Here is a 70,270-nt window from a genome sequence, read left to right on the forward strand (position 1 = left end):
AAACTTCCCTTTGAGTTGCGAGCGAAAGCTGGGGGTTGAGCTCGAGTCACTGCAGGGCCAAAGAGACCTCATCTAGGCGTGTGTCCAGGACCTAATAGTCCTCTCATGGGAAGACAAGGATCTCGGGGTCGCACTCCAGACTCCACCAGGGAGTCAGGCTTCGCCTCGAGGGGAAGCAAAGGACTGCGCTCTCCTCTCGAGCCACGACGCGGATCTCTTGGAGCCCACTGAGGGGCCTCAAGGGAGTCAAGCCTCCTCTTCAGTTTGGAGAGAGGACTCGGGATTGCTCTCCAGGCCATGCAGGAAAAGAAGGCCCTCAGCTCGCGATGACAGGGGCGTATGGTGAGTTTTCTCAAGCTGTGGCGTCAGTGTGGGGTTTCTCACGAGGTACGACAGGGAGCTCAGGGAGCCTCTCTTATGGCGCCAGGGAAGTCAGGTCTCCATGTGCATGGCGAGGGGGTGCGTGTCATTTCTATAGAGCCATGGAAGCAGATTCGGGCTTCAAGACACGTTGAAGTAGGACTCTCGAGGTCTTTTTCCCATTGTGGCAGGAAACCCTGGGTTCCCTCGACATGTGCCAGTGACCTCATGGAGCTTCTCCGGGTGCCTCTGAGAAGTCAGGGGTACTGTGGAGTTGGGAGGGGCCTCTCTGGACTCCACTGGGTTTGGTGCAATGGATGAGAGCCTCATCTCGAGTGGAGGCAGGAACCTCATGTTTCCTCTCCTGGGTTTCCTGTCGCTGGTACTGACTCGGATCGCAGTTTCCCTGCAGAGTTGGTACAGAAAATCAGGTCTCGTCTTGTGTGGAGGAATGGAACTCCACTTGCCTGCCGAGTTGTTCACGGGGTGACAGACCACTTGTTGAACTGTGTTTGTAACCTGCGGGTTTATCTGGACGATGCACGGGGGTGTCAGTGCCCCTTCGTGTTGTGCTTTCATCCACAGGTTTTCCTTTGTAAAGGTGTCAGGGCATCACGTTCTTATCAAGAGCAGACCGGGAAATCGGGGTCTTTCGGCTTGTGGCACCACCCACGAGGCTATGTCTCGAATTTCCTCGTGAGACCTGCCTCATCCTTAGGCGCACTGGAAAGGTCGGGAACCCCTTCCAGACATAGCAGGGGAATCGACACTCCTGTCGCGATCACGAGGGGAGAAGGAGCTCAAATGAAGTGGTTCCGGGAACCTCGGTGTTCCTTTCGAGTGAGACCGGTATGTCGGGGAATTTTGAGATTGCATCAAGGGTGCCAAGTACCGTTTCACACTTCAAGACAGAAAGTGGGACTTCTCTTGAGTCGCTGTAGCAGGCAAGGGCCTCATCTAGCGCTGATGGGTGAACCACGTAGATTTTCTCGAGTTTCGGCGGGATTCTCGAGTTACAATGTCGAATTCAGGCTTCCAATTGTATTGGCCCAGGGAAGTCCAATCTTCAATTCGATTTGCGAGGGAGAGCTGGCGATTGCTTTCTAGTAACTGCAGTGCAAAATAGACCTCATCTAGGCTTGTGTCCAGGACCGAGTTTTCCTCTCCAGGTGTGACAGGAACTCGGGGTTGCATTCCAGACTCACATGGGGAGTAAGGCCTCGTCTCGAGGGGAAGCAAAGGACTCTGCTCTCCCTTCAGGTCCTGACAGGTATCTCTTGGAGCCAAGTGAGAGGCCTAAAGAGAGTCAAGCCTCCTGTGGAGTCTGGAGAGAGGACTCGGTTTTGCTCTCCATGCCAGGCAGGAAACAAGTCACTCATCTTGTGATGACGGGGGCATATCGTGGCTTTTCTCGAGCTGCGGTGCCTGAATGGGGTTTCCGAAGAGGTACGATGGGGAGCTCAGGGAGACTCTCTTCAGGAGTCAGGGAAGTCAGGTCTCCATGCGCATGCCGATGGGGAGCGGGTTTTGCTCTCGAGTCATGGTAGGGGAATCGGGCCTTAAGACGGGCCGAAGGACTCTCAAGGTCTTTCTCGGGGCGCAGCAGGAAACCCTGGGTTCCCTGGACTTGAGCCGGTGACATCAGGTAGATTCTCAGGGTGCCTCTGAGAATTCAGGGATACTGTGGAGTTCTGAGGGGCCTCTCACGACTCATCTGGGTTTGGTGCAATGGAAGAGGGCCTCACCTCGAGGGGAGACAGGAACCTCAGGCTTCCTCTCCGTTTCGGACTCCGACCGCAGGGTCCCTGCAGAGTTGGGACAGGAGAGTCAGGCCTCGTCTTGTCTGAGGAAGGGAACCCCGCTGGCCTCTCGAGTTGCTCAGGGGGTCTCAGGCCCCTCGTCGAGCTGTGTGTGGAACCCGCGGGTCTTTGCGGACGATGCACGGGGGTGGCAGTGCCCCTTCGTGTTGTGCCTTCACCCACAGGGTTGTCTTCGAAGAGGGGTCCAGGCCTCGGGTCCTTCTCAAGAGCGGACCGGGGAATCGGGGGCGTTCGGCATGTGGCCCCACCCACGTGGCTCGTCTCGAATTTCCTCGTGAGACCGGCCTCATCCTGAGGTGCGCCGAGAAGGCCGGGAACCCCTTCCAGACCACACCACTCAGGGGAATCGCCTCTCCTGTCGCGATCAGGAGGGAAGAAGGGGCTCAGAGGAAGCTGTGCCGGGACCCTCGGTGTTCCCATCGGGGGAACCCGGCGTGTCGGGGGAATCTTGGGGGTCGCAGGAAGGCTGTCAGGGACCGTTTCGCCCTTCAGGGCGGAACAGGGGACTTCCCTTGAGACGCCGTCGCGGGCAAGGGCCTCATCTTGCCAAGAGGTGGGAACCACGTGGTTTTTCTCGAGTTGCGGCGGGATTCTCGAGTTACGACGGGGATCTCAGCCTTCCCCTTGGGTTGGCCCTGGGAAGCCCAATCTTCCCCTCGGGTTGCGAGGGAAAGCTGGGGGTTGCGCTCGAGTCACTGCAGGGCCGAAGAGACCTCACCTAGGCGTGTGTCCGGGACCTAATATTCCTCTCCAGGGAAGGCAGGGATCTCGGGGTTGCATTCCAGGCTCACCTGAGGAGTCAGGCCTCGTCTCGAGGGGAAGCCAAGGACTCCGCTCTCTTCGCGAGTCGCGACGCGGGTCTCTTGGAGTCCCCTGAGCGGCCTCAAGGGAGTCCAGCCTCCTCTTCCGTTTGGAGAGAGGACCCGGGATTGCTCTCCAGGCCATGCAGGGAAAGAAGGCCCTCAGCTCGCGAGGACGGGGGCGTCTCAGGGGTTTCCTCGAGCTGCGGCGCCCGTGGGGGTTTTCTCCCGAGGCACGACGAGGATCTCAGGGAGCCTCTCGTGCGGCGCCAGGGAAGTCAGGTCTCCATGCGCGTGGCGAGGGGGAGCGCGTCCTGGCTCTCGAGTCACGGGAGGGGACTAGGGCCTCGAGACGCGTTGAAGAAGGACTCTCGAGGTCTTTCTCGGGGGGCGGCGGGAAACCCTCGTTTCCCTCGCCTTCTGCCGGGGACCTTAGGGAACTTGCCAGGGTGCCTCTGAGAGGCGAGGGATCCTGTGGAGGTGGCGGGGCCCCTCGGGACTCCGCTGGGTCTGGCGCAACGGAAGAGGGCCTCACCTCGAGGGGAGGCAGGAACCTCAGGCTTCCTCTCCGTTTCGGACTCCGACCGCAGGGTCCCTGCAGAGTTGGGACAGGAGAGTCAGGCCTCGTCTTGTCTGAGGAAGTGAACCCCGCTGGCCTCTCGAGTTGCTCAGGGGGTCTCAGGACCCTGGTCGAGCTGTGTGTGGAACCCGCGGGTCTTTGCGGACGATGCACGGACGTGGCAGTGCCCCTTCGTGTTGTGCCTTCTCCACAGGGTTGCCTTCGAAGAATGGTCCGGGCCTCGGGTCCTTCTCAAGGGCGGACCGGGGAATCGGGGGCGTTCGGCATGTGGCCCCACCCACGTGGCTCGTCTCGAATTTCCTCGTGAGACCGGCCTCATCCTGAGGGGCGCCGGGAAGCCCGGGAACCCCTTCCAGACCACGCAGGGGAATCGCCTCTCCTGTCGCGATCAGGAGGGGAGAAGGGGCTCAGAGGAAGCGGTGCCGGGACCCTCGGTGTTCCCCTCGGGGGACCCCGGCGTGTCGGGGGACTTTTGGGGGTCGCAGGAAGGCTGTCAGGGACCGTTTCGCCCTTCAGGGCGGAACAGGGGACATCCCTTGAGACGCCGTGGCGGGCAAGGGTCTCATCTTGCCAAGAGGTGGGAACCACGTGGTTTTTCTCGAGTTGCGGCGGCTTTCTCGAGTTACGGCGGGGATCTCAGCCTTCCCCTTGGGTTGGCCCTGGGAAGCCCTATCTTCCCCTCGGGTTGCGAAGGACAGCTGGGGGTTGCGCTCGAGTCACTGCAGGGCCGAAGAGACCTCACCTAGGCGTGTGTTCGGGACCTAATATTCCTCTCCAGGGAAGGCAGGGATCTCGGGGTTGCATTGCAGGCTCCCCCGGGGCGTCAGGCCTCGTCTCGAGGGGAAGCCAAGGACTCCGCTCTCCTCTCGAGTCGCGACGCGGGTCTCTTGGAGCCCCCTGAGCGGCCTCAAGGGAGTCCAGCCTCCTCTTCCGTTTGGAGAGAGGACCCGGGATTGCTCTCCAGGCCATGCAGGAAAAGAAGGCCCTCAGCTCTCGAGGACGGGGGCGTCTCAGGGGTTTCCTTGAGCTGCGGCGCCCGTGGGGGTTTTCTCCCGAGGCACGACGAGGATCTCAGGGAGCCTCTCGTGCGGCGCCAGGGAAGTCAGGTCTCCATGCGCGTGGCGAGGGGGAGCGCGTCGTGGCTCTCGAGACACGGGAGGGGACTAGGGCCTCGAGACGCGTTGAAGAAGGACTCTCGAGGTCTTTGTCGGGGGGCGGCGGGAAACCCTCGTTTCCCTCGCCTTCTGCCGGGGACCTTAGGGAACTTCCCAAGGTGCCTCTGAGAGGCGAGGGATCCTGTGGAGGTGGCGGGGCCCCTCGGGACTCCGCTGGGTCTTGTGCAACGGAAGAGGGCCTCACCTCGAGGGGAGGCAGGAACCTCAGGCTTCCTCTCCGTTTCGGCCTCCGACCGCAGAGTCCCTGCAGAGTTGGGACAGGAGAGTCAGGCCTCGTCTTGTCTGAGGAAGGGAACCCCGCTGGCCTCTCGAGTTGCTCAGGGGGTCTCAGGCCCCTCGTCGAGCTGTGTGTGGAACCCGCGGGTCTTTGAGGACGATGCACAGGGGTGGCAGTGCCCCTTCGTGTTGTGCCTTCAGCCACAGGGTTGCCTTCGAAGAGGGGTCCGGGCCTCGGGTCCTTCTCAAGAGCGGACCGGGGAATCGGGGGCGTTCGGCATGTGGCCCCACCCACGTGGCTCGTCTCGAATTTCCTCGTGAGACCGGCCTCATCCTGAGGTGCGCCGGGAAGGCCGGGAACCCCTTCCAGACCACGCAGGGGAATCGCCTCTCCTGTCGCGATCAGGAGGGGAGAAGGGGCTCAGAGGAAGCGGTGCTAGGACCCTCGGTGTTCCCCTCGGGGGACCCCGACGTGTCGGGGGACTTTTTGGGGTCGCAGGAAGGCTGTCAGGGACCGTTTCGCCCTTCAGGGCGGAACAGGGCACTCCCCTTGAGACGCCGTCGCGGGCAAGGGCCTCATCTTGCCAAGAGGTGGGAACCACGTGGTTTTTCTCGAGTGCGGCGGCATTCTCGAGTTACGACGGGGATCTCAGCCTTCCCCTTGGGTTGGCCCTGGGAAGCCCAATCTTCCCCTCGGGTTGCGAGGGAAAGCTGGGGGTTGCGCTCGAGTCACTGCAGGGCCGAAGAGACCTCACCTAGGCGTGTGTCCGGGACCTAATATTCCTCTCCAGGGAAGGCAGGGATCTCGGGGTTGCATTGCAGGCTCCCCCGGGGAGTCAGGCCTCGTCTCGAGGGGAAGCCAAGGACTCTGCTCTCCTCCCGAGTCGTGACGTGGATATCTTGGTGCCCCCTGAGTGGCCTCAAGGGAGTCCAGCCTCCTCTTCACTTTTGAGAGAGGACTCGTGATTACTCTCCAGGCCAGGCAGGAAAAGAAGGCCCTCACCTCGCGAGGACAGGGGCATCTCAGGGGTTTCCTCGAGCTGCGGCACCCGTGGGGGTTTTCTCCCGAGGCACGACGAGGATCTCAGGGAGCCTCTCGTGCGGTTCCAGGGAAGTCATGTCTCCATGCACGTGGCGAGAAGGAGCGCGTCATTGTTCTCGAGTCATGGGAGGGGACTAGGGCCTCAAGACGCGTTGAAGAAGGACTCTCGATGTCTTTCTCGGTTGCAGCGGGAAACCTTCGTTTCCCCCGACTTCTGCCAGGGACCTGAGGAAACTTCCCAGGGTGCCTCTGAGAGGTGAGGGACGCTGTGGATTTGTCGGGGCCTCTCGGGACTCCACTGGGTTTGTCGCAATGGAAGAGGGCCTCATCTCGAGTGGAGGCAGGAACCTCAGGCTTCCTCTCCAATTCTGACTCTGATCGTAGTGTCCCTGCAGAGTTGGGACAGGAGAGTCAGGCTATGTCTTTTCTGAGGAATGGAACTCCGCTTGCCTCTCGAGTTGTTCATGGGGTTTCAGGCCACTTGTCAAACTGTGTGTGGAATCTGCAGGTTTTTCCAGACGATGCATGGGGGTGTCAGTGACCCTTCGTTTTGTGTCTTCATCCACAGGGTTGCCTTCGAAGAGGTGTCCGGGCATCGTGTTCTTATGAAGAGCGGACTGGGAAATCGGGGTCGTTCAGCATTTGGCACCACCCACGTGGCTAGTCTCGAATTTCCTCATGAAACCGGCCTCATCCTGAGGTGTGCCGCGAAGTTCATGAAACCCTTCCAGACAAAGCAGAGGAATCGACCCTCCTGTGGCGATCAGGAGGGGAGAAGTGGCTCAGATGAAGTGCTGCTGGGAACCTCGGTGTTTCCCTCAAGTGAGACAGGTATGTCGGGTAACTTTTGGGGTCGCATAACGCGTTCCAAGTACCGTTTCGCTCTTCCAATTGGAACGTGGGACTTCTCTTGGGGTGCTCCAGCGGGCAAGGGCCTCATCTTGGAATGACTGGGGAACCACTTGGTTTTTCTCTAGTTGTGGTGGGATATTTGAGTTACCACAGGGAATTCATGCTTCCTCTTGTGTTGGCCCACAAAAGTCTTATCTTCCATTCGAGATTCGAGGAAGAGCTGGAGGTGCGCTCTAGTCACTGAAGGCAAAAGAGACCCCACCAAGGCTTGTGTGCAGGACCTAATGTTCATGTCAAGGGGCGACAGGAATCTCAGGGTTGCATTCCAGACTCACCCTGGAGTCAGGCCTCGTCTCGAGGGGAAGCAAAGGACTCTGCTCTCCTCTCGAGTCGGACGGGTATGTCTTGGAGCCCACTGAGTGGCTTAAAGGGAGTCAAACCTCCTCTGGTGTTTGGAGGGAGGACACGGGATTGCTCTCCAGGCAATGCAGGAAATGAAGGCCCTCATCTCCCGATGACTGGGGCGTCTCGTAGGTTTTCTCGAGCTGTGGCGCTAGTGTGGGGTTTCTCACGAAGTAAGACTGGGAGCTCAGTGAGCCTCTCATGTGGTGCCAGGGCAGTCAGGTCTCTATGCACGTGGTGAGAGGGAGCCCGTCATTGTTCTCGAGTCATGGTAGGGGAATTGGGCCTGAAAACGTGTTAAAGAAGGACTCTCGAGGTCTTTCTTTGGTTGCAGCAGGAAACCCTGGGTTCCATCGACTTGTGCCAGTGACCTCAGGAAGCTTCTCAGCGTGCCTCTGAGAAGTCAGGGTCACTGTGGAGTTGGGAGGGGCCTCTCGGAACTCCACTGGGTTTGGTGCAATGGAAGAGGGCCTCATGACAAGTTGAGGCAGGAACCACAGGGTTCCTCTCCTGGCTTCGAATGCGCCGGATCTGACTCGGATCGCAGAGTCCCTGCAGAGTTGGGACAGGAGAGTCAGGCCTCGTCTTGTGTGGAGGAATGGAACTCCGCTTGACTCTCGCGTTGTTCATGGGGTGACAGGCCACTTGTCGATTTGTATGTGGAACTTGCGGGTTTTTCTGGACGATGCACTGGGGTGTCACTGCCCCTTCGTGTTGTGCCTTGTTCCACAGGATTGCCTTCGAGTTGGGTTCTGCCATCGGGTTCTTATCAAGAGCGGACCAGGGAATCGGGGTCTTTTGGCATGCCGCACCACCCACGAGGCTATGTCTCGAATTTCCTCGTGAGACTGGCCTCATCTTGATGTGCGCCAGGAAGGTCGGGAACGCCTTCCAGACAAAGCAGGGGAATCGAACCTCCTGTCGCGATCAAGAGGGGAGAAGAGTCTCAGATGAAGTGGTGCCGGGAACCTCGGTGTTCTCCTCAAGTGAGACTGGTATGTCGGGGAACTTTTGGGGTCGCATCAAGGGTTCCAAGTAACTTTTCGCTCTTCAATACGGAACGTGGGACTTCTCTTGAGACGCTGTAGCGGGCAAGGGCCTCATCTTTCGATGACGGGGGAACCACGTGGTTTTTCTTGAGTTGTGGCGGGATTCTCGAGTTACGACGGGGAATTCAGGCTTCCTCTTCAACTGGCCCAGGGAAGTCCAGTTTTCATTCGAATTTCGAGTTAGAACTGGGGATTGCTCTCGAGACACTGCAGGGCCAAATAGACCTCATCTAGGCTTGTGTCCAGGACCTAATGTTCCTCTGCTGGGGCGAAAGCGATCTCAGCATTGCATTCTCGACTCACCCGGGGAGTCAGGCCTCGTCTCGAGGGGAAGCCAAGGACACCGCTCTCCTGTCAAGTCGCGACGGGTATATCTTGGAGCTCACTGTGTGGCCTAAAATGAGTCAAGCCTCCTGTGGAGTTTGGAGAGAGGACTCAGGATTGCTCTCCAGGCCATACAGCAAAAGAAGGCCCTCATCTCGTGAGGACTGGGGCGTCTCGTGTGTATTCTCGAGCTGCGGCTCCAGTGTGGTGTTGCTCACGAGGTATAATGGGGAGCTCAGGGAGCCTCTCCTGTGGCGCCAGGGAAGTCAGGTTTCTATGCATGTGGCTAGGGGGAGCGCGTCATTGCTCTCGAGTCATGGTAGGGGAATCGCACCTCAAGACGCGTTGAAGAAGGACTCTCGAGGTCTTTTACGGGTTGGGGCAGGAAACCCTTGGTTCCCTCGACTTGTGCTGGTGATCTCAGGAAGGTCTAAGGGTGCCTCTGAGAAGTCAGGGATACTGTGCAGTTGGGAGGGGTCTCTCGGGACTCCACTGGGTTCGGTGCAATGGAAGAGGGCCTCATCTCGAGTGGAGGCAGGAAACTCATGTTTCCTCTCCTGACTTCCCCTGGGCCAGATCTGACTCGGATCGCAGTTTCGCTGCAGAGTTCGAACAGGAGAGTCAGGCCTCGTCTTGTGTGGAGGAATGGAACTCTGCTTGCCTCTCCAGTTGTTCACGGGGTGACAGGTCACTTCTCGAGCTGTGTGTGGTACCTGCGGGTTTCTCCGGACGATACCCAGGGGTGTCAGTGCCCCTAAGTGTTGTGCCTTCATCAAAAGGGTTATCTTCAAAGAGGTGTCCGGGCATCAGGATCTTATCAAGAGCGGACCGGGAAATCGGGGTCTTTCGGCATGTGTCACCATCCAAGTGGCTATGTCTCGAATATCCTCGTGAGACCGGCCTCATCCTGAGATGCACCGGGAAAGGTGGGAACCCCTTCAAGACAAAACAGGGGAATCGACCCTCCTGTCGCGATCAGGAGGGGAGAAGGGGCCCAGATGTAGTGGTGCCGGGAACCTCGGTGTTCTCCTCGAGTCAGACTGGTGTGTCGAGGAACTTTTGAGGGCGCATCAAGGGTGCCAATACCGTTTCGCACTTCAAGACGGAACGTGGGACTTCTCTTGAGACGCTGTAGGGGGCAAGGGCCACATCTTGGGATGACGGGGGAACCACGTGGCGTTTCTCGAGTTGTGGCGGGATTCTCGAGTTTCGACGGGGAATACAGTCTTCCTCATGTGTTGGGCCAGGGAAGTCCTATCTTCCTTTCGAGTTTAAAGGGAGAGCTGGGGATTGCTCTCGAGTCACTGCAGGGCAAAATAGACCTCATCTAGGCTTGTGTCCAGGACTTAATGCTCGTCCCTTGGGGCGACAGGGATGTTGGGGTTGCATACCAGACTCACCTGGGGAATCAGGCCTCATCTCGAGGGGAAGCAAAGAACTCCGCTGTCCTTTTGAGTCGCGATGGGTATCTCTTGGAGCCCACTGTGTGCCCTAAAGGGAGTCAAGCCTCCTGTGGTGTTTGGATAGAGGACTCGGGATTCCTCTCCAGGCCATGCAGGAAAAGAAGGCCCTCATCTCGCGATGATGGCGGCGTCTCGTGGGTTTTCTAGACTGCTGCGCTAGTGCCGGGTTTCTGACGAGGTACGAGAGGGAGCTCAGGGAGCCTCTCGTGTGGCGCCAGGGAAGTCAGGTCCCCATGAGATGGCTAGGGGGAGCTCGTCATTGCTCTCGAGTCATGGTAGGGTAATCGGGCCTCAAGACGGGTTGAAGAAGGACTCTTGAGGTCTTTCTCGGGTCACTGCATAAAACCCAGGGTTCCCTTGACTTCTGCCTGCGACCTCAGGGAGCTTCTCAGAGTGCCTCTGAGAAGTCAGGGATACTGTGCAGTTTGGAGGGGCCTCTCGAGACTCCTCTGCATTTGGTGGAATGTAAGAGGGACTCATCTCGAGTTGAAGCAGGAACCTCAGTGTTCCTCTCCATTTCTGACTCAGATCGCAAGGTCCCTGCATGTTGGTACAGGAGAGTCAGGCCTCGTCTTTTCTGGAGGATGGGACTCCTCTTGCCTCTCGAGTTGTTCTCGAGGTGACAGGCCACTTGTCGAGCTGTGTGTGTAACCTGCCCGTTTTTCCGGATGATGCACAGGTGTGTTAGTGCCCCTTCGTGTTGTACCTTCATACTCAAGGCTGCCTTCCAAGTGGTGTCCGAGCATCGGATTCTTATCAAGAGCGGACCGGGAAATTGGAGTCTTTCAGCAAGTGGCACCACCCACAAAGCTACGTATCGAATTTCCCCATGAGACCGGCCTCATCCTGAGTTGTGCAGGGAAGGTCGGGCCCCCTTGCAGACAAAGCAGGGGAATCGACCCACCGGTCACGATCAGGAGGGGAGAAGGGGCTTAAATGAAGTGGTGCCGGGAACCTCGGTGTTCCCCTTGAGTGAGACCGGCGTGTTGGGGGACTTTTGGGGTCGCATCAAGGGTGCCAAGTACCGTTTCGCATTTCAAGACGGAACCTGGAACATCTTTTGAAACGCTGTAGCGGGCAAGGGCCTCATCTTGCGATGACGGGAGAACCACGTGGTTTGGCTCGAGTGGCGGCGGGATTCTCGAGTTATGACCGGGAATTTAGGCTTCCTCTTGTTGGCCTTGAAATCCAATCTTCCATTCGGGTTGCGAGGGGGAGCTGGGGATTGCGCTAGAGTCACTGCAGGGCAAAAGAGACCTAATCTAGGCTTGTGTCCAGGATCTAACGTTGCTCTCCAGGGGCGACAGGGATCTTGGGTTTGCATTCCAGACTCATCCGGGGAGTCAGTTCTCACCTCGAGGGTAAGCAAAGAATTCCGCTCTCGTCTCGAGTCGCGATGGGTATCTCTTGGAGCCCACTGTGTGTACTAAAGGGAGTCAAGCCTCCTGTGGAGTTTGGAGAGAGGACTCGGGATTGGACTCCAGGCCATGCAGGAAAAGAAGGCCCTCATCTCGAGATGACGGTGGCGTCTCGTGGGTTTTCTCGAGCTGCGGCGCCAGTGTGGGGTGTCTCATGAAGTACCACGGGGATCTCAGGGAGCCTCTTGTATGGCGCCAGGAAAATCCAGTATTCCATTCGAGTTGCAAGTTAGAACTGGGGATTGCTCTCCAGTCACTGCAGGGCAAAATAGACCTCATCTACGCTTGTGTCCAGGACCTAGTGTTCCACTACTGGGCCAACAGGGATCTCAGGGTTGCATTCTCGACTCACCCGGAGAGTCAGGCCTCGTCTTGAGGGGAAAAAAAGGACTCCGCTCTCCTGTCGAGTCGCGACGGGTATCTCTTGGAGCCCACTGCGTGGCGTAAAGGGAGTGAAGCCTCCTATGGAGTTTGGAGAGATGACTCGGGATTGTTTTCCTGGCCATGCAGGAAAAAAGGCCCTCATCTCGCGATGACGGGGGCATCTCGTGGGTTTTCTCCAGCTGCGGCGCCAGTATCAGATTTCTCACGAGGTACAACGGGGAGCTCAGAGAGCCTCTCGTGTGGTGCTAGGGACGTCAGGTCTCCGTGCGTGTGGTGAAGGGGAGTGCGTGATTGCTCTCGAGTCATAGTAGGCGAATCGGGCCTCATGAGGCATTGAAGAAGGACTCTTGAGGTCTTTCTTGGGTTGCGGCAGGGAACCCTGGGTTCCCTCGACTTCTGCAGGGGACCTTAGGGAACTTCCCACGGTGCCTCTGAGAGGTGAGGGATGCTGTGTAGTTGGCAGGGCCTCTCGGGACTCTGCTGGGTTAGGCGCAATGGAAGAGGGCCTCATCTCGAGGGGAGGCAGGAACGTCAGGCTTCCTCTCGGTTTCGGACTCCGACTGCACGGTCCCTGCAGTGTTGGGACAGGAGAGTCATGCCTCGTCTTGTCTGAGGAATGGAATTCTGGTTGCCTCTCGAGTTGTTCCGGGAGTCTCAGGCCCCTTGTCGAGCTGTGTGTAGACCCTGCGGGTTTTTCCGGATGATGCACGGGGGTGTCAGTGTCCCTTCGTGTTGTGCCTTCACCCACAGGGTTGCCTTCGAAGAGGTGTCCGGGCATCGGGTTCTTATCAAGAGCGGACCGGAAAATCGGAGTCGTTCGGCACGTGGCACCTCACACGTGGCTAGTCTCGAATTTCCTCCTGAGACCGGCCTCATCCTGAGGTGCGCCAGGAAGGCCGGGAACCCCTTCCAGAGAAAGCAGGGGAATCGACTCTCCTGTCGCGATCAGGAGGGGAGAAGGGGCTCAGATGAAGTGGTGCCGGGACCCTCGGTGTTCCCCTCGAGGGAACGCAGCGTGTCGGGGAACTTTTGCGGTCGCATCAAGGGTGTCAAGTACCGTGTCGCCCTTCAGGGCGGAACATGGGACTTCCCTGGAGACACCGGGAACTTCGGTGTTCCCCTGGAGTGAGACCGGTATGTTGGGGAACTTTGGGGTCGCATCAAGGGTGCCAAATAGCATTTCAAACTTGAAGATGGAACGTGGGACTTCTCTTGAGACTCTAGCTGGCAAGGGCCTCATAATGCGATGAAGGGGGAACCACATGGTTTTTAAGACTTGAGGCTGAATTCTCGAATTACGATGGGAAATTCAGACTTCCTCTTGTGTTGACCGTGGGAAGACCAATCTTCCATTCAAATTGTGAGGGAGAGATGGAGGTTGCTCGAGTCACTGTAGGGCAAAATAGACCTCATCTAGGCTTGTGTCTAGGACATAATGTTCCACTCCAGGGGTGACATGGATCTCGGGGTTGCATTCCAAACTCACCCGGGGAGTCAGGCCTCGTCTCCAGGGAAGCAAAGGACTCCGCTCTCCTCTCGAGTCGCACCGGGTATTTCTTGGACCCAACTGAGTGGCCTAAAGGGAGTCAATCCTCCTGTGAAGTTTGGAGAGAGGACCAGGAATTGCTCTCCAGGTCAGGCAGGAAAAGAAGGCCCCCATCTCTCCTTGACGGGGGCATCTTGTGGTTTTTCTCGAACTGCGGCGCCAGTATGGGTTTTCTCACGAGGTACGATGGGGTACTCAGGGAGCCTCTTGTGTGGTACTAGGGAAGTCAGTTTTCCTGCTTGTGGCGAGGGGAGCGCGTCCTTGCTCTGGAGTCATGGTAGGGGAATCGGGCATCAAGAGACGTTGAAAAAGGACTCTCCAAGTCTTTCTCGTGTTACTTCAGGAAACTCTGGGTTCCCTCGACTTGTGCCAGTGACCTCAGGTAGCTTCTCAGGGAGCCTCTGAGAATTCAGGGATACTGTGGTGTTGGGAGGGGCCTCTCGGGACACCACTGAGTTTGGTTCAATGGAAGAGGGCCTCTTCTCTAGTTGAGGCAGGAACCTCAGGGTTCCTCTCCATTTCTGACTCCAATTGCAGGGTCCCTGAAGAGTTGGGACAGGAGAGTAAGGCCTCGTCTTGTGTGAAGGAATGCAACTTCACTTGCCTCTCGAGTTGTTCACGAGGTGACAGTCCACATTTGGAGCTGTGAGTGGAATCTGCGGGTTTTTCCAGACGATGCATGGGGATGTCAGTGTCCCTTCGTGTTGTGCCTACATCCACAGGGTTGCCATCGAAGAGATGTCCGGGCGTCAGGTTCTTATCTAGAGTGGACCGGGAATTCGGGATCTTTCAGCATATGGCACCAACCATGAGGCTACTTTTCGAATTTCCTCATGAGACCGGCCTCATCCGGAGGTTCGCGGGGAACGTCGGGAACCCCTTGCAGACAAAACATGGGAATCGACCCTTCTGTCGCGATCAGGAGGGGTGAAGGGGCTCACAGGAAGTGGTGCCATGAACTTTGGTGTTTCCCTCGAGTGAGACCGTATGTCAGGGAACTTTGGGGGTCGCATCAAGGGTGCCAAGTACCGTTTTGTACTTCAGGATGGAACGTGGGACTTCTCTTGATACGCTGTAGCGGCCAAGGGCCTCATCTTGCGATGACGGGGGAGCCACGTGGTTTTTCTCGAGTTGCGGCGGGATTCTCGAGTTACGACGGGGATTTCAGGCTTCCTCTTGTGTTGGGCCAGGGAAGTCCAATCATCCATTCGAGTTGCGAGGGAGAGCTGGGGGTTGCGCTCGAGTCACTGCAGGGCAAAGGAGACCTCATCTAGGCTTGTGTCCAGGACCTAAGGTTCCTCTCCAAGGGCCACAGGGATCTCAGGTTTGCATTCCAGACTCACCCAGGGAGTCAGGCCTCATGCCGAAGGGAAGCAAAGGACTCCGCTCTCCTTTCGAGTCGCGACGGGCACCTCTTGGAGCCAACTTTGTGGCCTAAAGGGAGTCAAGCCTCCTGTGAAATTTGGAGAAAAGACCAGGGATTGCTCTCCAGGTCAGGCAGGAAAAGAAGTCCCCAATCTCGCGATGACGGTGGGATTTCTCGAGCTGCGGCGCCAGTGTGGGGTTTCTCACGAGGTACGACAGGGAGCTCAGGGAGCCTCTCATGTGGCGCCAGGGAAGTCAGGTGTCCATGCGCATGGCGAGGGGGAGCGTGTCATTGCTCTCGAGTCATGGTAGGGGAATCCGTCCTCAAGACGCGTTGAAGACGGACTCTTGAGGTCTTTCTCGGGTTGCGGCAGGATACCCTGTGTTCCCTCGACTTGTGCCGGTGACCTCAGGGAGTTGCTCAGGGTGCCTCTGAGAATACACTGATACTGTGGAGTTGGGCGGGGCCTCTCGGGACTCCACTGGGTGTGGTATAATACAAGAGGGCCTCATCTCGTGTTGAGGAAGGAACCTCAGGGTTCCTCTCCATTTCAGACTCCGATCTCAGGATTCCTGCAGAGTTGGGACAGGAGAGTCAGGCCTCGTATTCTGTGGAGAAATGAAACTTAGCTTGCCTCTCGAGTTGTTCACGAGGTAACAGGTCACTTGTCGAGCTGTATGTGGAACCTGCAGAATTTTCCAAAAGATGCACGGGTGTTCAGGGTCCCTCCTTGTTGTTCCTTCATCCTACGGGATGCATTCCAAGAAGTGTACGGGCATCGGGTTCTTATTAATAGCTGACCGGGAAATGGGGTCTTTCCGCATGTGGCACCACCCACGAGGCTACATCTCCAATTTCCTCATGAGACCGGCCTCATCCTGATGTGCGCTGGGAAGATCGGTAACCCCTTCCACACAAAGCAGGAGAATCGACACTCCTGTTGCAATCAGGAGGGGAGAAGGGGCTCAAATGATGTGGTGCGGGGAACATGGGTGTTACCCTCGAGTGAGGCCTGTATGTTGGGGAACTTTGGGGGTGCCATCATGGGTGCCAAGTACCGTTTTGCACTTCAGTAGGAACGTGGGACTTCTTTTGAGACGCTGTGGCGGGCAAGGGCCTCATGCTGCGAAGACGATGGAACCACGTGGTTTTTCTCGAGTTGCGGCGGGATTCTCAAGTTACGACGTGGATTTAAGGCTTCCTCTTGTGTTGGCCCTGGGAAGCCCAAACTTCCCTTCGAGTTGCGAGGGAAAGCTGGATGTTGTGCTCGAATCACTGCAAGGCCAAAGAGACCTCATCTAGGCGTGGGTCCAGGACCTAATAGTCCTCTCAAGGGAAGACAAGGATCTCGGGATTGCACTCCAGACTCCCCCGGGGAGTCAGGCCTCGCCTCGAGGGGAAGCAAAGGACTGCGCTCTCCTCTCGAGCCGCGACGCGGATCTCTTGGAGCCCAATGAGTCGCCTCGAGGGAGTCCATCCTACTCTTCAGTTTGGAGAGAGGACTCGGGATTGCTCTCCAGGCCAGGCAGGAAAAGAAGGCCCTCAGCTCGCGAGGACGGGGGCGTCTCAGGGGTTTCCTCGAGCTGCGGCGCCCGTGGGGGTTTTCTCCCGAGGCACGACGAGGATCTCAGGGAGCCTCTCGTGCGGCACCAGGGAAGCCAGGTCTGCATGCGCGAGGCGAGGGGGAGCGCATCATTGCTCTCTAGTCCAGAGAGGGGACAAGGGCCTCAAGACACTTTGAAGAAGGACTATCGAGGTCTTTCTCGAGTGGCGGCGGGAAACCCTCATTTCCCTCGACTTCTGCCGAGGACCTGAGGGAACTTCCCAGGGTGCCTCTGAAAGGTGAGCGATGCTGTAGAGTTAGCGGGGCCTCTCGGGACTCCGTTGGGGTTGGCGCAATGGAAGAGGGCCTCATCTCGAGGGGAGGCAGGAACCTCAGGCTTCCTCTCTGTTTCTGACTCCGACCCTCCGACCTCAGGGTCCCTGCAGAGTTGGGAGCGGAGAGTTAGGCCTCGTCTTGTCTTAGGAAGGGATCTCCGCTTGCCTCTCGAGTTGCTCAGGGGGTCTCAGGCCCCTCTTCGAGCTGTGTGTGGAACCAACGGGTGTTTCTGGACGATGCACGGGAGTGTCCTTGCCCCTTCGTGTTGTGCCTTCACCCACAGGGTTGCCTTCGAAGAGGTGTCCGTGCAACGGGTTCTTCTCAAGAGTGGACCGGGAAATCGAGTTCGATCGGCATGTGGCACCACCCCCGTGGCTCATCTCGAATTTCCTCGTGCGGACGGCCTCATCCTGAGATGCGCCGGGAAGGCCGAGAATCCCTTCCAGACCACGCAGGGGAATCGACACTCCTGTCGCCATCAGGAGGGGAGAAGGGGCTCAGATGAAGTGGTGTCGGGACCCTTGGTGTTTCCCTCGAGGGAACCTGGTGTGTTGGGGAACTTCTGGGAGTCGCATGAACGGTGTCAGGTACTGTTTCGCACTTCAGGACGGAAACTGGGACTTCCCTTGAGACGCCATAGCGGGCAAGAGGCTCATCTTGCAAAGACGTTGGAACCACGTGGTTTTCCTCGAGTTGCGGCGGGATTCTCGAGTTACGACGGGGATCTCAGCCTTCCCCTTGGGTTGGCCCTGGGAAGCCCAATCTTCCCCTCGGGTTGCGAGGGACAGCTGGGGGTTGCACTCGAGTCACTGCAGGGCCGAAGAGACCTCACCTAGGCGTGTGTCCGGGACCTAATATTCCTCTCCAGGGAAGGCAGGGATCTCGGGGTTGCATTGCAGGCTCCCCCGGGGAGTCAGGCCTCGTCTCGAGGGGAAGCCAAGGACTCCGCTCTCCTCTCGAGTCGCGACGCGGGTCTCTTGGAGCCCCCTGAGCGGCCTCAAGGGAGTCCAGCCTCTTCTTCCGTTTGGAGAGAGGACCCGGGATTGCTCTCCAGGCCATGCAGGAAAAGAAGGCCCTCAGCTCTCGAGGACGGGGGCGTCTTAGGGGTTTCCTCGAGCTGCGGCGCCCGTGGGGGTTTTCTCCCAAGGCACGACGAGGATCTCAGGGAGTCTCTCGTGTGGCGCCAGGGAAGTCAGGTCTCCATGCGCGTGGCGAGGGGGAGCGCTTCATTGCTCTCGAGTCACGGGAGGGGACTATGTCCTCGACACGCATTGAAGGACTCTCGAGGTCTTTCTCGGAGGGCGTTGGGAAACCCTCGTTTCCCTCGCCTTCTGCCGGGGACCTTAGGGAACTTCCCAGGGTGCCTCTGAGAGGCGAGGGATCCTGTGGAGGTGGCGCGGCCCCTCGGGACTCCGCTGGGTCTGGCGCAACATAAGAGGGCCTCACCTCGAGGGGAGGCAGGAACCTCAGGCTTCCTCTCCGTTTCGGACTCCGACCGCAGCGTCCCTGCAGAGTTGGGACAGGAGAGTCAGGCCTCGTCTTGTCTGAGGAAGGTAACCCCGCTGGCCTCTCGAGTTGCTCAGGGGGTCTCAGGCCCCTCGTCGAGCTGTGTGTGGAACCCGCGGGTCTTTGAGGACGATGCACGGGGGTGTCTGTGCCCCTTCGTGTTGTGCCTTCAGCCACAGGGTTGCCTTCGAAGAGGGGTCCGGGCCTCGGGTCCTTCTCAAGGGCGGACCGGGGAATCGGGGGCGTTCGGCATGTGTCACCACCCACGTGGCTGGTCTCGAATTTCCTCGTGAGGATGGCCTCATCCTGAGGTGCGCTGGGAAGGCCAGGAACCCCTTCCAGACCACGCAGGGGAATCGACTCTCCTGTCGCGTTCCGGAGGGGAGAAGGGTCTCAGAGGAAGCTGTGCCGGGACACTCGGTGTTCCCCTCGAGGGAACTCGGCGTGTCGGGGAACTTTTTGGGGTCGCAGGTAGGCTGTCAAGGACCATTTCACCCTTCAGGGCGGAACAGGGGACTTCCTTTGAGACGCCGTCCCAGGCAAGGGCCTCATCTTTCCAAGAGGTGGGAACCACGTGGTTTTTCTCGAGTTGCGGCGGGATTCTCGAGTTACGACGGGGATCTCAGACTTCCTCTTGGGTTGGCCCTGGGAAGCCCAATCTTCCCCTCGAGTTGCGAGGGAAAGCTGGGGTTGCGCTCGAGTCACTGCAGGGGCCAAGAGACCTCACCTAGTCGTGTGTCTGGGACCTAATATTCCTCTCCAGGGAAGGCAGGGATCTCGGGGTTCCATTCCAGGCTCCCCCGGGGAGTCAGGCCTCATCTCGAGGGGAAGCCAAGACTCCGCTCTCCTCTCGAGTCGCGACGCGGATCTCTTGAAGCCCCCTGAGCGGCCTCAAGGGAGTCCAGCCTCCTCTTCAGTTTGGAGAGAGGACTCGTGATTGGTCTCCAGGCCATGCAGGAAAATAAGGCCCTCATCTCGCGATGACCGGGGTGTCTCATGTGTTTCCTCGAGCTGCCGCGCCAGTGTGGGTTTCCTCACGAGGTACGATGAGGAACTCATGAAGCCTCTCGTGCAGTGCCAGGTTAGTCAGGTCTCCATGCGTGTGGCGAGGGGGAGCGTGTCATGGCTCTCGTGTCATGGTAGGGGAATCGCGACTCAACTCATTTTGAAGCACTCTCGAGGTCTTTCTCGAGTCACGGCAGAAAACCCAGGGTTCCCTCGACTTGTGCCTGTGACCTCAGGGAGCTGCTCATTGTGCCTCTGAGAACTCAGGGATACTGTGGAGTTGGTAGGGGCCTCTCGGGACTCCACTGGTTGTGGTGCAATGGAAGAGGGCTTCATCTCCAGTGGACGCAGGAACCTCAGGCTTGCTCTCCGTTTCTGACTCGGATCCCATGGTCCCTGCAGAGTAAGGACAAGAGAGTCACACCTAGTCTTCTGTTGAGGAATGGACCTTCGTTTGCCTTTCGAGTTGTTTACAGGGTGACAGGACACTTGTCGAAATGTCTGTGGGACCTGCGGGTTTTTCTGGACGATGCACGCGGGTGTCAGTGCCCCTTCGTGTTGTGCCTTCATCCACAGGTTTTCCTTCAAAGAGGTGTGCTGGCATCGGGTTCTTTTCAAGAGTGGACCGTGAAATTGGGGTCTTTCGACATGTGGCACCACCCATGAGGCTACGTCTCGAACTTCCTAATGACGCCGGCCTCATCCTGAGGTGCGCCCGGAAGGTCGGGAACCCCTTGCAGACAGAGAAGGGGAGTCGACCCTCCTGTCGCAATCAGGAGAGGAGAAGGGGCTCAGATGAAGTGGTGCCGGGAACCTCGGTGTTCCCCTTGAGTGAGTCTGGTATGTCGCGGAACTTTTGGGGTCGCATCAAGGGTGCCAAGTACCGTTTCGCACTTCAGGATGGAACGTGGGACTTCTCTTGAGATGCTGTAGCGGACAAAGGGCCTCATCTTGCGATGACGAGGGAAGCACGTGGTTTTTCTCGAGTTGCGGTGGGATTCTCGAGTTACGACGGGGAATTCAGGCTTCCTCTTGTGTTGGCCCAGGAAGTCTAATCTTCCATTCGAGTTACCAGGGAGAGCTGGGGATTGGGCTCCATTCACTGAAGGGCAAACTAGACCTCATCTAGGCTTGTATCCAGGACTTAATGTTCCTCTCCATAGGCGACAGGGATTTGGGGTTGCATTCCATACTCACCCGGGGAGTCAGGCCTCATCTCGAGGGGAAGCAAAGGACTCCACTCTTTTCTCGAGCCGCGACAGGTATCTCTTGGAGCCCACTGAGTGGTCTTTGCTCTGTAGGAGAGCTCTAGTGTTCATAAGCCTGTACATAAGTGAACACAGACATTCTGTGTGCATGTTGCTGCATACCCAAAATAGGGCCACAAGGAGCCTCATGCTCTCCATGCGGCGCGGAAGCTGTGCAGCCACGCAGCAGCTGAAGAATCCAACCAATTGCTCTTTTCTTACCTCTGACAGAGCTCGCATTGCCGTAGCCCTTGGCAGTTTGAAAACACTGGACCCTAACCCCTCTCAAAGTAGGCCTGGGTTCTAGTTCGAATAGAAAGTCAATAGCGGAGCTGAGGACAGGAACGCGGCAGTCATTTATCACACGCTCCTGCAGCCTGCTACTACAGGGACACTAACGCTAGAAGCTAGGAATGTCTTTGCAAGGTGCGCAAAGGACAAGGGAGAACCTCGACCCTGACTCTAGTATTTCAGTCCCCTGAGCAGATCTGAGGTTCTCCCGCTGTAGAAGCTAACCCATTCCTTTCAAATACAGGCTTCCTAACACAGGGCCAGTTGGCTGCTTGCTCTTCCACGAAGCAGGCTTCCTTAACTTGCAAACTGCGAATTCCGCTTAACAGCCTGGAGGAAAATCGCTTCTTGGAAGATTTTTTTCAGAGGCTGTATCCCCGGAGCTGGGGCCAAGCTAGGGGACCCATACTGACAAGGGAAGGCAAAACCACATCCAATGTCTTTGCTCTGGAGGACAGCTTTGGTGAGCCTAAGTCTTTCAGGAATATTTCTGGCTCCAACAGAGTCAAATTCTGTGTGTGAAGCTGCACAGCCAAAATAGGGGTACAGAGAGCCTGATTCTCTCTGTGTAGCTTTGAAGCTGTCATTCAAACAACAGCTTGCGAATCCATACAATGCTCTCCCTTACTGCTAAGAGAATTCTCATTGCTGTCGTCCTTGACAGTTTGTAGAAATCCGCACACTAACACTTCTCCAAGTAGGCCTGGATCCTAGCTCGGAATAACAGGCAACGGTGGAGCTGAGGCCAGTAAGGCACAAGTGAGGTCTCACACACTCTTGCAGCCTGATCGTCCAGGAGCAGTAGGGCCTCTTTTTCCCTGCAGGAGGCTCGCTTGCCTTGCCTCCTGTGAACTGCATTTCCCAGCCTGGGCGCAAAGCTGTTCCTGGAGATTTTTTCTCAGGGGCTGTTTCCCTGGAGCTGGGTCGGACCTCGGGGGCCCAACTCACAGGGGAAGACAAAACCACATGGACAGGTCTATGCTCTGTAGGAGAGCTCTAGTGAACCTCATCTCTCAGGAACATTCTTGGCTTCTACAGAGACACCTCTGTGCATGAAGCTACACACCCAACATAGTGGCAAAGGGAGTCTGATTCTCTCCGTGGGTGCTGATGCTTTGTGGCAAAGCACCTGCTAAGAATCCATCCGCATAGGCTTCCCTCGCCTTGACAGAGGGCTCATTGCTGTAGCCCTTGGCAGTTTGGAAAGAAGAGGACCCTTACCTTTCATAAAGTGGGCCCTTGTCCTAGTTTGAAAGGAAAGGCAAGAGCTGAGCTGAGGCCAATAAGGCGCCAGTCAAGTCTGACATATTCCCGAAGCCTGCTCCTTCATGGAAAATAACGCTGTAATCTAGGAATGTCTCTGCAAGGCTGGCAAAGGGCAGTCAGGAGCCTGCACACTGCCTCTGGAATTACCGACTTCTGAACAGATCTGGAGGTCTCCCTTTGGGGAAACTAACCCATTCTTCCAAATAGAGGCTTCCAAACGCAGGCCGCTTGGCTGCCTCTTGCTCTCTGAAGGAGGCCTGCTTTTCCCGCCTCCTATGAACCCCACATCCCAGCCTCTGGGAAAAGCGGATCTTGAAGATCTTTTCTCAGGGGTTGTTTCCACGGAGCTGGGGCCGAGCCTGGAGCCCCAAACGCACAGGGGAAGAAAAACCACATGGACAAGTCTTTGCTCTCTAGGAGAGCTCTAGTGAACCTCACTCTGTCAGGAACATTCTTGTTTCCTATGGAGACACCCCTGTCTGTGAAGCTGTGTACCGAACATGGAGACACAGAGTCTGATTCTCTCTGTGCAGCTTTGAAGCTGTCGTTCAAACAACAGCTTGAAAATCCATACAATGCTCTTCCTTACCCGTGACACAGTTCTCATTGCTATACCCCTTGGCAGTATTTAGAAATCCATACCCAAACCCTTCTCCTAGTAGGCCTGGGTGCTAGTTCGGAGAAACACGCAATGGCGGAGCTGAGGCCAGTAAGGCACCAGTCAGGTCCCACACACTCTGGCAGCCTGATCGTCCAGGGAGACTAAGGCCTGTTGTGCCTTGCAGGAGGCTCGCTTGTGTTACCTCCTGTGAACTGCGTTTGCCAGCCTGGGGGAATAGCGGTCCCTGGAGATCTTTTCTCAGGGGCTCCTTCCCCTGAGCTGGGGCGGACTTCAGGGACCCAACTCACAGGGCAAGGCAAAACCATATGGACAGGTCTATGCTCTGTAGCAGACTTCTAGTGAACCTCATCTCTCAGGAACATTCTTGGCTCCTATAGAGACACTTCTGTGTGTGAAGCTGCGTACCTAACATAGGGGCACAGAGAGCCTGATTCTCTCAGTTCATTTTGACCCTGTCGTTCAGAAAACAGCTTGAGAATCCATAAAATGCTCTCCCTGACCGCTGAGAGAATTCTCACTGCTGTAGCCCTTGGCACTTTGTAGAAATCCGCACCCAAACGCTTCTCCAAATAGGCCTGGGTCCTAGTTCGGAGGAACAGGCAATGGTGGAACTGAGGCCAGCAAGGCAACAGTCAGGTTTCACACACTCTGGCAGCCTGCTCCTCCAGGGACAGTAAGGCCTCTTTTTCTCTGCAGGAGATTCGCTTGCCTTACTTCCTGTGAACAGCGTTTCCCAGCCTCAGCGAAGCAGTTCCTGGAGATCTTTTCTCAGGGACAGTTTCCCCGGATGTGTGGCGGACCTCGGGGACCCAACTCACAGGGGAAGGAAAAACCACATGGACAGGTCTATGCTCTGTAGGAGAGGTTTAGTGAACCTAATCTCTCAGGAACATTCTTGGCTCCTATAGAGATAACTCTGTGTGTGAAGCTACACTCCCAACATTGGGGAACAGGGATCTTGGTTCTCTCCGTGGGGTGCTGATGCTTTGTAGTAAAGCACCTGCTTGAGAATCCATCCTCTTAGGCTTCCCTCGCCTTGACAGAGGTCTCATTGCTGTAGCCCTTGGCAGTTTCAAAGAAGAAGACCCTTACCCTTCATAAAGTAGGCCCTTGTCCTAGTTTGAATGGAAAGGCAATAGCTGAGCTGAGGCCAATAAGGAGCCAGTCCCCTCTGACACATTCCCGAAGCCTGCTCCTTCATGGAATATAACTCTAGAATGTTGGAATGTCTTTGCAAGGCTGGCAAAGGGCAGTCAGGAACCAGCACCCTGCCTCTGGAATTACCGACTTCTGAGCAGATCTGGAGGTCTCCTTTAGGAGAAGCTAACCCATTCCTTCCAAATAGATGCTTCAAAACACAGGCAGGTTGGCTGCCTTTCGTGCCCGAAGGAGGCTTGCTTTTCTCTCCTCCTATGAACCCCAGTTCCCAGCCTCTGGGAAAAGCGTATCTTGAAGATATTTTCTCAGGGGTTGTTTCCACGGAGCTGGGGCCGAGCCCGGGGCCCAAAGGCACAGGGGAAGGCAAGACCACATGGACAGGTCTATGCTCTGTAGCAGACCTCTAGTGAACCTCATCTCTCAGGAGCATTCTTGGCTCCTACAGAGACACCTCTGTGTGTGAAGCTGCGTACCTAACATAGGGGCAGAGAGAGCCTGATTCTCTCTGTTCATTTTGACGCTGTCATTCAGAAAACAGCTTGAGAATCCATAAAATGCTCTCCCTTACCACCGAGAGAATTCTCACTGCTGTAGCCCTTGGCACTTTTTAGAAATCTGCACCCAAACGCTTTTCCAAGTAGGCCTGGGTGCTAGCTCGGATGAACAGGCAATGGTGGAGCTGAGGCCAGTAAGGCAACAGTCAGGTTTCACACATTCTGGCAGCCTGCTCCTCCAGGGACTGTAAGGCCTCTTTTACTCTGCAGGAGATTCGCTTGCCTTACTTCATGTGAACAGCATTTCCCAGCCTCGGCGAAGCGGTTCCTGGAGATCTTTTCTCAGGGACAGTTTCCCCGGAGGTGTGGCAGACCTCGAGGACCCAACTCACAGGGGAAGGCAAAACCACATGGACAGGTCTATGCTCTGTAGGAGAGGTTTAGTGAACCTAATCTCTCAGGAACATTCTTGGCTCCTATAGAGACAACTCTGTGTGTGAAGCTGCACTCCCAACATTGGTGCACAGGGAGCTTGATTCTCCCCGTGGGGTGCTGATGCTTTGTGGCAAAGCACCTGCTTGAGAATCCATCCTCTTAGGCTTCCCTCACCTTGACAGAGGGCTCATTGCTGTAGCCCTTGGCAGTTTGCAAAGAAGAAGACCCTTACCCTTCATAAAGTAGGGCCTTGTCCTAGTTTGAATGGAAAGGCAATAGCTGAGCTGAGGTCAATAAGGAGCCAGTCCCATCTGACACATTCCCGAAGCCTGCTCCTTCATGGAAAATAACTCTAGAATCTAGGAATATCTTTGCAAGGCTAGCAAAGGGCAGTCAGGAACCAGTACCCTGCCTCTGGAATTACTGACTTCTGAGCAGATCTGGAGGTCTCCTTTAGGAGAAGCTAACCCATTCCTTCCAAATAGAGGCTTCAAAACACAGGCAGGTGGGCTGCCTTTTCTTTCCCTATGGAGGCGTGCTTTTCTCTCCTCCTACGAACCCCGGTTCCCAGACACTGGGAAAAGTGGATCTTGAAGATATTTTCTCAGGGGTTGTTTCCACGGAGCTGGGGCCGAGCCTGGAGACCCAAAGGCACAGGGGAAGGCAAGACCACATGGACAAGCCTTTGCTCTTTAGTATAGCTCTAATGAACCTCACTCTGTCAGGATCTTTCTTGATTCCTACGGAGACACACCTGTGTGTGAAGCTGCGGGCACAGAGAGCCTGATTACCCCTGTGCAGCGCTGAGTCTGGGCGGCTAAACAACAGCTTGGGAATGCAGCCTGGGGCGCTTTCCTTCCCTCGGACAGAGCTCTCCTTGCGGTAGGCCTTGGTAGTTTGCATACAATGGGGCCCTAAGCCCTCTGCAAGTTGGCCTGGCTCCTAGGTCCAAAGGGCAGGCCAGAGCGGAGCTGAGGCTGTCAGGCTCCAGACACATCTCCCATACTCCTACATCCTGCTCCTACCCGGGCGTGAATGCTAGAAGCTGGGAAGGTACCTGGACCGTGCAGGGGCGGGGAGAACGCGGGCGGCGTGGGGCGGGGGTCGGCTTCTGGCGGGGGTGGGGGCGGGCTTCACAGTTGTGCTCTCGGAGGTGGACACTGAGGCTGAAAACGCGCAGGGAGCGTACCCGGGACTGGGTAAACCCGGGCTGCGCGGGTCGAGATTCCGATGGCTTTGGGTGGGGGTCGGTCCCAGTTGTGCTCCCGGGGGTCACCACTGCAGCTGGGAACGCGCCGGGAGCGCGGCAGGGGCGGGGCTAAACCTGGGGGCGCGGGGCGGGGATCGGCTCATGGGGGGGATGGGGAGGGGTTCCCAGTTGCGCTCTCGGGGGTTGCAACTGCGGCTGGGAACGCCCATTTCGTCCGCTCCTGGGTCCCCAAGGATCGCCATCCCGTGGGTGCAGTGGAGGGCTGCGGACCACAGGTAAGGGAACTGGGACTGCGTGGAGCAGGGAACCAAGTATTCCGCCGTCTGTTGGCACATTCTCGGAGCTCCCCAACCTGGCGGTCGCAGAAAGGCCTTGCCTTTGGGGTCAAGGCCTTTACCGCTCCACCCCTCTGCTGAAAAATCTCAGAGTCTGCGCGGTTCTTCCAAGCAGCCTAGTGTCCGTTGGAAGTCCAAGGGACAGAACACTGAACTCTGGTCGGCTGGCCCAGCCCTGCTTCTGGCACTTTGTAAGCCAGCGGGCCCTTGAGCACCTGCTGGGATGGGAAAGGGAAGGGTCCACGGATTGCACCCTAGAAACTTAGTAGGGTGCATGGATTTCTAACCCTGGTGGCCGCCCAGGCAGCAAAGAAGGGGGGAGGGCACCTTGCTGCCCTTTCATGGCAGAATCTGTGGTTGTCCAGCTGCGTGGGCCTTTTCATGAGGACCCTGTGCAATAAAAGTTTGGTGTTTTGGAACTGAATAATTAGAACGTGTAAAAGCTTTAAATTATGTGGTGGTGTAATTAAAAAACAAAACAAAACAAAACCAAGCTCCAAGTGTTTTGCAAATGGAGGTTTAAATATTGAAGGACTGTATTCCTTGCACTGTGGCATTCTATCAAGAAGTGTGCAGGATTTTTTTTTTTTTTTAAGAAAAGTGTTCGAAGTGAGGGAAACAGGAAACCCAGAGGTGCCCCTGTATTTTGGGGAAGGCCTTGGGAGGTCACTTGGAAATGCTGCTGGCTGTGCGGGAGGGCGGCAGATGGGCTGTGCAGGCTTGTCCTTTGCATGGATGGTCTTGTGTGTGGAAACCCAGCTCGGAGCCATCTCCTGATGTGTAAGAATTTTGCAGACAAACCTTGAGCTAAGCAATGCATTTTTTCCTAAGAAAATGTTTGTCTTAAGCGATGTAAATATCCTATGTATTTCCACTAGACTCTGGCTTCAGGTCGGTTCCCCCAAAAGGCTCAGAAGCGATTTGAACAAAACAGCATATTTTCCTCCTAGCTTGTTCTCCTTATCTATGTTAAGGAAATGATATATTTGCCTGCAATACTGCCTTTCTTCAAGATTCATGTCAATCAAGTTTTGGCCCGGGATGACTCACCTGCTGCCAATATTATCTCAATGCATGTCGTGGGGGAAGGGCCTGGTGCCATTCCCTGAAACAGTTCCTTTCTTTCCTTAGCTGACTGCTAGTGCCTGTAGAATATCTGGCTAAAGACCAGCAGGGGGTACTCTTACTACCCCCCCCACCCCGCCTCAAGTCTAAGTCAGCAGCTTTCTCTATCTCTTTAATACTTTAATAACACTTGATGACACAAAAGCTCTGAGCGATCAAATCATATCAAATCTTCATTTCAGATTGAAGATGCATTCCATGGTATTGCCATCTTAAGTCTTTCCATCGTTATGGAATATCTGTCCATGTATTCAGGATAGTTTTCAGCCAGGGTGTATAATTTCCAGTGTGCCAGTCTTGTCATCCTCGTTACATCCATGGCAAAGTGTTTTATTCATGTTGATATTATTGAAAGGGAATTTTTTAAAATTCCTTTTCAGATTATTATCTGCTAATGTATACAGATAAAACTGTGTAATCATTCATTTTTATCAGTTTGGACAGCTTGATAGTTGTCTTTAATTTCTTTACTTTCTGACACTTTAAGATTATCCTGGGACACATATGTAATGCCTCACCCCTAAATTCAGACATGTGTTCAAAGAACTTCTGTCCTTTTATTTATTTATTTATTTATTTATTCTTTAACATTGAAATCGTTTTGACTATGCTGGGTGTTTGTTGCTAGATGGAAGTAGCTAGGACCTCTGGACTGCAGTCTCTCATCTCTTGCTGACCTCTTGTTGACCTCTGCAGATTCCTGGTAGGTGGGAGCTTGTTAGTTCCTTGTTCCTTATCAGAACCTCCTGTGGTAAGTGTTTTTCTCTTCTCTGTTGCCTGGTAAGGGTGGGTGGTCATGGGCATCCCAAAGTTGGCTAGAAGTCAATTATTTAGGCAGGCTTGTGCATAGATATGGGAGAAGGCAATGGCACCCCACTCCTGGAAAATCCCAAGGACGGAGGAGCCTGGTAGGCTGCAGTCCATGGGGTGGCTAAGAGTCGGACACCACTGAGTGACTTCATTTTCACTTTTCACTTTCATGCATAGGAGGAGGAAATGGCAACCCACTCCAGTGTTCTTGCCTAGAGAACCCCAGGGACTGCGGGGCCTGGTGGGCTGCCATCTATGGCGTGGCACAGGGTCGGCCTCAACTGAACCACTTAGCAGCTGCAGCAGCAGCAGCAGCAGTGCATAGATATCAAAGGGGATGAGAACAGTCAGGTAGGATCACATATGTCACCGTGAAACAATACTTCTCCTCTTAGCCAAAGCTAACAAAAGATTTCTGTTCTATGTCAACCTAGAAGAGATCACTTAAGAGGTAAAGAAACTTAAACTCCATTAGCAAAGGCAGTTCAACATCTCAAGAAAACTTCTGCTAGGCACAAAACTCTTTTCTGGGGGCCTACTTTCCCTACAACCTCCTTATCCCATTCTGTACCCATTCCTTTGCTTCTCCCGTCCTGAAAATGCCACCTCTAAGACAGAACTACTTCGTTTTCCTTCTTAAAGTGTGATTGCATTCCATACATTCTTGTAATAACAAGTCATACATTTCCCTTCAGCAACCAAGAACTGACTCTTATATTGGCATTTGATAGATTGGTGAGCATACCTATCAGTGATAATAGCGCCCACCCCGCTTCCTGCAAGAACAGAACAAAACAAAACAAAACAAAAAAATTGCTTTCTTACATTTAATATGTTCGGATGGTGCCAGTCACTATTCATGCAGAGTCAAAAATCTCTTTTGTTTCTGTGTAAAAGGGAGGTCCTTTCAAGTCGTGAATGTTTAAGAAGTTTCATTTATTTGGAAGTGACCTAGCTATTCAATACACTGTCGTCACTTAGTTTAGCACCAGGATAGAAACTCAGGTAACCAAAACACCTGGAGGAACGATTGTACGTTCAGTTCAGTTCAGTTGCTCAGTCGAGTCTGACTCTTTGTGACCCCGTGGCCTGCAGGACGCCAGGCTTCCGTGTCCATCACCAACTCCAGGGGCTTGCTCAAACTCATGTCCATCGAGTCAGTGATGCCATCCAACCATCTTATCCTCTGTCATCCCCTTCTCCTCTGCCTTCAATCAAGACTATGAGAGGCAGATATTTTAGAGTATAATTATTGTTAAGAGTTTATCTAAAAGCTCATATCACATTTACATTTTTTACATTGGTTGTTGCTGTTTCCAGGTACTTTCTTGCTGACAAGCTTGTGACACATATAACAATAGAGCAATTTTTACCTCAAAAGAAACCTAGGCACTATGAACATGTTGTGCTTAATGTTGTTGACTCTTAGACATGTCTATAGTGGAGGAGCAAAACCAAAAATATTAGATATTTAATATTGACTAGTTCCCAGTTCACGGGACTCTGACATTCATTTAGGAAAATGTTTTCTTGTATTTCCAGCAGTTTGATTTGGAAGGGCTGCCTTGTCTTGAGACCATTGAAATCAGAACTCAGAACTTGAGCAATATTATCAAAAAACACAAGGCTCACACTGACACATACTTTAATCCAGACAGACAGACAAGACATCTTCCAGTTTTCCCCCTGAGATTTAAAATATTTCTTTGAGCCGTTTTCCTGGGGAGTGGGGGAGGGAGTGGGGGTGGCAGCGAGGCAGGCTTGGGTAACAAGCTAATTGTTGGTCATTGCATATGCAAAGAACCAGCTTTCCAGGTTCCAAGGAAAAAAGTTTCCTTGGTACCCAATTTTGTTTGGATCTATAGACTCTCATGGCCCTCCTAGGTCAGGACATCTTTCCTTTCTGTAGTCCTCGTTTTATCCCTAAATCATAGACAGCTTGGATTGTCTCTGTGGGGTGGATGTATTGTCCTCGTGTTTGACCTGGCAGCAGTAGCGAGGTCCGAGAGCCTCTCCTGGAACCGGGCGTGGGGATGGGGCTCACCAGGAGCCCCTGGTGGAAGTGGGCAACGCGCCGGGAGCGCGCCAGGGGCGGGGCGATCCCGGGCGGCGCGGGTCGGGGTTCTGGTCGGGAGGGGGTGGGGGGCGGTAACAGTTGTGCTCTCGGGGGTCCCCACTGCAGCTGGAAACGCGCTGGGAGTGCGGCAGGGGCGGGGTGAACCCGGGTGGTGTGGGGCGGGGTTCGGCTCCTGGCGGGGGTGGGGGAGGGCTTCCCAGTTGTGCTCTCGGTGCTGGCCACTGCGGCTGGAAACCCGCCGGGAGCGCACCCGGGGCGGGGTAAACCTGGGCTGCGCGAGTCGAGATTTAGATGGCTGTGGGTGGGGGTTCGGTCCCAGTTGTGCTCTCGGGGGTCGCCACTGCGGCTAGGAACTCCCATTTCCTACGCTCCTGTGTCCCCAAGGATCCACATCTAGTGGGTGCAGCGGAGGGCTGCGGGCCACAGGTCACGGAACTGGGACTGCTTGGAGCAGGGAACCAAGTATTGCGCCCTCTGCTGACACATTCTCGGAGCTCCCCAACCTGGCGGTGGCAGAAGGCCTGGCCCTTAGTGTCAAGGCCTTTACCGCTCCACCCCTTTGCTGAAAAATCTCAGTCTGCACGGTTTTCCCAAGCAGCCTTGTGTCCCCTGGAAGTCCAAGGGACAGAACACTGAACTCTGGCCGGCTGGCCCAGCCCTGCTTCTGGCACTTTGTAAGCCAGCGGGCCCTTGAGCACCTGCTGGGATGGGAAAGGGAAGGGTCCACGGATTGCACCCTAGAAACTTAGTAGGGTGCATGGATTTCAAACCCTGGTGGCCGCCCAGGCAGCAAAGAAGGGGGGAGGGCACCTTGCTGCCCTTTCATGGCAGAATCTGTGGCTGTCATGATGCGTGGGCCTTTTCATGGGGACCTTGTGCAATAAAAGTTTGGTGTTTTGGTACTGAATAATTAGAAATTGTAAAAAGTTTAAATTATGTGGTGGTGTAATTAAAAAACAAAACAAAACAAAACCAAGCTCCAAGTGTTTGGCACAGTGAGGTTTAAGTATTGAAGGCCTGTTTTCCTTGCACTGTGGCATTCTATCAAGAAGTGTGCAGGATTTTTTTTTTTTTTTAAGAAATGTGTTCGAAGTGAGGGAAACAGGAAACCCAGAGGTGCCCCTGTATTTTGGGGAAGGCCTTAGGAGGTCACTTGGAAATGCTGCTGGCTGTGGGGGAGGGGGGCAGATGGGCTGTGCAGGCTTGTCCTTTACATTCATGTTCTTGTGTGTAGAAACCCAGCTCAGAGCCATCTCCTGATGTGTAAGAATTTCGCAGACAAACCTTGAGCTAAGCAATGCATTTGTTCCTGAGGAAATGTTTGTCTTAAGCGATGTAAATATCCTATGTATATCTGCTGGACTCTGGCTTCAGGTCGGTTCCCCCAATAGGCTCAGAAGCGACTTGAACAAAACAGTATGTTTTCCTCGTACCTTGTTCTCCTAATCTATGTTAAGGAAATGATATATTTGCCTGGAATACTGCCTTTCTTCAAGATTCATGTCAATCAGTTTTTGGCCCAGGATGACTCACCTGCTGCCAATGTGACCTCAAGGCATGTCGTGGGGGAGGGGCCTGGTGCCATTCCCTGAGACAGTGCCTTTCTTTCCTTAGCTGACTGCTAGTGCCTGTAGAATATCTGGCTAGAGACCAGCAGGGCGTACACCCCGCCTCAAGTCTAAATCAGCAGCTTTCTCTATCTCATTTATACTTTAATAACAATTGATGACACAAAAGCTCTGAGCGATCAAATCATATCAAATCTTCATTTCAGATTGAAGATGCATTCCATGGTATTGCCATCTTAAGTCTTTCCATTGTTATGGAATACCTGTCCATGTATTCAGGATAGTTTTCAGCCAGGGTGTATAAGTTCCAGTGTGCCAGTCTTGTCATCCTCGTTACATCCATGGCAAAGTGTTGTATTCATGTTGACATTATTGAAAGGGAATTTTTTTTAATTCCTTTTCAGATTATTATCTGGTAATATATACAGAAAAAACTGTGTAATCTTTTGTTTTTATCAGTTTGGACACCTTGATAGTTGTCTTTAATTTCTTTCCTTTCTCATACTTTAAGATTTTCCGGGCACCGTACATGTACTGCCTCACCCCTAATCTCAGTCATGTGTTCAAAGAACTTCTGTCCTTTATTTGTTTACTTATTTTTTGCAACATTGAATTCGTTTTGACTATGCTGGGTCTCTGCTGCAAGATGGAAGTTGCTAGGACCTCTGGACTACAGTCTTCCATCTCTTACTGACCTCTTGTTGACCTCTGCAGAATCCTGGTTGGCGGGAGCTTGTTAGTTCCTCGTTCCTTACCAGGACCTCCTGTGGTAAGTGTTTTTCTCTTCTCTGTTGCCTTGTAAGGGTGGATGGTCATTGGCATCCCAAAGCTAGCTAGAAGTCAATTATTTAGGCAGGCTTGTGCATAGATATGAGAGAAGGCAATGGCACCCCACTCCAGTACTCTTGCGTGGAAAATCCCATGGATGGAGGAGCCTGGTAGGCTGCAGTCCATGGGGTCGCTAAGAGTCGGACACCACTGAGCGACTTCACGTTCACTTTTCACTTTCATGCATGGGAGGAGGAAATGGCAACCCACTCCAGTGTTCTTGCCTAGAGAACCCCAGGGACTGCGGGGCCTCGTGGGCTGCCGTCTATGGGGTCGCACAGAGTCGGACACGACTGAAACGACTTAGCAGCAGCAGCGGCGGCAGCAGCAGCAGAAGCAGTGCATCGATATCAAAAGGGCTGCAAACAGTCAGGAAGGATCACATATGTCACCGTGAAACACTACTTCTCCACTTAGCCAAAGCTAACAAAAGATTTCTGTTCTAGGTCAACCTAGAAGAGATCACTTAAGAGGTAAAGAAACTTAAACTCCATTAGCAAAGGCAGTTCGACATCTCAAGAAAACTTGTGCTAGGCACAGAACTCTTTTCTGGGGGTCCACTTTCCCTACACCTCCTTATCCCATTCTGTACCCATTCCTTTGCTTCTCCCATCCTGAAACGGCCACCTGTAAGACAGAACTACTTTGTTTTCCTTCCTCAAGTGCCATTGCATTCCACATACTTTCTTGATATAACAAGTCATACATTTCCCTTCAGCAACCAAGAACTGACTTTTATATTGGCATTCGCTATAGCCCGCCCCCCTCCCCCCACCCCCAAGAACAGAACAAAACAAAACAAAACAATTGCTTTCTTACATTTAACATGTCAGGATGGTGCCAGACACTATTCATGGAGAGTCAAAAATCTCTTTTGTTTCTGTGTAAAAGGGAGGTCCTTTCAAGTCGTGAATGTTTCAGAACTTTCATTTATTTGGAAATGACCTAGCTATTCAATACACTGTCGTCACAAGGATAGAAACTCGGGTAACCAAAACACCTGGAGAAACGTTTGTTAGTTCAGTTCAGTTCAGATGCTCAGTTGTGTCTGACTCTTTGGGACCCCGTGGCCTGAAGGACGCCAGGCTTCCGTGTCCGTCACCAGCTCCAGGGGCTTGCTCAAACTCATGTCCATCGAGTCAGTGATGCCATCCAACCATCTTATCCTCTGTCATCCCCTTCTCCTCTGCCTTCAATCAAGACTATGAGAGGCAGATATTTTAGAGTATAATTATTGTAAAGAGTTTGTCTAAAAGCTCATATCACATTTACATTTTTTACTTTTGTTGTTGTCGTTTCCAGGTAGTTTCTTGCTGACAAGCTTGTGACAGATATAACAATAGAGCAATTTTTACCTCAAAAGAAACCTAGGCACTATGAACATGTTGTGCTTAATGTTGTTGACTCTTAGACATGTCTATAATGGAGGAGCAAAACCAAAAATACTAGATATTTAATATTGACCAGTTCCCAGTTCACGGGAGTCTGACATTCATTTAGGTCAGTGTTTTCTTGTATTTCCAGCAGTTTGATTTGGAAGGGCTGCCTTGTCTTGAGACCATTGAAATCAGAACACAGAACTTGAGCAATATTATCAAAAAACACAAGGCTAACACTGACACATACCTTAATCCAAACAGACAGACAAGACATCTTCCAGGTTTCCGCCTGAGATTTAAAATATTTCTTTGAGCCAGTCTTCTGGGGAGTGGGGGGATGGGGGTGGCAGTAAGGGAGGCTTGGGTAACAAGCTAATTGTTGGTCATTGCATATGCAAAGAACCAGCTTTCCGGGTTCCAAGGAAAAAAGTTTCCTTGGTAACCAACTTTGTCTGGTTCTATAGAATATCATGGCCCTCCTAGGTCAGGTCATCTTGCCTTTCTGTAGTCCTCGTTTTATCCCTAAATCATAGACAGCTTGGATTGTCTCTGTGGGGTGTATGTATTGTCCTCATGTTTGACCTGGCGGCAGCAGCGAGGTCCGAGAGCCTCCTCTGTAACCGGGCGTGGGGACGGGGCTCACCGAGAGCCACTGGTGAAGGTGGGCAGCGCCCCTGGAGCGCGGCAGGGGCGGGGCGAACCCGGGCGGCACAGGGCGGGCGTCGGCTCCTTGCGGGGTTAGGGGAGGGCTTCCCAGTTGTGCTCTTGGTGATGGCCACTGCAGCTGGAAACGCGCCGGGAGCACACCCAGGGCGGGGTAAACCTGGGCTGCACAGGTCGAGATTCCGCACGCTGTGGGTGGGGGGGTCGGTCCCTGTTGTGCTCCCGGGGGTCACCAATATGGCTGGGAACCCGCCGGGAGCCCGGCAGGGCCGGGGCGAAACCTGGCGGTGCGGGGCGGGGTGGGGTTCCGTTCGCAGTGGGGGTCGGCTCCTGGCGGGGGTGGGGGAGGGCTTTCCAGATGTGCTGTTGGGGGTCGCCATTGCGGCTGGGAATGCCCATTTCGTGAACTCCTGGATCCCCAAGGATCGGCATCCATTGGCCACAGCGGAGGGGTGCGGAATACAGGTAAGGGAACGGGGACTGCCTGGAGCAGGGAACAATGTATTCCGCCCTGTGTTGGCACAGTCTCAGAGCTCCCCAACCTGGCGGTCGCAGAAAGGCCTCGACTTTGGGGTCAAGGCCTTTACCGCTCCACCCCTCTGCTGAAAAACCTCAGAGTCTGCGCGGTTTTTCCAAGCAGCCTAGTGTCCGCTGGAAGTCCAAGGGACATAACCCTGAATTCTGGCCGGCTGGCCCAGCCCTGCTTCTGGCACTTTGTAGGCCAGCGGGCCCTGGAGCACCTGCTAGGATGGGAAAGGGAAGGGTACACGAATTGTACCCTGGTGGCCGCCGAGGCAGCAAAGAAGGGGCGAGGGCACCTTACTGCCCTTTAATGACAGACAGAATCTGTGGCTGTCCTGCTGCGTGGGCCTTTTCATGGGGACCTTGTGCAGTAAAAGTTTACCGGTGACCTTAGGGAACTTCCCAGTGTGCTTCTGACAGATGAGGGATGCTGTGGAGTTGGCGGGGCCTCTCAGGACTCCGCTGGGTTTGGCGCAATGGAAGAGGGCCTCATCTCCAGGGAAGGCAGTAACCTCAGGCTTCCTCTCCGTTTCGGACTCCGACCGCAGTGTCCCTGCAGAGTTGGGACAGGAGAGTCAGGAATCGTCTTGTCTGAGGAAGGGAACTCCGCTTGCCTCTCGAGGTGCTCAGGGTGTCTCAGGCCCCTTGTTGAGCTGTGTGTGGAACCTGCGGGTGTTTCCGGAAATGCACGACGGTGACAGTGCCCCTTCGTGTTGTGCCTTCACCCACTGGGTTGCCTTCGAAGAGGTGTCCGGGCCTCGGGTTCTTTTCAAGAGCGGACAGGGAAATCGGGGTCTTTCGGCATGTGGGACCACCCACGGGGCTAGTCTCAAATTTCCTAGTGAGGCCAGCTTCATCCTGAGGTGTGCTGGGAAGGCCGGGGACCCTTCCAGACAACGCAGGGGGATCGACTCTCCTGTCGCCATCAGGAGGGGAGAAGGGGCTCAGATGAAGTGGGGAAGGAACCCTCGGTGTTACCCTCGAGGGAAACCGGCGTGTGGGGGACTTTTGGGGGTTGCATGAAAGGAGTCAGGTACCGTTTCGCACTTCAGGACAGAACCTGGGACTTCCCTTGAGACGCCGTAGCGGGCAAGGGCCTCATCTTGCGAAGACGTTGGGACCATGTGGATTTTCTCGAGTTGCGGCGGGATTCTAGAGTTACGACGGGGATTTCAGGCTTCCTCTTGTGTTGGCCCTGGGAAGCCTAATCTTCCATTCGAGTTGCGAGGGAAAGCTGAGGGTTGCACTCGAGTCACTGCAGGGCCAAAGAGTCCTCATCTAGGCCTGTGTCCGGGACTTAACGTTCCTCTCAAGAGAAGACAGGGATCTCAGGGTGGCGTTCCAGGCTCCCCCGGGGAGTCAGGCCTCGCCTCGAGGGCAAGCCAAGGATGCCGCTCTCCTCTCAAGTCGCGACGCAGATCTCTTGGAGCCCACTGAGTGGCCTCAAGGGAGTCAGGCCTTCTCTTCAGTTTGGAGAGAGGACTCGGGATTGTGCTCTGGGTCAGGCAGGAAAAGAAGGCCCTCACCTCGCGAGGATGGGGGCTTCTCAGGGGTTTCCTCGAGCTGCGGCGCCCGTGGGGGTTTTCTCACGAGGCAAGATGAGGATCTCAGGGAGACTCTCGTGCGGTGCCAGGGAAGTCAGGTCTCTGTGCGCGTGGCGAGGGGGAGCGCATCATGGCTCTCCAGTCATGGGAGAGGACTAGGGCCTCCAGACGCGTTGAAGAAGGACACTCGAGGTCTTTCTGGGGTTGCGGCGGGAAAGCCTCGTTTCCCTCGACTTCTGCCGGGGACCTGAGGGAACTTCCCATGGTGCCTCTGATAGGTGAGGGATGCTGTGGAGTTGGCGGGGCCTCTCGGGACTCCGCTGGGCTTGGCGCAATGGAAGAGGGCCTCATCTCGAGGGGAGACAGGGAACTTAGGCTTCCTCTCCTTTTCGGACTCCAACCACAGGGTCCCTGCAGAGTTGATACAGGAGAGTCAGGCCTCGTCTTGTCTGAGGAAGGGAACTCCGCTTGCCTCTCGAATTGCTCAGGGTGTCTCACGCACCTCGTCGAGCTGTGTGTGGAAACCGCGGGTTTTTCCGGACGACGCACGGGGGTGTCAGTGCCCCTTCGAATGGTAACTTCACCCACAGGGTTGCCTTCGAAGAGGTGTCCGGGCATCGGGTTCTTATCCAGAGCGGACTGGGAAATCGGGGTCGTTCGGCATGTGGCACAACCCACGGGGCTCGTCTAGAATTTCCTCGGGAGGCCGGCCTCATCCTGAGGTGTGCCGGGAAAGCCGGGAACCCCTTCCAGAATACGCAGGGGAATCGACTCTCCTGTCGTGATGAGGAGGGGAGAAGGGGCTCAGATGAAGGGGTGCCAGGACCCTCGGTGTTCCTCTCGAGGGAACCCGGCGTGTCTGGGAAATTTTGGAGGTCGCATGAAGGGTGTCAGGTACCGTTTCGCAACTCAGGACGGAACGTGAGACTTCCCTTGAGACGCCATAGCGGGCAAGGGCCCCATCTTGCGAAGACGTTGGGACCACGTGGTTTTTCTCGAGCTGCGGCGGGATTCTCGAGTTACGACGGGGATTTCAGGCTTCCTCTTGGGTTGGCCCTGGGAAGCCCCAACTTCCATTCAAGTTGCGAGGGAAAGATGGGGGTTGCGCTCGAGTCACTGCAGGGCCCAAGAGACCTCATCTAGGCGTGTGTCCAGGACCTAGTAGTACTCTCAAGGGAAGAAAGGGATCCCGGGGTTGCACTCCAGAGTCCCCCGTGGAGTCAGGCCTCGCCTCGAGGGGAAGCAAAGGACTCCGTTCTTCTCTTGAGCCACGACGCGGATCTCTTGGAGCCCTCTGAGTGGCCTCAAGGGAGTCAAGCCTAATCTTCAGTTTGGAGAGAGGACTCGGGATTGCTCTCCAGGAAAGGCAGGAAAAGAAGGCCCTCACCTCGCGAGGACGGGGGCTTCTCAGGGGTTTCCTCGAGCTGCGGCGTCTGTGGGGCTTTTCTCACGAGGCACGACGAGGTTCTCAGGGAGCCTCTCGTGCGGCGCCAGGGAAGTCAGGTCTCCATGAGCGTGGCGAGGGGGAGCGCGTCATTGTTCTCGAATCCTGGGAGGGGACTAGGGCATCAAGGCGTGTAGAAGAAGGACTCTCGAGGTCTTTCTCGGCTTGCGGCAGGAAACCCTCGTTTCCCTCGACTTCTCCCGGTGACCTGAGGGAACTTCCCAGGGTTCCTCTTAGAGGTGAGGGATGCTGTGGAGTTGGTGGGCCATCTCGGGACTCCTCTGGGTTTGGCGCAATCGAAGAGGGCCTCATCTCGAGGGGAGACAGGACCTCAGGCTTCCTCTCCGTTTCGTACTCCGACAGCAGTGTCCCTGCAGCGTCGGAGCAGGAGAGTCAGGCCTCGTCTTGTCTGAGGAAGGGAACTCAGCTTGCCTCTCGAGTTGCTCAGGGAGTCTCAGTCCCCTCGTGGAGCTGTGTGTGGAAACCGCGGGTGTTTCCGGACGATGCACGGGAGTGTCAGTGCCCCTTCGTGTTGTTCCTTCACTCACAGGGTGGCCTTCGAAGAGGTGTCCGGGCATCGGGTTCTCCTCAACTGCGGACCGGGAAATCAGGGTCGTTCAACATGGGGCACCAGCCACGGGGTTTGTCTCTAATTTCCTCGCGAGGCCGGCCTCATCCTGAGGGGCGCCGGGAAGGCCGGGAACCCCTTCCAGACCACGCAGGGGAATCAACTCTCCTGTCGAGAACAGGAGAGGAGTAGGAGCTCAGAGGAAGTGGTGCCGGGACTCTCGGTGTTCCCCTCAAGGGAACCCGGCATGTCGGGGAACTTTTGGATTTCGCATGAAGGGTGTCAGGTACCATGTCTCACTTCACGACGGAACATGGGACTTCCCTTGAGACGCCGTACCGGGCAAGGGCCTCATCTTGCGAAGACGTCGAAACCACGTGGTTTTTCTCGAGTTGCGGCAGGATTCTCGAGTTTCGACGAGGATTTCAGGCTTCCTCTTGGGTTGGCCTTGGGAAGCCCCATCTCCCATTCAAGTAGCGAGGGAAATCTGGGGGAAGCGCTCGAGTCACTGCAGGGCCGAAGAGACCTCCCCTAGGCTTGTGTCCAGGACCTAATATTCCTCTCCAGGGAAGGCAGGGATCTCGGGGTTGCATTTCAGGCTCCCTCGGGGAGTCAGGCCTCGTCTCGAGGGGAAGCCAAGGACTCCGCTCTCCACTCGAGTGGCGACGCGGATCTCTTGGAGCCCACTGAGTGGCCTCAAGGGAGTCCAGCCTCCTCTTCAGTTTGGAGAGAGGACCCGGGATTTCTCTCCAGGCCATGCAGGAAAAGAAGGCCCTCAGTTCGCGAGGATGGGGGCGTCTCAGGGGTTTCCTCGAGCTGCGGCGCCCGTGGGGGTTTTCTCCCGAGGCACGACGAGGATCTCAGGGAGCCTCTCGTGCGGCGCCAGGGAAGTCAGGTCTCCATGCGCATGGCGAGGGGGAGCGCGTCCTGGATCTCGAGGCACGGGAGGGGACTAGGGCCTCGAGACGCGTTGAAGAAGGACTCTCGAGGTCTTTCTCGGGGGGCGGCAGGAAACCCTCGTTTCCCTCGCCTTCTGCCGGGGATCTTAAGGAACTTCCCAGGGTGCCTCTGAGAGGCGAAGTATCCTGTGGAGTTGGCGGGGCCTCTCGGGACTCCGCTGGGTCTGGCGCAACGGAAGAGGGCCTCACCTCGAGGGGAGGCAGGAACCTCAGGCTTCCTCTCCGTTTCGGCTCCTACCACAGGGTCCCTGCAGAGTTGGGACAGGAGAGTCATGCCTCGTCTTGTCTGAGGAAGGGAACCCCGCTTGCCTCTCGAGTTGTCAGGGGTTTTCAGGCCCCTGGTCGAGCTGTGTGTGGAACCCGCGGGTCTGCGGATGATGCCCGGTGGTGTCAGTGCCCCTTCGTGTTGTGCCTTCACCCACAGGGTTGCCTTCGAAGAGGGGTCCGGGCCTCGGGTCCTTCTCAAAAGCGGACCGGGGAATCGGGGGCATTTGGCATGTGGCCCCACCCACGTGGCTCGTCTCGAATTTCCCTGTGAGACCGGCCTCATCCTGAGGTGCACCGGGAAGACCGGGAACCCCTTCTGAACCACGCAGGGGAATCGACTCTTCTGTCGTGATCAGGAGAGGAGAACGGGCTCAGATGAAGCTGTGCCGGGACTCTTGTTGTTCCCTCGAGGGTACACGGCGTGTCGGGGAGCTTTTGGTGGTCGCACGAAGGGTGTCAGGTACTGTTTCGCCCTTCAGGGCGGAACATGGGACTTCCCTTGAGACGCTGTAGTGGGCAAGGGCCTCATCTTGCGAAGACGTTGGAACCACGTGTTTTTTCTGGAGTTGCAGCGGGATTCTCGAGTGACGATGGGGATTACAGGCTTCCTCCTCTGTTGGCCCTGGGAAGCCCAGTCTTCCATTTGATTGGCGAGGGAAAGCTGGGGGTTGCGCTCGAGTCACTGCAGGGCCAAAGAGACCTCATCTAGGCTTGTGTCCAGGACCTAATGTTCCTCTCCAGGGAAGGCAGGGATCTCGGGGTTGCATTCCAGGATCCCCCTGGGTGTCAGGCCTCGTCTCGAGGGGAAGCAAAGGACTCCGCTGTCCTCCCGAGTCGCGACGCGGATCTCTTGGAGCCCCCTAGTGGCGTCAGTGGAGTCAAGCCTCCTCTTCATTTTGGAGAGAGGGCTCGGGATTGTTCTCCAGGCCATGCAGGAAAAGAAGGCCCTTCACCTCGCGAGGACGGGGGCGTCTCAGGGGTTTCCTCGAGCTGCGGCACCCGTGGGGGTTTTCTCGCGAGTCACGGCGAGGATCTCAGGGAGCCTCTCGTGCGGCGCCAGGGAAGTCAGGTCTCCCTGCGCGTAGCGAGGAGGAGCGCGTTGTGGCTCTCGAGTAATGGGAGGGGACTAGGGCCTCAAGACGCGTTGAAGAGGGACTCTCGAGGTCTTTCTCGGGTTGTGGCGGGAAAAAGTCGTTTCCCTCGACTTCTGCCGGGGACCTTAGGGAACTTCCCAGGGTGTCTCTGAGAGTTGAGGGATACTGTGGAGTTGGCGGTGCCTCTCGGGACTCCGCTGGGTTTGTCGCAATGGAAGAGGGGCTCATCTCGAGGGGAGGCAGGAACCTCAGACTTCCTCTCTGTTTAGGACTCCGACATCAGGGTCCCTGCAGAGTTGTGACAGGAGAGTCAGGCTACATCTTTTCTGAGGAATGGAACTCCGCTTGCCTCTCGAGTTGTTCATGGGGTTTCAGGCCGCGTGTCAAACTGTGTGTGGAATCTGCAGGTTTTTCCAGACGATGCACGGGGGTGTCAGTGACCCTTCGTTTTTTGTCTTCATCCACAGGGTTGCCTTCGAAGAGGTGTCCGGGCATCGTGTTCTTATGAAGAGCGGACCGGGATATCGGGGTCGTTCAGCATTTGGCACCACCCACGTGGGTTGTCTCGAATTTCCTCATGAAACCGGCCTCATCCTGAAGTGTGCCGCGAAGGTCATGAAACTCTTCCAGACAAAGCAGAGGAATCGACCCTCCTGTGGCGATCAGGAGGGGAGAAGTGGCTCAGATGAAGTGCTGCTGGGAACCTCGGTGTTTCCCTCAAGTGAGACAGGTATGTCGGGTAACTTTTGGGGTCACATAAAGCGTTTATCGACTCACCCGGAGAGTCAGGCCTCGTCTTGAGGGAAAAAAAGGACTCCGCTTTCCTGTCGAGTCGCGACGGGTATCTCTTGGAGCCCACTGCGTGGCGTAAAGGGAGTGAAGCCTCCTATGGAGTTTGGAGAGATGACTCGGGATTGTTTTCCTGGCCATGCAGGAAAAAAGGCCCTCATCTCGCGATGACGGGGGCGTCTCGTGGGTTTCCTCCAGCTGCGGCGCCAGTATCAGATTTCTCACGAGGTATGACGGGGAGCTCAGAGAGCCTCTCGTGTGGTGCTAGGGACGTCAGGTCTCCGTGCGTGTGGTGAAGGGGAGTGCGTGATTGCTCTCGAGTCATAATAGGCGAATCGGGCCTCAAGACGCATTGAAGAAGGACTCTCGAGGTCTTTCTCGGGTTGCAGCAGGGAACCCTGGGTTCCCTCGACTTGTGTCGGTGACCTCAGGCAACTTCTCAGGGTGCCTCTGAGAAGTCAGGGACACTGTGGATTTGGGAGGGGCCTTTCGTTACTCAACTGGGTTTGGTGCAATCGAAGAGGGCCTCATCTCGAATGGAGGCAGGAACCTCAGGGGTCCTCTCCATTTCTGACTCGGGTCACAGAGTACCTGCCGAGTACGGACAAGAGAGTCACGCCTCGTCTTCCGTGGAGGAATGGATCTCCGCTTGCCTTTCGAGTTGTTCACGGAGTGACAGGCCACTTGTTGAGCTGTGTGTGGAACCTGCGGGTTTTTCCGGATGATGCACAGGGGTGTCAGTGCCCCTTCGTGTTGTGCCTTCATCCACAGGGTTGCCTTCAAAGAGGTGTCCGGGCATCAGGTTCTTTTCAAGAGCATACCAGAAAATTGGGGTCTTTCAGCATGTGGTACCACCCACGAGGCTACGTCTCGAATTTCCTCGGTAGACCAGCCTCATCCTGAGGTTCGCCGGGAAGGTAGGGAACCCTTGCAGACAAAGCAGGGGAATCGACCCACCGGTCGCGATCAGAAGGGGAGAAGGGGCTCAGATGAAGTGGTGCCGGGAACCTCGGTGGTCCCCTCGAGTGAGACCGGTATGTCACGGCACTTTTGAGGTCGCATCAAGGGTGCCAAGTACAGTTTCGCACTTCAAGACGGAACGTGGGAATTCTCTGGAGATGCTCTAGCGGGCAAGGGCCTCATATTGCGATGACGAGGGAAACACGTGGTTTTTCTCGAGTTGCGGCGGGATTCTCGAGTTACGACGGGGAATTCAGGCTTCCTCTTGTGTTGGCCCAGGAAGTCCAATCTTCCATTCAACTTGTCAGAGAGAGCTGTGGGTTGCTCTCGAGTCACTTCAGGGCAAAGAGTCCTCAACTAGGCTTGGGTCCAGGACGTAGTGTTCCTCTCCAGGGGCAACAGGGATATCGGGGTCGCATTCCAGTCTCACCCGGTGGGTCACGCCTCGTCTCGAGTGGAAGCAAAGGACTCCACTATCCTCTCGAGTCGCGACGTGTAACTCTTGGAGCCCAATGAGTGGCCTAAAGGGAGTCAAGCGTCCTGTGTAGCTTGGACAGAAGGTTCACGCTTGATCTGCATACCATTCAGTAAAGATGGCCCTCCTCTCGTGATGACGGGAGCGTCTCATGGGTTTTCTCGAGCTGCGGCGCCAGTGTGGGGTTTCTCAGGAGATATGATGGGGAGCTCAGGGAGCCTCTCGTGCGGCGCCAGAGAAGTCAGGCCGCCATGCGTGTGGCCAGGCAGATCGCGTCATTGCTCTGGAGTCATGGGAGGGACTAGGGCCTCAAGACGCATTTAAGAAGGACTCTCGAGGTCTTTCTTGGGTTGGGGCGGGAAACACTCGTTTCCCTCGACCTCTACCGGGGACCTTAGGGAACTTCCCAGGTGCCTCTGAGAGGTGAGGGATACTGAGGAGTTAGAGGGGCCTCTCGGGACTCCACTAGGTTTGACGAAATGAAAGAGGGCCTCATCTCGATTGGAGGCAGGAACCTCAGGCTTCCTGTCCATTTCTGACTCCGACCGCAGGGTCCCTGCAGGGTTGGGACAGGAGAGTCAGGCCTCGTCTTGTCTGAGTAATGGAACTCTGCTTGCCTCTCGAGTCGTTCAGTGGGTCTCAGGCCCCTTGTCGAGCTGTGTGTGGAACCTGCGGGTGTTTCCAGAAGATGCACGGGAGTGTCATTGCCCCTTCATTTGGTGCCTTCCCCCACAGGGTTGCCTTCAAAGAGGTGTCCGGGCATCAGGTTCATTTCAAGAGCGGACCGCGAAATCGGGGTCATTCTGCATGTGGCACCACCCACGTGGCTCATCTCGAATTTCCTCGTGAGACCAGCATCATCCTGAGGTGCGCCGGGAAGGCCGGGAACACCTTCCACACAAAGCAGGGGAATCGACTCTCCTGTCGCGATCAGGAGGGGAGATGGGGCTCAGATGAAGTGGGGCCGGGACTCTAGGTGTTCCACTCGAGGGAACCTGGCGTTTCAGGGAACTTTAGGGGTCGCATCAAGGGAGCCAAGTACCGTTTCCCACTTCAGGACGGAACATGGGACTTCCCTGGAGACGCTGTAGCGGGCAAGGGCCTCATCCTGTGAAGACGTTGGAACCACGTCGTTTTTCTCGAGTTGCGTCTGGATTCTCGAAAACGACGGGGATTACAGGCTTCCTCTTGGGTTGGCCCTGGGAAGCCCAATCTTCCCCTGGAGTTGCGAGGGAAAGCTGGGGGTTCTGCTCGAGTCACTACAGGGCCAAAGAGACCTCATCGAGGCGTGTGTCCAAGACCTAATATTCCTCTCAAGGGAAGACAGAGATCTCGGGTTTCCATTCCAGACTCCCCCGGGGAGTCAGGCCTCGCCTCGAGGGGAAGCAGAGGACTCCACTTTCCTCTCAAGTCGCGACACGGATCTCTTGGAGCCCAATGAGTGGACTCAAGGGTGTCGAGCCTCCTCTTCAGTTTGGAGAGAGGACTCGGGATTGCTCTCCAGGTCAGGCAGGAAAAGAAGGCCCTCATCTCGCGATGACGGGGGCATCTCATGGGTTTCCTCAGGCTGTGGCGCCCGTGGGGGTTTTCTCACGAGGCACGACGAGGACCTCAGGGATCCTCTCGTGCGGCACCAGGGAACTCATGTCTCCATGCGCATGGCGAGGGGGAGCTGGTCATCACTCTCGAGTCATGGGAAGTGACTAGGGCCTCAAGACGCGTTGAAGAAGGACTCTCGAGGTCTTTCACGGGTGGCGGCGGGAAACCCTCGTTTCCCTCGACTTCTGCAGGGGACTATAGGGAACTTACCAGGGTGCCTCTGAGAGGTGAGGAATGCTGTGGAGTTGGCAGGGCCTCTCGGGACTCTGCTGGGTTCGGCGCAATGGAAGAGGGCCTCATCTCGAGGGGAGGCAGGAACCTCAGGCTTCCTTTCCGATTCTGATTCCGACTGTACGGTCCCTGCAGTGTTGGGACAGGAGAGTCATGCCTCGTCTTGTCTGAGGAATGGAATTCTGGTTGCTTCTCGAGTTGTTCCGGTAGTCTCAGGCCCCTTGTCGAGCTGTGTGTAGACCCTGCGGGTTTTTCCGGATGATGCACGGGGGTGTCAGTGCCCCTTCGTGTTGTGCCTTCACTCACAGGGTTGCCTTCGAAGAGGTGTCCGGGCATCGGGTTCTTATCAAGATCGGACCGGAAAATCGGTGTCGTTCGGCATGTGGCACCTCACACATGGCTAGTCTCGAATTTCCTCCTGAGACCGGCCTCATCCTGAGGTGCACCAGGAAGGCCGGGAACCCCTTCCAGAGAAAGCAGGGGAATCGACTCTCCTGTCGCGATCAGGAGGGGAGAAGGGGCTCAGACGAAGTGGGCCGGGACCCTTGGTGTTCCCCTCGAGGGAACCCAGCGTGTCGGGGAACTTTTGCGGTCGCATCAAGGGTGTCAAGTACCGTTTCGCACTTAAGGACAGAACATGGGACTTCCCTGGAGACGCCGGGAATTTCGGTGTTCCCCTGGAGTGAGACCGGTATGTTGGGGAACTTTGGGGTCGCATCAAGGATGCCAAGTAGCATTTCGAACTTTAAGATGGAACGTGGGACTTCTCTTGAGACTCTAGCTGGCAAGGGCCTCATATTGCGATGAAGGGGGAACCACATGGTTTTTAAGACTTGAGGCTGAATTCTCGAATTACGATGGGAAATTCAGACTTCCTCTTGTGTTGACCGTGGGAAGACCAATCTTCCATTCAAATTGTGAGGGAGAGATGGAGGTTGCTCTCGATCATTGTAGGGCAAAATAGACCTCATGTAGGCTTGTGTCTAGGACATAATGTTCCACTCCAGGGGCGACAGGGATCTCGGGGTTGCATTCCAAACTCACCCGGGGAGTCAGGCCTCGTCTCGAGGGAAGCAAAGGACTCCGCTCTCCTCTCGAGTCTCACCGGGTATTTCTTGGACCCAACTGAGTGGCCTAAAGGGAGTCAATCCTCCTGTGAAGTTTGGAGAGAGGACCAGGGATTGCTCTCCAGGTCAGGCAGGAAAAGAAGGCCCCCATCTCTCCTTGACGGGGGCATCTTGTGGTTTTTCTCAAAATGCGGCGCCACTGTGGGTTTTCTCACGAGGTATGATGGGGTACTCAGGGAGCCTCTTGTGTGGTACTAGGGAAGTCAGTTTTCCTGCTTGTGGCGAGGGGAGCGCGTCCTTGCTCTGGAGTCATGGTAGGGGAATCGGGCATCAAGAGACGTTGAAAAAGGACTCTCCAAGTCTTTCTCGGGTTACTTCAGGAAACTCTGGGTTCCCTCGACTTGTGCCAGTGACCTCAGGTAGCTTCTCAGGGAGCCTCTGAGAATTCAGGGATACTGTGGTGTTGGGAGGGGCCTCTCGGGACACCACTGAGTTTGGTTCAATGGAAGAGGGCCTCTTCTCTATTTGAGGCAGGAACCTCAGGGTTCCTCTCCATTTCTGACTCTGATCGCAGGGTCCCTGAAGAGTTGGGCCAGGAGGGTAAGGCCTCGTCTTGTGTGAAAGAATGCAACTTCACTTGCCTCTCGAGTTGTTCATGGGGTGACAGTCCACATTTGGAGCTGTGAGTGGAATCGGCGGGTTTTTCCAGACCATGCATGGGGATGTCAGTGTCCCTTCGTGTTGTGCCTTCATCCACAGGGTTGCCTTCGAAGAGATGTCCGGGTGTCAGGTTCTTATCTAGAGTGGACCGGGAATTCGGGATTTTTCAACATGTGGCACCAAACATGAGGCTACTTTTCGAATTTCCTCATGAGACCGGCCTCATCCGGAGGTTCGCGGGGAACGTCGGGAACCCCTTGCAGACAAAACATGGGAATCGACCCTCCTGTCGCGATAAGGAGGGATGAAGGGGCTCACAGGAAGTGGTGCCATGAACTTTGGTGTTTCCCTCGAGTGAGACCGGTATGTCAGGGAACTTTGGGGGTCGCATCAAGGGTGCCAAGTACCGTTTTGTACTTCAGGATGGAACGTGGGACTTCTCTTGATACGCTGTAGCGGCCAAGGGCCTCATCTTGCGATGACGGGGGAGCCACGTGGTTTTTCTCGAGTTGCGGTGGGATTCTCGAGTTACGACGGGGATTTCAGGCTTCCTCTTGTGTTGGGCCAGGGAAGTCCAATCATCCATTCGAGTTGCGAGGGAGAGCTGGGGGTTGCGCTCGAGTCACTGCAGGGCAAAGGACACCTCATCTAGGCTTGTGTCCAGGACCTAAGGTTCCTCTCCAAGGGCCACAGGGATCTCAGGTTTGCATTCCAGACTCACCCAGGGAGTCAGGCCTCGTGTCGAAGGGAAGCAAAGGACTCCGCTCTCCTTTCGAGTTGCGACGGGCACCTCTTGGAGCCCACTTTGTGGCCTAAAGGGAGTCAAGCCTCCTGTGAAGCTTGGAGAGAGGACTTGGGACTGCTCTCCAGCCATGCAGGAAAAGATGGCCCTCATCTCGCGATGACGGAGGGGTCTTGTGTGTTTTCTCGAGCTGCAGCGCCAGTGTGGGGTTTCACACGAGGCACGACAGGGAGCTCAGGGAGCCTCTCATGTGGCGCCAGGGAAGTCAGGTCTCCATGTGCGTGGCGAGGGGGAGCGCGTTATTGCTCTCGAGCCATGGTAGGGGAATCTGACCTCAAGACGCGTTGAAGAAGGACTCTCGAGGTCTTTCTTCGGCTGTGGCAGGAAACCCTTATTTCCCTCGACGTTTGCCGGTGGCCTCAAGGAGCTTCTCAGAATGCCTATGAGAAGTCAGGGATACTGTGGAGATGGGAGTGGCCTCTCGGGACTCCACTGGGTTTGTTTTAATGGAAGAGGGCCTCATCTCGGGTTGAGGCAGGAACCTCAGGTTTCCTCTCCATTTCTGACTCAGATCGAAGCGTGCCTGCAGAGTTGGGATTGGATACTCAGGCCTCGTCTTGTCTGAGGAAGGGAACTCCGCTTGCTTCTCTCGTTGTTTAAGGTGTGACAGGCCAGTTGTGGAGCTGTATGTGGATCCTGTGGGATTTTCTGGACGATGAACAGGGTTGCCAGTGTCCCCTCGTGTAGTGCCTTCATCCACAGGGTTGCCTTAGAAGAGGTGTCCGGGCATCGGGTTCTTATCAAGAGCAAGACCGAGAAATCAGGGTCTTACGTCACGTGGCACCAACATGAGGCTACGTCTCGAATTTCTTCGTGAGACTGGCCTCATCCTGAGGTGCGCCATGAAGGTCGGGAACCTCTTCCAGACATAGCAGGGGAATCGACACTCCTGTCGCGATCACGAGGGGAGAAGGAGCTCAAATGAAGTGGTTCCGGGAACCTCGGTGTTCCTTTCGAGTGAGACCGGTATGTCGGGGAATTTTGAGATTGCATCAAGGGTGCCAAGTACCGTTTCGCACTTCAAGACAGAAAGTGGGACTTCACTTGAGTCGCTGTAGCGCGCAAGGGCCTCATCTAGCTCTGATGGGGGAACCACGTGGATTTTCTCGAGTTTCGGCGGGATTCTCGAGTTACAATGTCGAATTCAGGCTTCCAATTGTATTGGCCCAGGGAAGTCCAATCTTCAATTCGATTTGTGAGGGAGAGCTGGCGATTGCTCTCTAGTAACTGCAGTGCAAAATAGACCTCATCTAGGCTTGTGTCCAGGACCGAGTTTTCCTCTCCAGGTGTGACAGGAACTTGGGGTTGCATTCCAGACTCGAACGGGGAGTCAGGCCTCGTCTCGAGGGGAAGCAAAGGACTCTGCTCTCCCTTCAGGTCCTGACAGGTATCTCTTGGAGCCAAGTGAGAGGCCTAAAAAGAGTCAAGCCTCCTGTGGAGTCTGGAGAGAGGACTCGGTTTTGCTCTCCATGCCAGGCAGGAAACAAGTCCCTCATCTCGTGATGACGGGGGCGTATCGTGGGTTTTCGCGAGCTGCAGTGCCTGAATGGGGTTTCCGAAGAGGTATGACGGGGAGCTCAGGGAGACTCTCTTCAGGAGTCAGGGAAGTCAGGTCTCCATGCGCATGGCAATGGGGAGCGGGTCTTTGCTCTCGAGTCATGGTAGGGGAATCGGGCCTCAAGACGCACCGAAGGACTCTCAAGGTCTTTCTCGGGTCGCAGCAGGAAACCCTGGGTTCCCTGGACTTGAGCCGGTGACCTCAGGTAGATTCTCAAGGTGCCTCTGAGAATTCAGGGATACTGTGGAGTTGGGAGGGGCCTCTCGCGACTCATCTGGGTTTGGTGCAATGGAAGAGGGCCTCACCTCGAGGGGAGACAGGAACCTCAGGTTTCCTCTCCGTTTCGGACTCAGACCGCAGGGTCCCTGCAGAGTTGGGACAGGAGAGTCAGGCCTCGTCTTGTCTGAGGAAGGGAACCCCGCTGGCCTCTCGAGTTGCGCAGGGGGTCTCAGGCCCCTCGACGAGCTGTGTGTGGAACCCGCGGGTCTTTGCGGACGATGCACGGGGGTGGCAGTGCCCCTTCGTGTTGTGCCTTCACCCGCAGGGTTGCCTTCGAAGAGGGGTCCGGGCCTCGGGACCTTCTCAAGAGCGGACCGGGGAATAGGGGGCGTTCGGCATGTGGCACCACCCACGTGGCTCGTCTCGAATTTCTTCGTGGGACCGGCCTCATGCTGAGGTGCGCCGGGAAGGCCGGGAACCCCTTACAGACCACGCAGGGGAATCGACTGTCCTGTCGCGATCAGGAGGGGAGAAGGGGCTCAGAGGAAGCGGTGCCGGGACCCTCGGTGTTCCCCTCGAGGGAACCCGGCGTGTCGGGGGACTCTTGGGGGTCGCAGGAAGGCTGTCAGGGACCGTCTCGCCCTTCAGGGCGGAACAGGGGACTTCCCTTGAGACGCCGTGGCGGGCAAGGGCCTCATCTTGCCAAGAGGTGGGAACCACGTGGTTTATCTCGAGTTGCGGCGGCATTCTCGAGTTACGACGGGGATCTCAGCCTTCCCCTGGGGTTGGCCCTGGGAAGCCCAATCTTCCACTCGGGTTGCGAGGGAAAGCTGGGGGTTGCGCTCGAGTCACTGCAGGGCCGAAGAGACCTCACCTAGGCGTGTGTCCAGGACCTAATATTCCTCTCCAGCGAAGGCAGGGACCTCGGGGTTGCATTCCAGGCTCCCCCGGGGAGTCAGGCCTCGTCTCGAGGGGAAGCCAAGGACTCCGCTCTCCTCTCGAGTTGCGACGCGGGTCTCTTGGAGCCCCCTGAGCGGCCTCAAGGGAGTCCAGCCTCCTCTTCCGTTTGGAGAGAGGACCCGGGATTGCTCTCCAGGCCATGCAGGAAAAGAAGGCCCTCAGCTCGCGAGGACGGGGGCGTCTCCGGGGTTTCCTCGAGCTGCGGCGCCCGTGGGGGTTTTCTCCCGAGGCACGACGAGGATCTCAGGGAGCCTCTCGTGCGGCGCCAGGGAAGTCAGGTCTCCATGCGCGTGGCGAGGGGGAGCGCGTCCTGGCTCTCGAGTCAAGGGAGGGGACTAGGGCCTCGATACGCGTTGAAGAAGGACTCTCGAGGTTTTCTCGGGGGGCGGCGAGAAACCCTCGTTTCCCTTGCCTTCTGCTGGGGACCTTAGAGAACTTCCCAGGGTGCCTCTGAGAGGCGAGGGACACTGTGGAGGTGGCGGGGCCCCTCGGGACTCCACTGGGTCTGGGGCAACGGAAGAGGGCCTCACCTCGAGGGGAGGCAGGAACCTCAGGCTTCCTCTCCGTTTCGGACTCCGCCCGCAGGGTCCCTGCAGAGTTGGGACAGGAGAGTCAGGCCTCGTCTTGTCTGAGGAAGGGAACCCCGCTGGCCTCTCGAGTTGCTCAGGGGGTCTCAGGCCCCTCATCGAGCTGTGTGTGGAACCCGCGGGTCTTTGCGGACGATGCACGGGGGTGGCAGTGCCCCTTCGTGTTGTGCCTTCACCCACAGGGTTGCCTTCGAAGAGGGGTCCGGGCCTCGGGTCCTTCTCAAGAGCGGACCGGGCAATCGGGGGCGTTCGGCATGTGGCACCACCCATGTGGCTCGTCTCGAATTTCCTCGTGAGACCGGCCTCCTCCTGAGGTGCGCCGGGAAGGCCGGGAACCCCTTCCAGACCACGCAGGGGAATCGACTCTCCTGTCGCGATCCGGAGGGGAGAAGGGGCTCAGAGGAAGCGGTGCCGGGACCCTCGGTGTTCCCCTCGAGGGAACCCGGCGTGTCGGGGAACTTTTGGGGGTCGCAGGAAGGCTGTCAGGGACCGTTTCGCCCCTCAGGGCAGAACAGGGCACTTCCCTTGAGACGCCCTCGCGGGCAAGGGCCTCATCTTGCCAAGAGGTGGGAACCACGTGGTTTTTCTCGAGTTGAGGCGGGATTCTCGTGTTACGACGGTGATCTCAGCCTTCCCCTTGGGTTGGCCCTGGGAAGCCCAATCTTCCCCTCGAGTTGCGAGGGAAAGCTGGGCGTTGCGCCAGAGTCACTGCAGGGCCGAAGAGACCTCACCTAGGCGTGTGTCCGGGACATACTATTCCTCTCCAGGGAAAGCAGGGATCTCGGGGTTGCATTCCACGCTCCCCCGGGGAGTCAGACCTCGTCTCGAGGGGAAGCCAAGGACTCCGCTCTCCTCTCGAGTCGCGACGCGGATCTGTTGTAGCCCCCTAAGCGGCCTCAACGGAGTCCAGCCTGCTCTTCAATTTGGAGAGAGGACTCGTGATTGGTCTCCAGGCCATGCAGGAAAATAAGGCCCTCATCTCGTGATGACCGGGGTGTCTCATGTGTTTCCTCGAGCTGCCGCGGCAGTGTGGGTTTCCTCACGAGGTACGATGAGGATCTCAGGGAGCCTCTTGTGCAGTGCCAGGTTAGTCAGGTCTCCATGCGCGTGAAGAGGGGGCGCGTGTCATGGCTCTCGAGTCATGGTAGGGGAATCGCGACTCAACACATTTTGAAGCACTCTCGAGGTCTTTCTCGAGTCATGGCAGAAAACCCAGGGTTCCCTCGACTTGTGCCTGTGACCTCAGGGAGCTTCTCATTGTGCCTCTGAGAACTCAGGGATACTGTGGAGTTGGTAGGGGCCTCTCGGGACTCCACTGGGTGTGGTGCAATGGAAGAGGGCCTCATCTCGAGTGGAAGCAGGAACCTCAGGCTTCCTCTCCGTTTCTGACTCGGATCCCATGGTCCCTGCAGAGTAGGGACAAGAGAGTCACACCTAGTCTTCTGTTGAGGAATGGACTTTCGTTTGCCTTTCGAGTTGTTTACAGGGTGACAGGCCACTTTTCGAAATGTCTGTGGGACCTGCGGGTTTTTCTGGACGATGCACGCGGGTGTCAGTGCCCCTTCGTGTTGTGCCTTCATCCACAGGTTTTCCTTCAAAGAGGTGTGCTGGCATCGGGTTCTTTTCAAGAGTGGACCGTGAAATTGGGGTCTTTCGACATGTGGCACCACCCACGAGGCTACGTCTCGAACTTCCTCATGAGACCGGCCTCATCCTGAGGTGCGCCCGGAAGGTCGGGAACCCCTTGCAGACAGAGAAGGGGAGTCGACCCTCCTGTCGCAATCAGGAGAGGAGAAGGGGTCAGATGAAGTGGTGCTGGGAACCTCGGTGTTCCCCTTGAGTGAGTCTGGTATGTCGCGGAACTTTTGGGGTCGCATCAAGGGTGCCAAGTACCGTTTCGCACTTCAGGATGGAACGTGGGACTTCTCTTGAGATGCTGTAGCGGACAAAGGGCCTCATCTTGCGATGACGAGGGAAGCACGTGGTTTTTCTCGAGTTGCGGTGGGATTCTCGAGTTACGACGGGGAATTCAGGCTTCCTCTTGTGTTGGCCCAGGAAGTCTAATCTTCCATTCGAGTTGCCAGGGAGAGCTGTGGATTGGGCTCCATTCACTGAAGGGCAAACTAGACCTCATCTAGGCTTGTATCCAGGACTTAATGTTCCTCTCCATAGGCGACAGGGTTTTGGGGTTGCATTCCATACTCACCCGGGGAGTCAGGCCTCATCTCGAGGGGAAGCAAAGGACTCCACTCTTTTCTCGAGCCGCGACAGGTATCTCTTGGAGCCCACTGAGTGGTCTTTGCTCTGTAGGAGAGCTCTAGTGTACATAAGCCTGTACATAAGTGAACACAGACATTCTGTGTGCATGTTGCTGCGTACCCAAAATAGGGCCACAAGGAGCCTCATGCTCTCCATGCGGCGCGGAAGCTGTGCAGCCACGCAGCAGCTGAAGAATCCAACCAATTGCTCTTTTCTTACCTCTGACAGAGCTCGCATTGCCGTAGCCCTTGGCAGTTTGGAAACACTGGACCCTAACCCCTCTCAAAGTAGGCCTGGGTTCTAGTTCGAATAGAAAGTCAATAGCGGAGCTGAGGACAGGAATGCGGCAGTCATTTATCACACGCTCCTGCAGCCTGCTACTACAGGGACACTAACGCTAGAAGCTAGGAATGTCTTTGCAAGGTGCGCAAAGGACAAGGGAGAACCTCGACCCTGACTCTAGTATTTCAGCCCCCTGAGCAGATCTGAGGTTCTCCCGCTGTAGAAGCTAAGCCATTCCTTTCAAATACAGGCTTCCTAACACAGGGCCAGTTGGCTGCTTGCTCTTCCACGAAGCAGGCTTCCTTAACTTGCAAACTGCGAATTCCGCTTAACAGCCTGGAGGAAAAATCGCTTCTTGGAAGTTTTTTTTCAGAGGCTGTATCCCTGGAGCTGGGGCCAAGCTAGGGGACCCATACTGACAAGGGAAGGCAAAACCACATCCAATGTCTTTGCTCTGGAGGACAGCTTTGGTGAGCCTAAGTCTTTCAGGAATATTTCTGGCTCCAACAGAGTCAAATTCTGTGTGTGAAGCTGCACAGCCAAAATAGGGGAACAGAGAGCCTGATTCTCTCTGTGTAGCTTTGAAGCTGTCATTCAAACAACAGCTTGAGAATCCATACAATGCTCTCCCTTACTGCTAAGAGAATTCTCATTGCTGTAGTCCTTGACAGTTTGTAGAAATCCGCACCCTAACCCTTCTCCAAGTAGGCCTGGGTCCTAGCTCGGAACAACAGGCAACGGCGGAGCTGAGGCCAGTAAGGCACAAGTGAGGTCTCACACACTCTTGCAGCCTGATCGTCCAGGAGCAGTAAGGCCTCTTTTTCCCTGCAGGAGGCTCGCTTGCCTTGCCTCCTGTGAACTGCATTTCCCAGCCTGGGCGCAAAGCTGTTCCTGGAGATTTTTTCTCAGGGGCTGTTTCCCTGGAGCTGGGTCGGATCTCGGGGGCCCAACTCACAGGGGAAGACAAAACCACATGGACAGGTCTATGCTCTGTAGGAGAGCTCTAGTGAACCTCATCTCTCAGGAACATTCTTGGCTTCTACAGAGACACCTCTGTGCATGAAGCTACACACCCAACATAGTGGCAAAGGGAGTCTGATTCTCTCCGTGGGTGCTGATGCTTTGTGGCAAAGCACCTGCTAAGAATCCATCCGCATAGGCTTCCCTCACCTTGACAGAGGTCTCATTGCTGTAGTCCTTGGCAGTTTGGAAAGAAGCAGACCCTTACCCTTCACCAAGTAGGCCCTTGTCCTTGTTTGAATGGAAAGGCAGTAGCTGAGCTGAGGCCAGTAAGGCGCCAGTCAAGTCTGACATATTCCCGATGCCTGCTCCTTCATGGAAAATAACGTTAGAATCTGGGAATGTCTATGCAAGGCTGGCAAAGGGCAGTCAGGAACCTCGACCCTGCCTCTGGAATTTCTATCTTCTCAGCACATCTGGCGGTCTCGGTCAGGAGAAACTAACCCATTCCTTGCAAATATAGGCTTCCAAACACAGGCCGGTTGGCTGTCTCTTCTTGCCGAAGGAAGCTTGCTTATCCCACCTCCTGTGAACTCCGCTTCCCAGCCTGGGGGATAAGAGGTTCTTGGAGATCTTTTCTCAGAGGCTGTTTCCACGGAGCAGGGGCCGATCCCGGAGACCCACACGCACAGGGGAAGGGAAAACCGCATGGATAAGTCTTTGCTCTCTAGGAGTGCTCTAGTGAACCTCAGTCTATGCGGAATGTTCTTGGCTCCAACGGGGACATCTCTGTGTGGGAAGCTGCTTACCCAACATAGAGACACAGAGACCTAATTCTCTCTGTGCAGCTTTGACGCTGTCGTTCAAACAACAAATTGAGAATCCACACAATGCTCTCCCTTACCACTGAGAGAGTTATCATTGCTGTAGCCCTTCGCAGTTTCTGGAAATCGGCACACAAACACTTCTCCAAGTAGGCCTGGGTTCAAGTTCAGATGAACATGCAATAGCGGAGCTGAGGCCAGTAAGGCACCAGTCAGGTGTCACACAGTCTGGCAGCCTGCTCCTCCAGGGACAGTAAGGCCTCTATTTCCCTTCAGGAGGCTCGCTTGCCTTACTTCCTGTGAACAGCGTTTCCCAGCCTGGGCGGAAAGCAGTTCCTGGAGATCTTTTCTCAGGGGCTGCTTCCCCGGAGTTGGGGCGGACCTCGGGGACCCAACTCACAGGGGAAGGCAAAACCAAATGGACAGGTCTATGCTCTGTAGGAGATCTCTAGTGAACTGCCGGGGTCCAGCCCCAGCTGATCCAGGGTATTCGAAGCAGAGACGGCGTAGGCGAGGGTCAGGGAACAACTGCTTAATTAAACGTTAATTAAGGATATAAAGAGTAATAAAATGAGGATAGCTCAGTAGGAAAATTCAGTGGAGAAAAGAGGCTGAGTAGCTTGGTTTACGCGGGGGACCAATAAAACTTCAAGACAAGAAGCTTGCACCACTTACGTAGGCCGCAGGCGTCCTTCCGTTCTCCCGAAGGAGAGGAGACACTGAGGCCTCCCCGGTCGGATCTTAGAAGCCCAGGCAAAATTAGTAAGCTTGGTGGGTTCCGCGCTCCAGATGGAGACTCAACCAGAATGAGAGAGAGAGAGAGACATGGGGAGACCAGTATTTCGAGAAACTGATCCCAATTCTTTATTTTCCATGGTCTACTTTTATACACTGAGATGTTATGCAAAAGTCACGTGGGGTCAGCAGTCCTGACTTTTATCAAAGTCAGGTGCTTCATACAAAAGTATACAGAGGTCTTAGGGGTGTTACATCATCTTCTGGCCGGGGGGCCTGCTGACAATTTACGACCCTCTCCTTGTGACAGCGGTCAGTCAACCAGGACACTTATTTCTCCAGGGGTGATTATTCTTAAAACAGACGCCACCCAAATAAAGTTACATTCCTATAGGGTGAGGGTGTAGTGGGTTTTAGTTAAGGAAAGAATTTACTTAGCCTAAGGTCTAACGTGATTTATATCAAAGGTTAATACTTATTTCTTCTATATATTCATTAATGTGTATAAGGGCAGGGGATGTGGAGACTTAGCAGTAAACATCAGCTCAACAAATGAAAAACCCTTCACCAATATGATTTCTAATCAGCCCATTATACTTATACTAATAATTTTCTAACTTTTCTAAGGAACCTGTTTTTAGAAGGTTTAAAGCATCTCGTGCCTCTCATGGTTGAGAGGCTGTGAGCAATCACATGTGGCCGGACAAGCCTGTCAGGCAGGCTAGGGAACCTTCAGAGGAGTTTGTAGGTTAAAACACTCTTGTCACACCCAGGGGTTTTTATCAACTGGAGCTCTAGGTTAACTCCTTCTCCGAAAGAGGTGGTGGGGGACAGCCCCCCGTAAAGTCAGAGGTGTAGGTGAGAGCACAAAGTAGTAAGGTAGGCAGGCTCTGGTTATGGGGGTAGATGCTCGAGGATTTCCAGGGGGACTCCTGAGGCTCGATCCCACCTTTGCGTATGTCGAGCCTCCTTCCTCATGACCTTTGCCATGGGCGGAGTGCCTCACTCTGGCCCCCAACAGTGAACCTCCTCTCTCAGGAACATTCTTGGCTCCTATCGAGACACCTCTGTGTGTGTAGCTACACACGCAACGTAGGGGCAAAGGGAGCCAGATTCTTTCCGTGGGGTGCTGATGCTTTGTGGCAAAGCACCTGCTTGAGAATCCATCAGCTTACGCTTCCCTCGCCTTGACAGAGGTCTCATTGCTGTAGCCCTTGGCAGTTTGGAAAGAAGAGGACCCTTACCTTTCATAAAGTGGGCCCTTGTCCTAGTTTGAAAGGAAAGGCAAGAGCTGAGCTGAGGCCAATAAGGCGCCAGTCAAGTCTGACATATTCCCGAAGCCTGCTCCTTCATGGAAAATAACGCTGGAATCTAGGAATGTCTCTGCAAGGCTGGCAAAGGGCAGTCAGGAGCCTGCACCCTGCCTCTGGAATTACCGATTTCTGAGCAGATCTGGAGGTCTCCTTTAGGAGAATCGAACTCATTCCTTCCATATTGAGACTTCCAAAAACAGGCCGGTCGGCTGCCTCTTCGTGCCCGAAGGAGGCTTGCTTTTCCTGCCTCCTATGAACCCAGCTTCCCAGGCTCTGGGAAAAGCGGATCTTGAAGATCTTTTCTCGGGGGTTGTTTCCACGGAGCTGGGGCTAAGCCTGGAGACCCAAACTAACAGGGGAAGAAAAACCACATGGACAAGTCTTTGCTCTCTAGGAGAGCTCTAGTGAACTTCACTCTGTCACGAACATTCTTGATTCATATGGAGACACCCCTGTGTGCGAAGGTGCGTACCCAACATGGGGGCACAGAGAGCCTGATTCTCTCTGTGTAGCTTTAAAGATGTCGTTCAAAAAACACCTTGAAAATCCATACAATGCTCTTCCTTACCCGTGACAGAGTTCTCATTGCTGTAGCCCTTGGCAGTTTTTAGAAATCTGCACCCAAACCCTTCTCCAAGTAGTCCTGGGTCCTAGTTCGGAGGAACATGCAATGGCGGAGCTGAGGCCAGTAAGGCACCAGTCAGGTCTCACACACTCTGGCAGCCTGATCGTCCAGGGACAGTAAGCCCTCTTTTTCCCTGCAGGAGGCTCACTTGACTTCCCTCCTGTGAGCTGCATTTCCCAGCCTGGGGGAAAAGAGGTCCCTGGAGATCTTTTCTCAGGGGCTCCTTCCCCGGAGCTGGGGAGGACCTCGAGGACCCAACTCACAGGGGAAGGCAAAAGCACATGGACAGGCCTATGCTCTGTAGGAGAGCTCTAGTGAACCTCATCTCTCAGGAACATTCTGGCCTCCTATAGAGACACCTCTGTATGTGAAGCTACACACCCAACATAGGGACAAATGGAGCCTGATTCTCCCCGTGGGGTGCTGATGCTTTGTGGCAAAGCACCTGCTTGATAATCCATCCACTTAGGCTTCCCTCGCCTTGACAGAGGTCCCATTGCTGTAGCCCTTGGCAGTTTGGAAAGAAGAAGACCCTTACCCTTCATAAAGTAGGCCTTTGTCCTAGTTTGAATGGAAAGGTAATAGCTGAGCTGAGGCCAATAAGGTGCCTGCCAAGTCTGACATACTCCCGTAGCCTTCACCTTCATAGAAAATAACTCTAGAATCTGGGAATGTCTTTGCAAGGCTGGCAAAGGACAGTCAGGAACCAGCACCCTGCCTCTGGAATTACCGACTTCTGAGCAGATCTGGAGGTCTCCTTTAGGAGAAGCTAACCCATTCTTTCCAAATAGAGGCTTCCAAACAGGCCGGTTGGCTGCCTCTTCGCGCCCGAAGGAGGCCTGTTTTTCTCGCATCCTATGAAGCCCTGTTCCCAGCCTCTGGGAAAAGCGGATCTTGAAGATATTTTCTCAGGGTTTGTTTCCATGGAGCTGGGGCCGAGACCAGAGACCCAATCGCACAGGGGAAGGAAAACCACATGGACAAGTCTTTGCTCTCCAGGAGACCTCTAAGTGAAACTTACTGTGTCAGGAACGTTCTTGACACCTATGGAGACACCCCTGTGTGTGAAGCTGCGTACCCAACAAGGGGGCACACAGGGCCTGATTCTCTCTTTGCAGCTTTGAAGCTGTCGTTCAAACAACAGCTTGAGAATCCATAGAATGCTCTCCCTTACCTCTGAGAGACTTCTCATTGCTGTAGCCTTTGGCAGTTTTTACAAATCCGCACCCAAACCCTTCTTCAAGTAGGCCTGGGTCCTGGTTTGGATGGCCATGCAATGGCGGAGCTGAGGTCAGTAAGGCACCAGTCAGGTGTCACACACTCTGGCAGCCTGCTCCTCCAGGGACAGTAAGGCCTATTTTTCCCTGCAGGAGGCTCGCTTGCCTTGCCTCCTGTGAACTGCGTTTCCCAGCCTGGGCAAAAAGCGGTTCCTGGAGATCTTTTCTCAGGGGCTCTATCCCCAGAGCTGGGGTGGACCTCGGGGACCCATCTCACAGGGGAAGGAAAAACCACATGGACAGGTCTATGCTCTGTAGGAGACCTTAGTGAATCTCAAGTCTTAGGAACATTCTTGGCTCGTACAGAGACACCTCTGTGTGTAAAGCTACACACCGAACATAGGGGCACAGGGAGCCTGATTCTCTCCGTGGGGTGCTGATGCTTTGTGGCAAAGCACCTGTTTGAGAATCCATCCGCTTACGCTTCCCTCGCCTTGACAGAGGTCTCATTGCTGTGTCTCTTGGCAGTTGGGAAAGAAGTAGACCCTTACCCTTCACCAAGTAGGCCCTGATCCTAGTTTGAAAGGAAAGGCAATAGCTGAGCTGAGGCCAGTAAGGCACCCGTCAACTCTGACATATTCCCAATGCCTGCTGCTTCATGGAAAATATTGCTAGAATCTAGGAATGTCTTTGCAAGGCTGGCAAAGGGCAGTCAGGAACCTCGACCCTGCCTCTGGAATTTCTATCTTCTGAGCAGATCTGGAGGTCTCCTTCTGGAGAAGCTAACCCATTCCTTGCAAATAGAGGCTTCCAAACACAGGCCGGTTGGCTGCCTCTTCTTGCCTGAAGGAGGCTTGCTTTTCCTGCCTCCTATGATCCCTGGTTCCCAGCATGGGGGAAAAACAGATCTTGGAGATCTTTGCTCAGGGGTTGTTTCCACGGAGCTGGGGTTGTGCCCAGAGACCCACACATACAGGGGAAGGCAAAACCACATGAACAAGTCTTTGCTCTCTAAGAGAGCTCTAGTGAACCTCAGTCTTTGATGAACGTCCTTGGCTCCTATACGGACACCTCTGTGTGTGAAACTGCGTACCCAACATGGCGGCAGAGAGCCTGATTCTCTCTGTGCAGGTTTAATGCTGTCGTTCAGAAAACAGCTTGAGAATCCATACAATTCTCGCCCTTACCTCTGAGAGAGTTCTCATTGCAGTAGCCCTTGGCAGTTTGTAGAAATCTGCACCTAAACCCTTCTCCAAGTAGGCCTGAGTCCCAGTTCGGAGGAACAAGCAATGGCGGAGCTAAGACCAGTATGGCACCAGTCAGTTTTCACACACTCTGGCAGCCTGCTCCTCCAGGGACAGTAAGGCTTCTTTTTCTCTGCAGGAGGCTCACTTGCCTTACTTCCTGTGAACAGCTTTTCCCAGCCTGGGCGAAAAGCGGTTCCTGGAGATCTTTTCTCAGAGGCTGTTTTCTCGGAGCTGGGGCGGACCTCGGGGACCCAACTCACAGGGGAAGGCGAAACCACATGTACAGGTGAGCACTCTGTAGGAGAGCTCTTGTGAGCCTCATCTCTCAGGAACATTCTTGGCTCCTGTAGAGACACCACTGTTTGTGAATCTACACACCCCACATAGGGGAAATGGAGCCTGATTCTCTCCGTGGGGTGCTGATGCTTGGTGGCAAAGAACCTTCCTGATAATCCATCCACTTATGCTTCCCTCGCATTTACGGAGGTCTTATTGCTGTAGCCCTCGGCAGTTTGGAAAGAAGAAGACCCTTACCCTTCATAAAGTAGGGCCTTGTCCTACTTTGAATGGAAAGGCAATAGCTGAGCTGAGGCCAATAAGGCGCCAGTCAAGTCTGACATATTCCCAAAGCCTGCTTCTTCAGGAAGATAACTGTAGAATCTAGGAATGTCTTTGCAAGGCTGGCAAAGGGCAGTCAGCACCCTGCACACTGCCTCTGGAATTACCGACTTCTGAACAGATCTGGAGGTCTCCCTTAGGGGAAGCTAACCCATTCTTCCAAATAGAGGCTTCCAAACGCAGGCCGCTTGGCTGCCTCTTGCTCTCTGAAGGAGGCCTGCTTTTCCCGCCTCCTATGAACCCCACATCCCAGCCTCTGGGAAAAGCGGATCTTGAAGATCTTTTCTCAGGGGTTGTTTCCACGGAGCTGGGGCCGAGCCTGGAGCCCCAAACGCACAGGGGAAGAAAAACCACATGGACAAGTCTTTGCTCTCTAGGAGAGCTCTAGTGAACCTCACTCTGTCAGGAACGTTCTTGTTTCCTATGGAGACACCCCTGTCTGTGAAGCTGTGTACCGAACATGGAGACACAGAGTCTGATTCTCTCTGTGCAGCTTTGAAGCTGTCGTTCAAACAACAGCTTGAAAATCCATACAATGCTCTTCCTTACCCGTGACAGTTCTCATTGCTATACCCCTTGGCAGTATTTAGAAATCCATACACAAACCCTTCTCCTAGTAGGCCTGGGTCCTAGTTCGGAGGAACATGCAATGGCGGAGCTGAGGTCAGTAAGGCACCAGTCAGGTCTCACACACTCTTGCAGCCTGATCGTCCAGGGACACTAAGGCCTGTTGTGCCTTGCAGGAGGCTCGCTTGTGTTACCTCCTGTGAACTGCATTTGCCAGCCTGGGGGAATAGCGGTCCCTGGAGATCTTTTCTCAGGGGCTCCTTCCCCTGAGCTGGGGCGGACCTCAGGGACCCAACTCACAGGGCAAGGCAAAACCATATGGACAGGTCTATGCTCTGTAGCAGACTTCTAGTGAACCTCATCTCTCAGGAACATTCTTGGCTCCTATAGAGACACTTCTGTGTGTGAAGCTGCGTACCTAACATAGGGGCACAGAGAGCCTGATTCTCTCAGTTCATTTTGACCCTGTCGTTCAGAAAACAGCTTGAGAATCCATAAAATGCTCTCCCTTACCGCTGAGAGAATTCTCACTGCTGTAGCCCTTGGCACTTTGTAGAAATCCGCACCCAAACGCTTCTCCAAATAGGCCTGGGTCCTAGTTCGGAGGAACAGGCAATGGTGGAACTGAGGCCAGCAAGGCAACAGTCAGGTTTCACACACTCTGGCAGCCTGCTCCTCCAGGGACAGTAAGGCCTCTTTTTCTCTGCAGGAGATTCGCTTGCCTTACTTCATGTGAACAGCGTTTCCCAGCCTCAGCGAAGCGGTTCCTGGAGATCTTTTCTCAGGGACAGTTTCCCCGGAGGTGTGGCGGACCTCGGGGACCCAACTCACAGGGGAAGGAAAAACCACATGGACAGGTCTATGCTCTGTAGGAGAGGTTTAGTGAACCTAATCTCTCAGGAACATTCTTGGCTCCTATAGAGACAACTCTGTGTGTGAAGCTACACTCCCAACATTGGTGCACAGGGATCTTGGTTCTCTCCGTGGGGTGCTGATCCTTTGTAGTAAAGCACCTGGTTGAGAATCCGTCCTCTTAGGCTTCCCTCGCCTTGACAGAGGTCTCATTGCTGTAGCCCTTGGCAGTTTCAAAGAAGAAGACCCTTACCCTTCATAAAGTAGGCCCTTGTCCTAGTTTGAATGGAAAGGCAATAGCTGAGCTGAGGCCAATAAGGAGCCAGTCCCCTCTGACACATTCCCGAAGCCTGCTCCTTCATGGAATATAACTCTAGAATCTTGGAATGTCTTTGCAAGGCTGGCAAAGGGCAGTCAGGAACCAGCACCCTGCCTCTGGAATTACCGACTTCTGAGCAGATCTGGAAGTCTCCTTTAGGAGAAGCTAACCCATTCCTTCCAAATAGAGGCTTCAAAACACAGGCAGGTTGGCGGCCTTTCGTGCCCGAAGGAGGCTTGCTTTTCTCTCCTCCTATGAACTCCAGTTCCCAGCCTCTGGGAAAAGCGTATCTTGAAGATATTTTCTCAGGGGTTGTTTCCACGGACCTGGGGCCGAACCCGGGGCCCAAAGGCACAGGGGAAGGCAAGACCACATGGACAGGTCTATGCTCTGTAGCAGACCTCTAGTGAACCTCATCTCTCAGGAGCATTCTTGGCTCCTATAGAGACACCTCTGTGTGTGAAGCTGCGTACCTAACATAGGGACAGAGAGAGCCTGATTCTCTCTGTTCATTTTGACGCTGTCATTCAGAAAACAGCTTGAGAATCCATAAAATGCTCTCCCTTACCACCGAGAGAATTCTCACTGCTGTAGCCCTTGGCACTTTGTAGAAATCTGCACCCAAACGCTTTTCCAAGGAGGCCTGGGTGCTAGCTCGGATGAACAGGCAATGGCGGAGCTGAGGCCAGTAAGGCAACAGTCAGGTTTCACACACTCTGGCAGCCTGCTCCTCCAGGGACAGTAAGGCCTCTTTTTCTCTGCAGGAGATTCGCTTGCCTTACTTCCTGTGAACAGCGTTTCCCAGCCTCAGCGAAGCGGTTCCTGGAGATCTTTTCTCAGGGACAGTTTCCCCGGAGGTGTGGCGGACCTCGGGGACCCAACTCACAGGGGAAGGAAAAACCACATGGACAGGTCTATGCTCTGTAGGAGAGGTTTAGTGAACCTAATCTCTCAGGAACATTCTTGGCTCCTATAGAGACAACTCTGTGTGTGAAGCTACACTCCCAACATTGGTGCACAGGGATCTTGGTTCTCTCCGTGGGGTGCTGATCCTTTGTAGTAAAGCACCTGGTTGAGAATCCGTCCTCTTAGGCTTCCCTCGCCTTGACAGAGGTCTCATTGCTGTAGCCCTTGGCAGTTTCAAAGAAGAAGACCCTTACCCTTCATAAAGTAGGCCCTTGTCCTAGTTTGAATGGAAAGGCAATAGCTGAGCTGAGGTCAATAAGGAGCCAGTCCCGTCTGACACATTCCCGAAGCCTGCTCCTTCATGGAAAATAACTCTAGAATCTAGGAATATCTTTTCAAGGCTAGCAAAGGGCAGTCAGGAACCAGTACCCTGCCTCTGGAATTACCGACTTCTGAGCAGATCTGGAGGTCTCCTTTAGGAGAAGCTAACCCATTCCTTCCAAATAGAGGCTTCAAAACACAGGCAGGTGGGCTGCCTTTTCGTTCCCGATGGAGGCATGCTTTTCTCTCCTCCTACGAACCCCGGTTCCCAGACACTGGGAAAAGTGGATCTTGAAGATATTTTCTCAGGGGTTGTTTCCACGGAGCTGGGGCCGAGCCTGGAGACCCAAAGGCACAGGGGAAGGCAAGACCACATGGACAAGCCTTTGCTCTTTAGTATAGCTCTAATGAACCTCACTCTGTCAGGATCTTTCTTGATTCCTACGGAGACACACCTGTGTGTGAAGCTGCGGCTACAGAGAGCCTGATTCCCTCCGTTTACCGCTGAGTCTGCATTGCCAAGCAACAGCTTGGGAACGCAGCCTGGGGCGCTTCCCTTCCCTCGGACAGAGCTCTCCTTGCGGTAGGCCTTGGTAGTTTGCATACAATGGGGCCCTAAGCCCTCTGCAAGTTGGCCTGGCTCCTAGGTCCAAAGGGCAGGCCAGAGCGGAGCTGAGGCTGTCAGGCTCCAGACACATCTCCCATACTCCTACATCCTGCTCCTACCCGGGCGTGAACGCTAGAAGCTGGGAAGGTACCTGGACCGTGCAGGGGCGGGGCGAACGCGGGCGGCGTGGGGCGGGAGTCGGCTTCTGGCGGAGTTGGGGGCGGGCTTCCCAGTTGTGCTCTCCGAGGTGGACACTGAGGCTGAAAACGCGCCGGGAGCGCACCAGGGACTGGGTAAACCCGGGCTGCGGGGGTCGAGATTCAGATGGCTTTGGGTGGGGGTGGTCCCAGTTGTGCTCCCGGGAGTCGCCACTGCAGCTGGGAACGCACCGGGAGCGCGGCAGGGGCGGGGCTAACCCTGGCGGCGCGGGGCGGGAGTCGGCTCATGGGGGGGATGGGGAGGGGTTCCCAGTTGCGCTCTCGGGGGTTGCAACTGCGGCTGGGAACGCCCATTTCGTCCGCTCCTGGGTCCCCAAGGATCGCCATCGCGTGGGTGCAGCGGAGGGCTGCGGACCACAGGTAAGGGAACTGGGACTGCGTGGAGCAGGGAACCAAGTATTCCGCCGTCTGTTGGCACATTCTCGGAGCTCCCCAACCTGGCGGTCGCAGAAAGGCCTTGCCTTTGGGGTCAAGGCCTTAACCGCTCCACCCCTCTGCTGAAAAATCTGAGTCTGCGCGGTTTTTCCAAGCAGCCTAGTGTCCTCTGGAAGTCCAAGGAACAGAACACTGAACTCTGGCCGGCTGGCCCAGCCCTGCTTCTGGCACTTTGTAAGCCAGCGGGCCCTTGAGCACCTGCTGGGATGGGAAAGGGAAGGGTCCATGGATTGCACCCTAGAAACTTAGTAGGGTGCATGGATTTCAAACCCTGGTGGCCGCCCAGGCAGCAAAGAAGGGGGGAGGGCACCTTGCTGCCCTTTCATGGCAGAATCTGTGGTTGTCCAGCTGCGTGGGCTTTTTCATGAAGACCCTGTGCAATAAAAGTTTGGTGTTTTGGAACTGAATAATTAGAACGTGTAAAAGCTTTAAATTATGTGGTGGTGTAATTAAAAAACAAAACAAAACAAAACCAAGCTCCAAGTGTTTTGCAAATGGAGGTTTAAATATTGAAGGACTGTATTCCTTGCACTGTGGCATTCTATCAAGAAGTGTGCAGGATTTTTTTTTTTTTAAGAAAAGTGTTCGAAGTGAGGGAAACAGGAAACCCAGAGGTGCCCCTGTATTTTGGGGAAGGCCTTAGGAGGTCACTTGGAAATGCTGCTGGATGTGCGGGAGGGCGGCAGATGGGCTGTGCAGTCTTGTCCTTTGCATGGATGTTCTTGTGTGTGGAAACCCAGCTCGGAGCCATCTCCTGATGTGTAAGAATTTCGCAGACAAACCTTGAGCTAAGCAATGCATTTTTTCCTAAGAAAATGTTTGTCTTAAGCGATGTAAATATCCTATGTATTTCCGCTAGACTCTGGCTTCAGGTCGGTTCCCCCAAAAGGCTCAGAAGCGATTTGAACAAAACAGCATGTTTTCCTCCTAGCTTGTTCTCCTTATCTATGTTAAGGAAATGATATATTTGCCTGCAATACTGCCTTTCTTCAAGATTCATGTCAATCAAGTTTTGGCCCGGGATGACTCACCTGCTGCCAATATTATCTCAATGCCTGTCGTGGGGGAGGGGCCTGGTGCCATTCCCTGAAACAGTTCCTTTCTTTCCTTAGCTGACTGCTAGTGCCTGTAGAATATCTGGCTAAAGACCAGCAGGGGGTACTCTTACTACCCACCCCCCACCCCGCCTCGAGTCTAAGTCAGCACCTTTCTCTATCTCTTTAATACTTTAATAACACTTGATTACACAAAAGCTCTGAGCGATCAAATCATATCAAATCTTCATTTCAGATTGAAGATGCATTCCATGGTATTGCCATCTTAAGTCTTTCCATCGTTATGGAATATCTGTCCATGTATTCAGGATAGTTTTCAGCCAGGGTGTATAATTTCCAGTGTGCCAGTCTTGTCATCCTCGTTACATCCATGGCAAAGTGTTTTATTCATGTTGATATTATTGAAAGGGAATTTTTTAAAATTCCTTTTCAGATTATTATCTGCTAATGTATACAGATAAAACTGTGTAATCATTCATTTTTATCAGTTTGGACAGCTTGATAGTTGTCTTTAATTTCTTTACTTTCTGACACTTTAAGATTATCCTGGGACACATATGTAATGCCTCACCCCTAAATTCAGACATGTGTTCAAAGAACTTCTGTCCTTTTATTTATTTATTTATTCTTTAACATTGAAATCGTTTTGACTATGCTGGGTGTTTGTTGCTAGATGGAAGTAGCTAGGACCTCTGGACTGCAGTCTCTCATCTCTTGCTGACCTCTTGTTGATCTCTGCAGAATCCTGGTAGGTGGGAGCTTGTTAGTTCCTTGTTCCTTATCAGAACCTCCTGTGGTAAGTGTTTTTCTCTTCTCTGTTGCCTGGTAAGGGTGGGTGGTCATGGGCATCCCAAAGTTGGCTAGAAGTCAATTATTTAAACAGGCTTGTGCATAGATATGGGAGAAGGCAATGGCACCCCACTCCTGGAAAATCCCAAGGACGGAGGAGCCTGCTAGGCTGCAGTCCATGGGGTGGCTAAGAGTCGGACACCACTGAGCGACTTCATTTTCACTTTTCACTTTCATGCATAGGAGGAGGAAATGGCAACCCACTCCAGTGTTCTTGCCTAGAGAACCCCAGGGACTGCGGGGCCTGGTGGGCTGCCATCTATGGCGTGGCACAGGGTCGGCCTCAACTGAACCACTTAGCAGCTGCAGCAGCAGCAGCAGCAGTGCATAGATATCAAAGGGGATGAGAACAGTCAGGTAGGATCACATATGTCATCGTGAAACAATACTTCTCCCCTTAGCCAAAGCTAACGAAAGATTTCTGTTCTAGGTCAACCTAGAAGAGATCACTTAAGAGGTAAAGAAACTTAAACTCCATTAGCAAAGGCAGTTCAACATCTCAAGAAAACTTGTGCTAGGCACAAAACTCTTTTCTGGGGGCCTACTTTCCCTACAACCTCCTTATCCCATTCTGTACCCATTCCTTTGCTTCTCCCGTCCTGAAAATGCCACCTGTAAGACAGAACTACTTCGTTTTCCTTCTTAAAGTGTGATTGCATTCCATACATTCTTGTAATAACAAGTCATACATTTCCCTTCAGCAACCAAGAACTGACTCTTATATTGGCATTTGATAGATTGGTGAGCATACCTATCAGTGATAATAGCGCCCACCCCGCTTCCTGCAAGAACAGAACAAAACAAAACAAAACAAAAAAATTGCTTTCTTACATTTAATATGTTCGGATGGTGCCAGTCACTATTCATGCAGAGTCAAAAATCTCTTTTGTTTCTGTGTAAAAGGGAGGTCCTTTCAAGTCGTGAATGTTTAAGAAGTTTCATTTATTTGGAAGTGACCTAGCTATTCAATACACTGTCGTCACTTAGTTTAGCACCAGGATAGAAACTCAGGTAACCAAAACACCTGGAGGAACGATTGTACGTTCAGTTCAGTTCAGTTGCTCAGTCGAGTCTGACTCTTTGGGACCCCGTGGCCTGCAGGACGCCAGGCTTCCGTGTCCATCACCAACTCCAGGGGCTTGCTCAAACTCATGTCCATCGAGTCAGTGATGCCATCCAACCATCTTATCCTCTGTCATCCCCTTCTCCTCTGCCTTCAATCAAGACTATGAGAGGCAGATATTTTAGAGTATAATTATTGTTAAGAGTTTATCTAAAAGCTCATATCACATTTACATTTTTTACATTGGTTGTTGCTGTTTCCAGGTACTTTCTTGCTGACAAGCTTGTGACACATATAACAATAGAGCAATTTTTACCTCAAAAGAAACCTAGGCACTATGAACATGTTGTGCTTAATGTTGTTGACTCTTAGACATGTCTATAGTGGAGGAACAAAACCAAAAATACTAGATATTTAATATTGACTAGTTCCCAGTTCACGGGACTCTGACATTCATTTAGGTCAATGTTTTCTTGTATTTCCAGCAGTTTGATTTGGAAGGGCTGCCTTGTCTTGAGACCATTGAAATCAGAACTCAGAACTTGAGCAATATTATCAAAAAACACAAGGCTCACACTGACATATACCTTAATCCAAACAGTCAGACAAGACATCTTCCAGTTTTCCGCCTGAGATTTAAAATATTTCTTTGAGCCGTTTTCCTGGGAAGTGTGGGGGGGGGGGAGTGGGGGTGGCAGCGAGGCAGGCTTGGGTAACAAGCTAATTGTTGGTCATTGCATATGCAAAGAACCAGCTTTCCAGGTTCCAAGGAAAAAAGTTTCCTTGGTACCCAATTTTGTTTGGATCTATAGACTCTCATGGCCCTCCTAGGTCAGGACATCTTTCCTTTCTGTAGTCCTCGTTTGAACCCTAAATCATAGACAGCTTGGACTGTCTCTGTGGTGTGGATGTATTGTCCTCGTGTTTGACCTGGCGGCAGTAGCGAGGTCCGAGAGCCTCTCCTGGAACCGGGCGTGGGGACGGGGCTCACCGGGAGCCCCTGGTGGAAGTGGGCAACGCGCCAGGAGCGCGCCAGGGGCGGGGCGATCCCGGGCGGCGCGGGTCGGGGTTCTGGTCGGGAGGGGGTGGGGGGCGGTAACAGTTGTGCTCTCGGGGGTCCCCACTGCAGCTGGAAACGCGCTGGGAGTGCGGCAGGGGCGGGGTGAAACCGGGTGGCGCGGGGCGGGGATCGGCTCCTGGCGGGGGTGGGGGAGGGCTTCCCAGTTGTGCTCTCGGTGGTGGCCACTGAGGCTGGAAACGCGCCGGGAGCGCACCCGGGGCGGGGTAAACCTGGGCTGCGCGGGTCGAGATTTAGATGGCTGTGGGTGGGGGTTCGGTCCCAGTTGTGCTCTCGGGGGTCGCCACTGCGGCTAGGAACGGCCATTTCCTACGCTCCTGTGTCCCCAAGGATCCACATCTAGTGGGTGCAGCGGAGGGCTGCGGGCCACAGGTCAGGGAACTGGGACTGCTTGGAGCAGGGAACCACGTATTCCGCCCTCTGTTGGCACATTCTCGGAGCTCCCCAACCTGGCGGTTGCAGAAAGGCCTCGCCCTTGGTGTCAAGGCCTTTACTGCTCCACCCCTTTGCTGAAAAATCTCAGTCTGCACGGTTTTCCCAAGCAGCCTAGTGTCCCCTGGAAGTCCAAGGGACAGAACCCTGAACTCTGGCCGGCTGGCCCAGCCCTGCTTCTGGCACTTTGTAGGCCAGCGGGCCCTGGAGCACCTGCTAGGATGAGAAAGGGAAGGGTCCGCGAATTGCACCCTAGAAAGTTAGTAGGGTGCATGGATTTCAAACCCTGGTGGCCGCCCAGGCAGCAAAGAAGTGGGGAGGGCACCTTGCTGCCCTTTCATGGCAGAATCTGTGGCTGTCCTGATGCGTGGGCCTTTTCATGGGGACCTTGTGCAATAAAAGTTTGGTGTTTTGGTACTGAATAATTAGAAATTGTAAAAAGTTTAAATTATGTGCTGGTGTAATTAAAAAACAAAACAAAACAAAAC

Source organism: Bubalus kerabau, unplaced genomic scaffold (assembly GCF_029407905.1).
Source record: "Bubalus kerabau isolate K-KA32 ecotype Philippines breed swamp buffalo unplaced genomic scaffold, PCC_UOA_SB_1v2 scaffold_42, whole genome shotgun sequence".
Classification (NCBI taxonomy): Eukaryota; Metazoa; Chordata; class Mammalia; order Artiodactyla; family Bovidae; genus Bubalus; species Bubalus kerabau.